Raw genomic sequence first — 60948 nt, 5'->3', positions numbered from 1 at the left:
TTCTCCTCTGTTGTTAAGACGCAACAAGCAGCCTGGTCTCAGAGAAAGAAGTATTATAAGATAATCATTATCATCCAATTCGTAACCGGGTAAGACATATCCCACGGGGCACAGACTGGTTAAATCAATGTTGTTTCGATGTAATTGTCGACGTGTTGTGACGTGGAATGTGGTGGAAAATACATTGGATTTGAAAAAAGAAAGTCAATTGTTGTTTTGAGGGTGAGATTTCAACCACAGGATTATGTCATCATGGTAACCAAAGAAGAAAAGACATGCTGGGCAGCACCTCCTACTGGAGAATTGATCTATCTACAGGTACCCTTTGGTCTCCCATCTCTGGGCTTTAACCAAGCCCAGCTCTGCTTAGCTATTTGTCACTGACTATTACCAATGTGCTATCGTGAGAGTGATTGTTGCGAGACCTCCACTTAAAAAATGAAATACTGTAGATTCACTGTTGCTATCGAAGTCATTCCAAAGGGTAGGTTTAACAGAGCAAATTAAACGTGACCATACTTTATCACTCATAGATCATTAGTGATGCTTTTCATTGACATTTGTTCGGTCAAAACAGTAGAATAATAGACGGTCCTTTTTTCCCCTCCTCCTTTTCTTTCAAGAGCTTTGTCACAACGTCAGTCAAATCCCCCTCAGGGGTTATGGATTATGCAGTGTTACTTAAAAATAACATTCTAATAGTAAATGGAAGCTAGTAGCTATTTAGACCTGCATAGCATTTGCAGTCATCAAAAGCTATTGTTTCAATTTAACCCAGAATTCAACAACAAATAGACAATTCAATAGGCCTAGCATTTCAAGCTCTGGTTGATTTTAGATGTAAATTATATTTAGTGATATTGAATTGTGTTTGGCTGTCAACGGATCCAAATATCAACATTTGAAGGAGATGTTTATTTTGCTTGAATAGTTCCATATGTGCCACTGAATTAGTCAGGTTTTAATTGTAGTTTGTCTACAATTTGAATATTTGATATGTTGGATTCACATTTCCATTTCAACCAAAAATCGAAGGAAAAAAAATAGGACCAAATCCATATTTAAAGTGCATTTATTTTAAAGTATAATATGATTTGATTTATTCCCATTTTTTAAACTGTAATTTTCGGTTGAGGTGTAGATGTGAATCCAAAATGTATATTATTAATTTGTAGACAAACTGGAATTAAAGCCAGAGTCAGTGGCACTGATGGAACTATCCAAGCAGAAAATATTTGGTTGCATTGCCAACCAAACACAATTAAATTTTACTTAAAAAAAAAAAGTTGTTTATTTATTTCACCTTTATCTGACCAGGTAGGCCAGTTGAGAACAAGTTCTCATTTACAACTGCGACCTGGCCAAGATAGGGCATAGCAGTGTGACACAAACAACACAGAGTTACACATGGGATAAACAAACATTCAGTCAATAACACAATAGAAACGTCTATATACAGTGTGTGCAAATGTAGTAAGATTAGGGAGGTAACGCAATAAATAGGCCATAGTGGCAAAATAATTACAATTTAGCAATTAAACACTGGAGTGATAGATGTGCAGAAGAGTTTTCAGCTATACTTTTCGTGGCTGTTTTTTTACCACCACAGACAGATGCTGGCACTAAGACCGCACTCAGTCAGCTGTATAAGGAAATAAGCAAACAGGAAACCACTCACCCAGAGGTGGCACTCCTAGTGGCCGGAGACTTTAATGCAGGGAAACTTAAATCAGTTCTACCAAATTTCTATCAACATGTTAAATGTGCAACCAGAGGGAAAACAATTCTACAGGAAAAGGAGGACCGAGCACGCCCCCATTCTCATCGACGGGGCTGTAGTGGAGCAGGTTGAGAGCTTCAAGTTCCTTGGTGTCCACATTAACAACAAACTAGAATGGTCCAAACACACCAAGACAGTCGTGAAGAGAGAACGACAAAGCCTATTCCCCCTCAGGAAACTAAAAAAATGTGGCATGGGTTCTGAGATCCTCAAAAGGTTCTACAGCTGCAACATCGAGAGCATCCTGACTGGTTGCATCACTGCCTGGTATGGCAACTGCTCAGCCTCCGACCGCAAGGAGCTACTACAGAGGGTAGTGCCTATGGCCCAGAACATCACTGGGGCTAAGCTGCCTGCCATCCAGGACCTCTTTACCAGGCGGTGTCAGAGGAAGGCCCTAAAAATTGTCAAGGACTACAGCCCCCCCAGTCATAGACTGTTCTCTCTACTACCGCATGGCAGGTGGTACTGGAGTGCCAAGTCTAGGACAAAAAGGCTTCTCAACAGTTTATTCCCCCAAGCCATAAGAGTCCTGAACAAGTAATCAAATGGCTACCCGGACTATTTGCATTGTGTGCCCCCAACCCTTCTTTTTACGCTGCTGCTACTCTCTGTTCATCATATATGCATATTCACTTTAACCATATCTACATGTACATACTACCTCAATCAGCCTGACTAACCGGTGTCTGTATGTAGCCTCGCTACTTGTATAGCCTCGCTACGGTATATAGCCTGTCTTTTTACTGTTGTTTTATTTCTTTACTTACCTATTGTTCACCTAACACCTTTTTTGCACTATTGGTTAGAGCCTGTAAGTAAGCATTTCACTGTAAGGTTGTATTCGGCGCACGTGACAAATAAACTTTGATTTGATTTGATTGGCAGCAGAGAACTGGAAGGAAAGGCGGCCAAAGAAGGAGTTGGTTTTGGGCGTGGCCAGTGTAAAATACTTGCTGGAGCGCATGCTACGGGTGGGTGCTGCTATGGTGACCAGTGAGCTAAGATAAGGTGGGGCTTTACCTAGCAAAGACTGGAGCCAGTGGGGTTGGTGATGAATATGAAGCGAGGGCTAGCCCTCGGGTAGTATATGGGGCTTTGGTGACAAAACAGATGGCACTGTGGTAGACTACATCCGATTTTCTGAGTAGAGTGTTGGAGGCTATTTTGTAAATGATTTCGCTGAAGTAAAGGATCGGTGGGATATTCAAAATAGAGTAAATAGCCTAAAGTTAAGACTATCTTACAAACTAACGTAACATTCAACCTTAAAATGAGTAACACATCCATGGCCAGATTTTGAGGTTCCTGTTACTATAAATGTCTACTTATGTAATCATATAGAGTGTGCATGTTCAAGATACTGTAGCATGCATGGGTTGTCGCAGGACTGTGGAGATCTTCAAAACTGCTGTATTAATCGAAGCAGAATCTTGAACAGCATTGATGACTTGCACCATGTACTTTTAATGTAATTTCAACTGCAATCCAGGTCATTTGGTTCTGCTATTAGATGAAGCACAGTGATAATATGTTGTATAAATAAACAAAATATCTGACATTATATTCCCATTTGAACTATGCTGTTCCTTAAAAAATCTGTCATTGTTTTTTCATTGGAATTTGGTTGTGTTTTTGATGGTTGAAAGCATAGTGGTAACACATTGGACATTCAACTAACTTTTAGCTGTCTTTTTGATTGGGTCAACATAAATTGTAATCTCATTGATCTTCTCAACCAAATATTACCCAATTATCCATGTTGAAAAGACATTGTGTGCCCAGTGGGATGATACTATACATCCTCTAATTTCTAAGATATGTACGACCGCTATTCCATTCATAATGTACTGTAACCTAATGTTATGTAACACATCATACTAAATGGATTGTCACAGATTTACATACAGAATAATATTAATTGCCCTGAGACCACATTGACCTAAAGCCCATCCTCCATCCTCCTCACTCACAGTAGCCCCTCTCTGGGTGTCATTACACAATACAATACACTTTATTGTCCCCAAGGGAAAAATGTATTGGACCCACATTTCTTTTTTACATTTTAATTATTATTTTTGACCCCTTTTTCGTGGGATCCAATTGGTAGCTAGTCTTGTCTCATTGCTTCAACTGGCGAACGGACTCGGGAGAAGCGAAGGTCGAGAGCCATGCGTCCTCCGAAACACATCCCAAACAAGCCGCACTGCTTCTTGACACAATGCCCACTTAACCCGGAAGCCAGCTTCACCAATGTGTCAGAGAAAGCATCGTACACCTGGTGACCGTGTCAGCGGCCCGCCACAGGAGTCGCTAGTGCGCGATGGGACAAGGACATCCCTGCCGGCCAAACCCTCCCCTAACCCGGAAGACTCTGGGCCAATTGTGCGCCGCCCCATGGGTCTCCCGGTCACGGCCAGCTGCGACAGAGCCTGGACTCAAACAGAATCTCTAGACAACTGCACCACTCGGGAGGCCTTGGACACACAATTCTGTTGTACGTAGAAATACATGTACAGAAAAGTCTCATAGGCTCCACATCATTGCCCATTGCCTGAAACAGTATGCACACATCATACATCTACACACGTCAAACCCATTTTGGATTTCTGGAATTAGGCACCTACAACAACAAGCCCTTTACCAAAAGAGAGTTATTACCCTAGCCTGGCTGACGCGACCCACGTGACCCAGAGCAGGGAGAGCTGTGACACACTAGTCTGCAAAGGAGGCCGTTTGTTAATGCAGTATTCGCTCCGAAATTGAGCGACGGGTTTGATTGGTTCTCTCAAATGTTTTTTCCCCCTCTGGGATTAAGACTGCTTTGTTTGGATTTGAAAATCCAACTGTTGTAATGGAAGGGGGGCGGCGCTCTGGGCCTGTGTATGACTGTGCCTACGGGTGTTTGAGTGAGAAAGACAGAGAGATGAACCAATCAGTAAAAGCACAGCCCCCTTCATTATCGACGCATTGTGCCCACAACTTCAAAGAGCCATTCCTGACTTTGAAGTCAGGAGGACTTTGAGAGTTAGGTGTTAGCCAGACTATTATCACCCAGAGTCATTAGAATATTTAGAGTGACTGAACGGGAGAGCTTCTTCAAAGCTCCGCAAATCAAATCAAATCAAATCTTATTGGTCACATACACATGGTTAGCAGATGTTAATGCGAGTGTAGCGAAATGCTTGTGCTTCTAGTTCCGACCATGCGGTAATATCCAACAAGTAAATCTTAACAATTTCACAACAACTACCTTTTACGCACAACTGTAAAGGAATGAATAAGAATATGTACATATAAATATATGGATGAGCGATGGCCCGAGCGGCATAGGCAAGATGCAGTAGATGGTATAGAGTACAGTATATACATATGAGATGAGTAATGTAAGGTACGTAAACATTATATAAAGTGGCATTGTTTAAAGTGACTAGATAAAAAGACCGTTTTTGGTCTCCAACCAAATACTATTTTTCATTAATTAAGCCAGACAGAGTGGTGATGTATAAAGAGGTCAGATTAAAAGCCCAAAGCCAGCAGTGTATAGAAGAGATAGAGAACATCCCACTGCCTTGTCTGCCAGCTCTCATAGAAGCTCCTCCACTCTACTCTGACAAGCCTAAAATGATAACATAACCCTCTTTTAAAAAAGCCCACTTAACGCAATCGTCTACTGTTATTCCCAGTATTTCAGGAACCATTTGACTAAATCAAAGCCCACTAAAAGATACAGCTCTACTTTCACATTGTTGCTCTATTAGTCTGCTCCATAGAAACATGTTACCACAGAAACCTTGTTATCTGTAGTAGTTAATCCCACGGGATGGCCAGTGGTGTCACACAACAATGTTGATTGGTGATAAAGCCACTTGAAAAGTAACAATTTCAATACAGCCTAATTCACTCTGTCCCTTATGGGATAACCAACCTCTCTGGTCTTTACTAGAGGCACATCTGAAATTACACCACATTCCTTATGTAGTGCACTACATTTGAACAGAGCCACCTAGGGAAATTGTACTATTTGAGACATATTTACTTCATGGTGTGTGTCTCTGTGGGTCTCTGAGTCTGAATGTCTTTCTATGTCTGTGGGTTTCTCTATGTGTGATGTGATGTCCCTATGTGTGTAAATATGTGTTCTCGTGTTGCTATGTGTCTCTGTGTTTCTGCTTGTCGTTATGTGCCTCGATGACTCGCTGTCTGTCTCTCTTGGGTCCGGTTGGGCATTTTTTGGCCATGAACAATGTGGCCGCTGCTGGGATCCGCTGACAGGCCTGACCAGGGCCGCTCTGCTCTCTGAGCTCACATGCTTTTTGTGGCTCTAGTCTACCGCTCTGAGCAGCGCCTCCCAAAAAAGCACTGTGCATCATGGCCTGACGCTTTGTTGCACCCCACTGATCCCTCTCTTAAGACCTCTGCAGCAGCTGGAGAGATTAGAAGAGAAGAGAACAGGACACACACTCAACACACACACCACCGACACAGACACCCCAGCTAGGCCCCTTGCCTTGCACACACACCACTGGTACTGTTCTCACTGAAGCAGTAGAGGACAAACAGAACTGGCTGAGACTGAACTTGACCCACACCTCCAGAAAGACTCCACTCTGACCGGAAACCTATCCCAGAAAGATCCCATCCTGATCGGACTCGTACGGCACACAGAGCCCCATCTACCTGGAGCTCAGCCAAGGGGCCAACCTCTTCAGCGATGAACGGTTTTGGGTACCGTCGGGAGTTGAGTAAGTATGAGGATGTGGATGAGGATGAACTACTGGCTTCTCTCAGCCCAGAGGAGCTAGCAGAGCTGGAGATGGAGCTGGCAGACATTGACCCTGATGCCAACGTGCCCATCGGTCTGAGACAGAGGGACCAGACGGAGAAGACCCCCACTGGCACCTTCAGTAGAGACTCTCTGTTGAAGTACTGGGAGAAGGAGACCAAGAGGATACTGGAGGATGAGAGAGGGGAAGCCAGCAGTCCCAAACAGGTCAGTGATCAGGAGAGTCTGAACTCCGCTAGCTTGCTACTCTCAGATCTATATAACCTTAAATTCTGTTTGACCAATTAAGAAGCTTCAATATTCAATAATGATCACTTTATTGTACAACAGAGAACCAGTTAGGACCTTCACACAAAAAAAATGCAAATCATCCAGTCTAACTTTACATAATATAAGAGAACATGACCATGTGTCTGAGTCAGATTAATGAGAGATTTACACCTTATGTCTAAACAGGATGACGATGACGATGCTGAAAAGAGCGAGGAAGAATGTGTGACAGAAAGCAACAGCGAAGCAGAGGAGGATGACGAGAACAAGAAAGAAAATAAAGATTATGAAGAGGAAGAGGAGGAGGAGAGTGAGGAAGAGGAAGCTGAAACAGAGGATGAGGAGGATAAAGAGGAGCCAGAAGAGGAAAGGCCTGAAGCAGCGCCCCCAAAGGATCCTGGTCCTCCATCACCGCTGTCAGTGGTCATCTCCTCCCCTAGCCTCCTGAGACCCCCAAGGGTGGAGCCTATGAGACTAACCCCGCCCCCACCTCCACTTGACCCCAACGCCGATGGCAACCCAACAGTTGTCGACGAGGCCCTGGAAAGAGTCCTTAATAACGACCCTGAGCTCAAAGAGGTCAACCTCAACAACATCGAGGACATCTCACAGGACACTCTAATCCAGTTCGCTGAGGCACTGCGCTCCAACACACACGTGTGTGTCTTTAGCCTGGCCAACACGCATGCTGATGACCCAGTGGCGCTGGCCATTGCCAAGACGCTGTGCGAAAACACCTCCATCGTCAGCCTGAACATCGAGTCCAACTATGTGACAGGGAAAGGGGTTCTGGCTATGGTTCAGGCTCTGCCTAGCAATAGCACCCTGACTGAGCTACGCTTCCACAACCAGAGACACATGTGTGGAGGACAGGTCAGTCAGTCTGGACGTGGTATTAGATCTTGATGCAGCTGCTCAACACACAACAGTATGTAAGTAAGGCAATAGTAAAAGCACAAACTCACGATCCCTCTCTCTCTCACGCTCTCTCTCTCTCTCTCTCTCTCTCTCTCTCTCTCTGTCAGGTGGAGATGGAGATGGTGAAGGTTCTGAGGGAGAACCACGCCCTGATCAAGCTGGGTTACCAGTTCCACCTTCCAGGCCCCCGGATGAGCATGACAGGCATCCTGACCCGTAACATGGACCGTCAGAGACAGAAACGCCTGCAAGAGCAGAGACAGAACCAGCAGGCGGGGCCAGAGGGGGCCATTAACCCCCGTACCACTGCTCTGTTGAAGGCCACTCCGGGTTCTTCGCCCTACGGTTCCCCGCGGGTGTCTCCTTGGCAATCCCCCAAACTCCCCAAAAAACAGACCCCTCCTGCTCCCCCGCCGCCTCCCCCGCCGCCTCCCCCACCTCCTCCTCCACCCCCTTCACTGCCCTGCCAGCCCCCGGCAGAGAAGAAGAAGCCGACTAGGAAGATAGCGGAGGTGATCAGGCTCCACGAGGAGGTCGTTAAGAAGCAAGGGAAAGGGAAGGGGAAGAAGGGGAAGAAAGGACTGAAAGAGACCAACAGTATCTTGAAGGAGCTGAAGAACGCTCTGCGGCCAGTGGCAGAGAACAGAGACCAGGAGCACAGCAGGCCACCCACTCCACTGCGCTCCTCACACGACCAGCTCATGGACTCCATCCGCAATGCCAGTGTCCGCTCCCTCAGAAAGGTGAGATTGTGTGTGTGAGTACATGCACAGCCAATAAGAGTTAACAAGGGTTTAAGGGTTAAAGATGGTCAGCTGGTGAGACAAAACCTATGAGAGTTCCTAGTCTCATACATCATCATTAGGGCCCAGAGTCATTTTCTGGTCAGGTCACATGGCCAGGAAAAACGATAGCCCTTACCAACATGGAGGCTATTCTATCTGTATCCTGGGCTCGGTATTCTTGGACTAATTCACATGTTTCCACATGTTTCCATCTGGAAAAGTGTCTATTTCTGTGACAAAGCCAACAGACTGAGACACTATGTCATCTTGGAAAATGTCAAAGACAACTCATATAAAATGGTTGAGAGAAAGTATCTGGTCTAAATGGTCTAAGATAAATAAGGTTGTGCTTTGAGAACCTTAGGGTGGATTCCTACAGTCAAAGGGAACACATACCTCAGAGGTCAGTGTGATTTAGACAGGTGACAGAGGAACATCGCTGTCGGAGTCATCTCCTGTGGTTGACATGTTATTTTACGATGGACGTCGATCATATGACACTTTTCCATCATCAAGCGCTGTGGTATGTCTGAACAAAGCCAAACACAACACAAGCCTTGGTTGAAGTCCCTAACACAGAGAGAGAGAGAGAGAGAGAGAGAGAGAGGGATAAAAAAAAGAGAGGGAGAGAGGGGGATAAAAAGAGAGAGAGAGAGAGAGAGAGAGCGAGAAGGAGTAAGGAGTGAGAGAAGAGTAGTCTAGTCTCTAGTGTTTCTGTGGGCCCATTAATGTGTGGTAACTGCTTGTTATGTTGTTACTGTGGAAAATCCTGGTTGCCCTCAGAAGGCTGGGGTCTAGAGGATGTGAATGCCTGCCACTTAACTAGAGTTAAAAATAGGACTGTTGTACAGCTGCTATGATAAGGGAAACGGAGAGGCCTCACAGTACCAGAACGAACTTTGACAACAAACAGTAAATAAGGAAAGTGCAGAGGGATTTTTGTTATAGTTGCGAGCAAAAATGTTAGATATTTCTGACATTTTGTGATGAGTTTTGAGTTTTGTGATGAATTTCTCACGAAAATGCGCTGACGGGGAAAACATTTGTTGACCTGTGGCTTGATTGAACCACTTTATGCGGTAAAAGTATGGTGATTGGTTTTCAATTGTGAGCCCTCTTTTTGTAGTGTGATAATCGGACAGTTTTATGCAGTAATATTGCAGTGATTTGACTATTAGATGCGGTAATAGTGCGGTGGAGGATAAAATTTGCAAGCCCTTGCATAATATGTAGGGGATTGTTGATTTAACAAAAAATGCTGGACTGGACTGGACAATATTAGGCTACGGAATATATGTTTTTTTTCTGCTCACATGTATTTCTCTCTGAAATAGCTCTAGCTTTCATGGAATCTTTTGTTTTCGAGGGAACCTGGCATAAGAAAAAAATATCCTATTTTATATAACAGAAATCGTTGTCTTTTTAATTGCAGGTGGAAGTTCCACAGAGGAAGTTTGTCTTTGTCCCTGATGAAGAGACTAGCTGATCTGAAGACACAGGGAACCCCCTGAGACTACTGAGGACACAAACAATACGTTCAGATTGAACTGGACTTTTCCTCAGAGAAGATACTGGAAATTACCACTGCAATAACACCTTTACTATTGGAGAAAAAAATAAATATGAAATTCATATCTTTTTAAATGTATTTATGCTGTATGCTTTTGCAGAAAGGCATTTGGTTGTCTACATTTTTGTGATGATAAATGTATACATTGTTGTCTAAATTGTTTACTGAGGTAACCTTTTTTTGTATAATTGTAAATATTGTATTTGGTGTGTGAGGAATATACTATATGAATTGAACATGAAGATAAAAGTAACAACACAATGAAGTGTTATGGTATTTTATTGCTGATTAAACCATGGTACAGTTGAAAAGGTACTGTGACTGTCCAAAAGATTCTCTACAAAATGTCATGTTCTAAAGTTACTGTCCTATGGCTCCTGTCCAAAATGGTTTTGGCAAAAAGATTCTGCCCAAAAGCCAAAAAGTTATATCCATCTTCCTGTCGGACAGCATCCCCCCTCCCGCTGCCCTCAGAACAGCCTCCATTCGTTGGGATGGACTCTACAAGGTGTCGAAAGCGTTCCACAGGGATGCTGGCCCATGTTGACCCCGATGCTTCCCACAGTTATGTCAAGTTGGCTGGATGTCCTTTAGGTGGTAGACCATGCGTGATACACACATGAAACTGTTGAGCTTGAAAAGCCCAGCAGCGTTGCAGTTCTTGACACAAACCGGTGTGCCTGGCGTATACTACCAAAACCTGTTGAAAGGCACCTAAATATATATTTATCTTGGCCATTCACCCTCTGAATGGCACACATACACAGTCTGTGTCTCAATTGTCTCAAGACTTAAAAATCCATCTTTAACCTGTCTCCTTCTCTTCATCTACACTGACTGAAGTGGATTTAATAAGGGTGACATTAATGGGTCAAAGCTTTCACCTGGATTCACCTGGTCAGTCTGTCATGGAAAGAGCAGGTGTCCTTAATGTGGTTTACACTCATTGTATGTAGCAGAGGAACACCTAATACTCCCCCTGAGCATTTGTGTGTCTTGGAAGAGTTTTCTGGAATGGTCCTAAATCCACCCCACAGCTGTTAAAAGCAAACACAACACTGAAATGCTTTTGGCAGCAGCCACAACTGTCCTTGAATAACCATCCTAGCTTCCCACATGGAATTGGAAAGGACATCAAACTCAGCAAAAACACGGTTTACCTCAGTTCCACTAAAGAACTGACTTGGAGGAAAACAATATTCACCACTTAGACAACACAACGATCTTGACGAGCAATTTCAGCACAGTTTTCGGTATCATCCGGTATTATCATCAGGTACTGTATATCTGATCTTTCCCTAATGTGTAAACCGTAGAAAAAAAATCATGGAATCTGATCTTTTGAGTTTAGATGTACACCATATGCATACGTGGATCTAAATCCTGATAAAATTGTAATGCTCCATATGAGACCTGTCCTTGACCATGGAATTAAAATAATAGGATCTCTATGATTTGGACTCAGGTTTTTTGCCTCTTGTGTTTCTGTCTTTTTACATGACCAGCCATTACAACGAAAACTACCCAGGAACACTTGTTTCCATCCAGTTTTCATGAGTGAAGTCATACTATAAAAAAATAAAAAATAAACTAAATTACAGGTGTGATGGAAACAGGACGTTTTGGAACAATTTTATAAATGCAGATATTTGTGTCGGGAAAATTAATTGTGAAATAAATGGCGGTGGAAAAGCCTACATGTGCAAAAAATATTGATATATTAACGATTTTATCCAAGTACTCACGGGATGATATGGCGTGTGGACCTCCCACTATGATTTGCAAAACCATGCACGTTATTAGGCTACAGATTAAATAATTGATGATGAACTTCACAGGGTGGAGTGCACGTACGGTGGTCGAGAGTCTTATTCTGGTGACATGATGATTGACTTCTGTTTCACTAATACAAATATTCTCGCTTTTACCTATAATCCATCATGGGGCGGCAGGTAACCTAGTGGTTAGAGCGTTGGGCCAGCGAGGTTGCTGGATCGAATCCCCGAGCTGACAAGGTAAAAATCTGTCGTTCTGCCATTGAACAAGGCATTTAACCTGCTGGTCCCCGGTAGGCCGTCATTGTAAATAAGAATTTGTTCATAACTGGTTTGCCTAGTTAATTAAATAAAATCTAGCCTATCCGTGCTGTTGGCTAGAGATTTTTATTTAGTGCGAAAAGGTACATTGTGTGCAAAATGTCATCACGCACTGATTTTTATCCGCGACTAGGCTGTTTGGTGGAAACTGCGCATATTTTGTTATCCGGATTTTACTATATTCGCATGAAAATATGTCGCCAATTGGATGGAAAACGAGCTAGTGACAGAAAATGAGCATTGCATCGGTGTGCTACTTCAGAGGCTAAATCAGTGTGAATGTGCAAATCTGACATGGGTCACATATAAAACGGTGTGGACAGTCAGAAAAATAGATTGTGTAAACAGCCAATAAGAGGATGTGGAGAGAATTGGTAACTCTTAACACTTGACCCTAACGCAGCTGGCAGATTGGTAAAATAACAATTAATAAAGTGTCTACTGAAAGGTAATTTGAGTTATTTTTCTAATCCCACGGCCTGGCAAACTGTATTTTCATACATAAAACAAAAATAATTGCTCTCTTTCTCTCTATTTCCATCCCTCTATTCAATCATTCCAGCTTAATATCTTCTACATACACACTACAAATAGTCCATGAGTTATGTCATGTGGACTCAGTTCGACCTCACAGTTTCATGTGTGGGTTTAGCCAACATGATGAGTACTGGGAACTGAGACACAATGACCATAGGCCACACTGAAACCAACGTTAACAGCTGTTAATACGGTCTTTTCTCACTACTTGGTCCAACTCTCCCATCACGCTTCTACAGGCCTGCAGCTAGCATTCCAGTACTCAGATTTAGTGGCTGTCATGGACTTCTGCCATATGTCCATGTGTTCCCATTAAGCAGTCGTTCCCTTGTTGCCATGCCACCTGTCCTACAGTAAGTCCCGTTGTTGCTATGTCCATGCTCTGTCCCCAGTGTATTGTCACTAGGGGTGCCAAGCTCACTGCTCAGGTGTAATTCCCAGTGCTAGGAGCCTGGAACTGTGACATACCCACTATAACCCCTTTCGTAAACCATTCATAGGGGACGCTGGTCCTACAGGCCTACCAAAGTGCACAAGGGAGAGGACAAAGGACACGCTCTACCCTGCTGCCCCCACTCTATCATTGGCATAGCCACACAGGCATCACCTGGAACGGATTGAAATAACACTCAACTACTATTAAATATAAATATCAACAATGCAGGCAATCTTATTTCAGTTTGAGATCAGTTTGTGGGAGCAGACATACCAGGGGGTTATTCAGGTATTCAGACAGACCGTGGAACATCACTGGACAGTCAGATAGAACTATTAAGTGTAGATCAGAAATGCTCTGTAGCATATAAGAGAGATTCAAGTCTGCTCTATTCATTAAATGCTATATGTATCGTTCAAAGACCCCATGTGAATATGTCTCAGCTGTTGTCTGCTCAATCATGCCAAGCTGCTGGTGATGAGAGCTCTGGTCATCACTCACTACTGATGGAAGGGTTGCCAGAGGGCTTAGTGCACATGCACGCACACATCCACGCCTTTAACATGCTCAAACATCAAAACAAGTAAACACTCAGGAGTTGCTCTCCCTCAAACAACCCTAGGCCCAAACAAACACTTATTGTACAGTATCCTACTGTACAACGGCTGGTCATATTTATCATCATACTCACATCCATCCCACAGAAAACAGGAGAGCGTCGCTGTAAATATTAACATTTATTCGAGTGTACAATTTAATAGTCCATTATTCTTCCAACCTCATTTCTGAAGGTTTGAGGTCCATATATCCTGGTTACTGAACAGTTTCACTAACCGTGAAAACAGACAGAGCGATACTGTAAAAAAACAGCATTAGTTCCCTTCCCCAATGAGAAAGCAGTATCCCTCTGTGTAGAGACTAGGTTAGTGTCAATGGTAGATGAGTGTTAGTGTAGTTCACTGGTCCTGAAGGACAGTTTTGTTCGTGAAACAGTTCAGATGTCATATTAAGTTAACACTAATTCCTCCTCAAGCGTTGCATCCGCACCGACCTGATTCAAACAAAGAACTGCAGGCGGCTGATTGCTACAGTAAAACATATGTTTGTAGAGTATACTGTAACTGTATATTGTAACTGATGAAACAAGCCGAAACGCAGAGCAGACAGCTGTGTGTGTGTGTGTGTGTGCGCTACTGTAGTGTACGGGTTGACAGTATTGGATAATTGAAGTGATATCGGTAGCCTTTAAAGCATAACTTTGCAGATACAGCCATGATACTGCTCCGTATTCACGTACTGAGCCGCTTCTTTCAATTCGTGCAAAAATACAAACTCTGAGTAGATTTACCATCGACAGCGAATGGGACTAAATATTCCAACAGAGCTGATTTCGTAAGAAAATAAGAGCTAAACTAGGATTTTTGAATACGTAAAAATTAAGTAAGAGAAGGGTATGAAAATAGTGTTCTCGTTCTTAACAACTCTTAACATTTAGGGCCCTGTCAGTTTGTTCATTTGTTCTCCCTCCAGTCACCGACTGAACTCTACAGATCAAGAGAAACTTGACATAAAAAAAATGTTAATGCAGGAGAGAACAACTTTACAGAAAGAGAACATGACAAACCTTTACAGATTAAATGAGGTATTGCACAGAATACAAATAAAAAAAAAAGCATAAAGGCAACAAAAATATACAGCAAATTGATAAAACATTTACATTATCATTTGAATAAGATTTAGAAAAACAATTTAGGAACAATGTAGTGTTGTCATAATCATCTGGGGGGGGGGGGGGGGGGGGGGGGGTGTCACTAGTCATCCCACTCATCATCATCCTCAAAGTCCTCTTCCTCATCATCATCGTCGTCATCATCTAGGGAGAGAGAGAGACACACGAACATAGAAAATACATTGGTATGAATATAACGGCAACCTCTTATCTGATATGTATATGGGTGTGTGTGTGTGTGTGTGTGTGTGTACCTGAGGAGTGGATGGCTTTGCTCCTCTTCTGCATCACTTCCATCAGAGCTCCTACGATGCCGGCTGAGGGACTGGCGGGTCCTCCTGACACTGGTTCGTCAGTCACCTGGAACACACAGGAATACACACCAGTCAACACGCTCCAGTATAGGGGAATGTGCATCTAGTATCACTAGGGTAGGGGAAGTGTAGAAGTCAGGCCATTCATACTTCCTGCGCTTCGCAGAGCTGTTGTGAAGGAAGATGTCAAGGAAGTGAGTTTGTGTTTATAGAGGACTTCCCGCTCCCACCTATCGCCAACCAATCATGTCAATGCGGAGCTATACAGAGCAATACGGAGCCCTCCACATTGTTACAAAATTTGAGAGGCGCACGGTGATGCGGTACAGAGCTCGATTAAGCTCTACAATTGCATCATACCCTCAGTACTCAGCATCTGGATCGCAATGCCGGAGCAATCATAAATTGGCTTTTAGTGGTTGAGGTAGGAGCTAGGGTATAGGGAACATGGGCATAGGGGTTAGAGTGTAGTGTATAAGGTAATGTCCACTCACAGCCTTTAGCTGCTTGCCCTGTCGTATCTGTTCGAGGAGACCGTCTCGGCCGGTGCTGGTGGAAACGGGCCTCTCCTTCTGCTCCACCTTCTTCAGCGGAGCCCCCTCCCTGATCTGGCTCAACAGGGCTGAGGGCTTACCAGCACCACCACCCCCTCCATCAGCTTCCAGCAGCATGGGTGGGGGAGGAGGGCCGGGAGGCGGGGGAGGAGGAGGGGGTGCTCCGGAACCCATACCTGCTGGGGCGGAGGAGGGAGGCGGGGGAGGAGGTGGGGCATGGGGAGCCAGGGAGGCATGGGAAGGCTGGGGAGGAGGGGGCAGAGGGCCTCTGGTTGGGGGTGGGGGTGGAGCTCCCATGCCTGTTCTGGAGGGGGGAGGTGGTGGTGGGGCTGAGGTGGGCGCTCTGGAGGGAGGAGGAGGTGGAGGTGCGCCCCTTCCCCTGATGGGTGGGGGCGGGGGGCCGGAAGTCTGGTGTGGGGGAGGGGGTGGTGGTCCACCTCTGGAAGGAGGGGGTGGGGGGGCTGGACCAGAGAGAAGATACATTATTTTTGCATGGAATCGACTATTGCATATTAACACATACTGAGCCTACTGTACACTTCACAACATGCTTTCAATTCTAGAAGAACCTCAGGAGGAAAGGCAGCAATAAATACAGCTCAGTTGCTGGTATGACAGCATGCAGTAATGACTGTAGTCACTAGGGACAGCTATGCTTCATGTTATTCTTCTCAACTAACCCAGAAACTCAAAACAAAAGCTCTGTGGTAGCATAGCATTGACTAACATGATATTCTAAAGTCAAAAGGCAAACGTCTCTTCAGCACACTGCAAACTGACTCCTGGTCTGGTCTGTCAAGGCAGACATGTTAGATCCAGCCCAGGGTTGCACAGCTATGGGTCCTTCTCCACAAAGCGTCTGCGATTAGGAGTGCTGATCTAGGCTCTTTCCATAGAATCTTATTCATTATGATCTAGAAGAGAAAACAGAGCCTAGATCACCCTTCCTACTCAAGACACTGGACAGAGACCCTGGTCTTCAAGGGCATCAGTCCTGAGGAACTCGGGGGCCTGAGTTGTGCACCCCTGTGTTAGACCAGGGATTCCCAAACTCGGTCCTGGGGCCCCTTCCTGGGAGCACATTTTTGGGCGTTTGCCCTAGCACTACACAGCTGATTCAAATAATCATAGTTTAGGGCAACAAAACGTGCACACAGGACCCAGTTTGGGGAAACCCCATGTTAGACTTTGGGACAGAGATGGAACTACTCTTTTGTCCTACAGAGGTCAGAGTTAGTCTATCAGACAGCTCCCAGTCAGGTTAATGCCACAGCAGCACCATGCAGAGATAAACCAACCTACCACACCACCTCGGAGGTGGAGGACCTGAGGAACATACGATGAACATTAGAGCACTAAACAATCTACATGGACTCTATCACAGTTTAGGCTACAAGACAACTTGTTTGTCAGTCACTATGGATATTCTTCTGACAAACACAGAACCTAAAGCCCTTAGTCTCCTCCCCCCCCCGACTCTCACACACACACACACACACCTTGTCTGCGGAGCTCGATCTTGACTGCCTCCACGCCTCCCTTCTTCTCAATGAAGTCATAGATGACCTTGGAGGTCTCCTTGTCCTTCAGCTGGGCCTCAGAGATGCCACACATGTCAAACAGGTTCTTCAGCTCCGGGTCTAGGTTGTTCAACTGGAGGAGAGAAGAGAACACTGGGTTGGAACCACACTGAAATACTGGAAAAGAAACTAATAGGAATTGAACCAATGCCAGGTTCAGTTAGAACGTCACTCAGCACTTCAATTGGTTACAACTTCACTTAGTTTGAACCTCAATGAGTTAGAACGATAAAACACTACTCAGTTAGAAACACATGTCAGAGCTGGAGGTCTCATGTTCAGATAAACTGCTCAGATGTTGGCACCCCTGTTGTAAACAGCCCCTGCATCGCCACCTGGTGGCTGAGGGGGAACTGTGCCAGGTTGGCACTGCCCAGGCGGGAGAGTGGATTGAAGGCTGTGGGATTATATTCACACAGAACTAGATTACACAGGTTTATATCACATCTACTTTAAACCACCACTCTAGATCTCTGGGCAGAGACACAAAACAACAGCTTAGTTTAGCGTTTAGTTTATGTAACTCAGGTTGTGTTTTGATGTAATGAATTACTGCTGTAAGGGGTATTCTTTCCTGTTCCTGTCGAACCATGTTAAACCATCCTACAGCTCTTTCTCTTAAACTCGCTCATCTCTCTCTCTCTCCACTTAAATTCTTGAAAATATTAAAGCTCTGAAACTCAAAAATCATTGAAACCTTAATTTTAGAAATGTCAACAAATCATCCGGTTCCCCGTCTGTTCGATGTGCGTGTAGAACACCACGCAATAATTACTTATCCTTTTTTGGAAACAACTGAATGGATGACGCAGAAACAGGTTTAGTGACTTCTGCAGGGGGCTGAGAGGAGCGATGACATAATATTTCATATTTAGTTCAGAGGAGAATCATGTCTGATGAACACGACATCAGAAATAAACAAGTTCTGAGCCTGAGAACTCTTAAGGGGGGTAAAAACACCCCCCCCCCCCCCCCTTCTCCCAATAATACACATCCTCTGAGAAACCATCCCACTGTCCAGGCCTACTGGTTTGAGTTTGCAAGACCGGCATTTCACTGTACTTGTGCATGCGACAATAAAACTTTAAAATGTCCCATACGTTATATGACAGAGGCTAGCTAGACCACCGGGTGAGAAGAGGCAGATCACAGGTCACATAGGATCTTCCCATACCATTAGAAGTAGGGGATGATTCTACTAGTCAGATGGTACAGTGTAGACAACAACAATATCTCCTCAGTCAGAACCCAGTCAGTCAGTCGGTCAGTCATACTCACATCGAAGCCTGTGTTAGGGTCCCAGCCGACGTGGCCAACGTGCCTGGAAGGAAACACATGATCAGACAGAGAGGAGTACAGAGCCTGCGGGAATGATCACATATGCTACCTACTATACACACACATACCAAACCCTAAACTCACACACAAGAGGAAGTGTAAACTCTAAAAGTAGCCAAGCTAGAAAGGTAACTCCAAGCACATTTTCGCTAAGAGCAGCTGTTTAAACAAGGGTGAATCATGTGTTGGCAAAAATGTATGTCTTGCCTTGGACACTGCACCCGCCACACTGTCAGGCTTTGAAAAAGCACCTGCGAATAGGCTATGTCAAACACTCCAGAGACTGTAATTAGCTTAACATTAGGAGTTGAGAAATAAAGTTGGATAGAAAGATACTACTAATTCAAAATGTGTTTATTCTGTTGCTAGTGATATTCATAAAAACATCAAAAATATATATCACCCCCCCACAACATGATGCTGCCACCCCCATGCTTCACGGTTGGGATGGTGTTCTTCGGCTTGCGAGCGTCCCCCTTTTCCCTCCAAACATAACAATGGTCATTTTGGCCAAACAGTTTCATCAGACCAGAGGACATTTCTCTAAAAACTATGATCTTTGTCCCCATGTGCAGTTGCCAACCGTAGTCAGGCCTTTTTATGGCGGTTTTGGAGCAGTGGCTTCTTCCTTGCCGAGCGGCCTTTCAGGTTATGCCGATATAGGACTCGTTTTACTGTGGATATAGATACTTTTGCACCTGTTTCCTCCAGCATCTTCACAGGGTCCTTTGCTGTTGTTCTGGGATTGATTTGCCCTTTACACACCCAAGTACATTTATCTCTTGGAGACAGAACGCGTCCCCTTCCGGAGCGGTATGACGGCTGAGATTTAATATTTGAGATCAGATGATCTGGCCTCCACTATCACACAACCAAATTGAGATGGTTTTGGATGAGTTGGACTGCAGAGTGAAGGAAAAGCAGCCAACAAGTGCTCAGCATATGTGGGAACTCCTTCAAGACTGTCGGAAGTGTGTGCAACGCTGCCATCAAGGCAATGGTTGGATACTTTGCACAATCTAAAATATATTTTGATTTGGTTACTAGATGATTCCATATGTGTTATTTCATAGTTTGGATGTCTTCACTATTATTCTACAATGTGGAAAAGAGTATAAAGAAAACCCCTTGAATGAGTAGGTGTGTCAGAACTTTTGACTGGTACTGTGTGTATATACACTGCTCAAAAAATAAAGGGAACACTAAAATAACACATCCTAGATCTGAATGAATGAAATATTCTTATTAAATATTTTTTCTTCACATAGTTGAATGTGCTGACAACAAAATCACACAAAAATGATCAATGGAAATCAAATTTATCTACCCATGGAGGTCTGGATTTGGAGTCACACTCAAAATTAAAGTGGAAAACCACACTACAGGCTGATCCAACTTTGATGTAATGTCCTTAAAACAAGTCAAACTGAGGCTCAGTAGTGTGTGTGGCCTCCACGTGCCTGTATGACCTCCCTACAACACCTGGGCATACTCCTGATGAGGTGGCGGATGGTCTCCTGAGGGATCTCCTCCCAGACCTGGACTAAAGCATCCGCCAACTCCTGGACAGTCTGTGGTGCAACTGCAGTTGGTGGATGGAGCGAGACATGATGTTCCAGATGTGCTCAATTGGATTCAGGTCTGGGGAACAGGCGGGCCAATCCATAGCATCAATGCCTTCCTCTTGCAGGAACTGCTGACACACTCCAGCCACATGAGGTCTAGCATTGTCTTGCATTAGGAGGAACCCAGGGCCAACCGCACCAGCATATGGTCTCACAAGGGGTCTGAGGATCTCATCTTGGTACCTAATGGCAGTCAGGCTACCTCTGGCGAGCACATGGAGGGCTGTGCGGCCCCCCAAAGAAATGCCACCCCACACCTTGATTGACCCACCGCCAAACCGGTCATGCTGGAGGATGTTGCAGGCAGCAGAACGTTCTCCACGGCATCTCCAGACTCTGTCACCTGCTCAGTGTGAACCTGCTTTCATCTGTGAAGAGCACAGGGCGCCAGTGGCGAATTTGCCAATCTTGGTGTTCTCTGGCAAATGCCAAACGTCCTGCACGGTGTTGGGCTGTAAGCACAACCCCCACCTGTGGACGTCAGGCCCTCATACCACCCTCATGGAGTCTGTTTCTGACCGTTTGAGCAGACACATGCACATTTGTGGCCTGCTGGAGGTCATTTTGCAGGGCTCTGGCAGTGCTCCTCCTGCCCCTCCTTGCACAAAGGCGGAGGTAGCGGTCCTGCTGCTGGGTTGTTGCCCTCCTACGGCCTCTTCCACATCTCCTGATGTACTGGCCTGTCTCCTGGTAGCGCTTCCATGCTCTGGAAACTACGCTGACAGACACAGCAAACCTTCTTGCCACAGCTCGCATTGATGTGCCATCCTGGATGAGCTGCACTACCTGAGCCACTTGTGTGGGTTGTAGACTCCGTCTCATGCTACCACTAGAGTGAAAGCACCGCCAGCATTCAAAAGCGACCAAAACATCAGCCAGGAAGCATAGGAACTGAGAAGTGGTCTGTGGTCCCCACCTGCAGAACCACTCCTTTATTGGGGGTGTCTTGCTAATTGCCTATAATTTCCACCTGTTGTCTAGTCCATTTGCACAACAGCATGTGACATTTATTGTTAATCAGTGTTGCTTCCTAAGTGGACAGTTTGATTTCACAGAAGTGTGATTGACTTGGAGTTACATTGTGTTGTTTAAGTGTTCTCTTTATTTTTTTGAGCAGTGTATGTATATATATTTTTTTTTCCCCCACGGGTCCCTGCAGTACCGGAGGGTGGACCCCTGGTTAAATACACCTGGTTTACACTACTTCAGTAAGCCAGTACTATAGTATTGACTACCAGTGTCCTAGTCCTAAAAACACGGGACAGAATCCTCGCATCAATCATGCCAGATACATATTACATGAGATTAAAAATATGTCCAGGATTTTAAAAAGTCCCATCAACTCTTTGCCACACATTAACACATGGCAGTATGGCTAGAGGTACTCCTCTATACATTAGCCATGCAATACCCCACAGATGACCCCAACGGGCCACATCCTAACTTGACATCACAGAACTAGATGTTCCCCACAAATCTAATGTCATGTGAGGATTCAAACCACACTGTGGGCTTGAGAATGACCCTTACTGCTCAGGTGCGACACAAAAAAGAGCAGAATTTAAAAACAAAATACACCTAAATAGAACAGAATGAAATAGAACATAACAGAATATAACAATCATATTGAACAGAACAGAGTAATAAATGAGAAAGGAATGGAAAACTCACTGGAAGTTGCTGGGCGTTCCGATGTCTGCCTTGGTCAGCTTCTTGCCCTTCTTTCCCTTCACCTTCTTCTCCTTCCTGTTGTTGTTATTGAAGCTGCTGCTCACCATGTTAGTCTGAGAGGTGTGTCCGTGGAACCGTGACACAGTGTTGATCTCTGGGTTCTTGATGTCCACCGTGGCCATGGGCAGGGCCGGGCCTGGGGGGGGGGGAGGAGAAGAGAGTCAGAACTACAGTACCCACAACGCAACAGGCCCGGAGAGTCTTGGTCTGGGGAAGACCAGAGTCTCAGATCTAGGTAGTTTAACATACTGGATTACAATAGAGACTTTTGACATTTCATTAATGAGGTCTACGTCCATCGTTGACTCGTCCTCCTCCAATTAGTTTGATGAGAGGGCACACAGGTTGACACAGTGCGTTGGCTTTTAACACCTGGAGAGTTCAGCCAGCGTCACAACACAATCTGCTGCTGGGATCACATTACATTCTCACTAACCACTCCTTGTGTACAACCATCTCCTCTCGAATGCCTCCCATTAGGCTTAGGACAGTCAGAGAGATGTGTCTGCTAACCAACGCACAGCAGACAAGAAAAACGACCACCACACTGACTGGATGAGATGCGTGTGGAAACCTCACACGGAATAATATTGCCACTGCCTGCGGCTCACACGTCCTGTGACACCCACATGGTGGTCAAACAAAACTGAATTCTACGGACATGAGTGTCCTGACTCCTCAGCCACCTACCTCTGTGGCTCGAGTCCCCACGGGGGCTCTTTCTGACCGAGGGCGAGACTGAGGGACTACAGTCACAGGGAGTTCCGTCCCCCTTCCTCCCACCTCTGTCCCCCTTACACCCTCCGGCAGCTGCCATGTTGACGTCCAGAAGCATTTCACCAACAACGCCGCAGGCCTGGTCCCCGTGGCGTAGCGAGAGGCGGTTGGTAGGGTCAGAGGGGGGTGCATATAGTTCCTCCTGGGGAAGGATCAGGCAGTGGAGGGTGGAGAGACACCCTCCTGGATGGATCCCTCCTCCTCCCCCCTCAGATAGGTCCTCAGAGGGAGAGGACAGGAAGGTGGTACAGAACATCATCACAGAGCAATGGCGGCAGCATGGGGGGCGGAAAGACTACGTGGTGCCCAGTCCTGGGCTATAGCTTAGAGATCCACTGATCCAGAGATCTTTTGGTCCTGATAATCAGAGAGACATCCCGAAAGGAACACAGGGTGTGCGAGCCACAGAACTAGAGAACCAACTCCAGGATTTTCAGATCCAGAGAACCAGGTGGAGGAGCAACCAGAGAGATCAAGAGAGGAGACTGAGCAGGGTACGGACCAGACAGACAGCAGGCAGAGCCAGGCAGACTAAGACCCTCCGGCTAAGTGAGGTGCCTAGGGTTTGGGCAAATGCCACAGCAGCAGCTGGCCCCGCCTCCAAACTGAGTACTCTCTCCTCCCCTTCACAACAGGGAGCACTGCCAGGTCCCATCTCTGAGCCTGACTCTTTCCCTTACTCTCTCATCCCTTCCCTTCTGCCCTTCTCCACCAGCGGACCAAACCACACCCCCAACTCCAGCCCACCTCTAATCCCAGCAAATCACGATGATGCTGGATTTTACATAACCATTAATGCCCACTGCTAATCCACCATAATCCCTGAGGTTCTCTTAAACATGATGAATCTACATCAGAGAGAGAGGCTGGCTGGGTGGGTGGGAGACAGGACTCAAGAGACGGCATGGAGAAAGGAGGAGAGATGGTGTGAGAAAAAGGGAGAGAGCGATAAGGAGCGGGAGAGGTGAACGAGAGAGGGCATTCAAGGCAACGAAAACTGGAACCTTCCCGGGTGAACACAGTTAATTCCGCAGACACACACTAGTGAGTCATACCCAAACAAACACGGTACCACATCCATCTGCCCAATGTGGATCTGGCTGTGCCCTCTTCCTATCCGCAGGGTCATTCTCACCTGTCCTTACCGCAGACAGAACACACAATGCCAGCCAGACCGGAATGGTGTCTGTATGGGCAAAGCCCAAGCCATGCCAGTCTGGCTTGGGCACTATGCGCGGAAGTAATAAACTTGACCACTGCTACTCTAACTTCCGCGATGCATACAAAGCCCTCCCTCACTTTGGCATATCCGACCACAAAGCCATCTTGATCCTACCGTCTTATAGGCAGAAACTCAAACAGGATGTACCAGTGACTAGAACCATTCAATGCTGGTCTGACCAATCGGAATCCACGCTTCAAGATTGTTTTGATGACTGGGATATGGTCAGATGACTGGTCAGCCTCAGAGAATAACATCGTCCTATACGCTGACTCGGTGAGTGAATTTTTAAAGGAAGTGCATTGGAGAGGCTGTACCCACTGTGACTATTAAAACCATATCATATCGCCTCCACCTTACCGGTGATGCAATCGCCATCTCACTGCACATTCCCATCTGGACAAGAAGAATTCCTATGTAAGAATGCTGTTCATTGACGACAGCTCAGCATTCAACACCATAGTTCCCGCCAAGCTCATCATCAAGCTGGAGGCTTCATGATGCCTCCCACTCAATCAAGTTTGCAGACGACAACAGTAGTGGGCCTGCAGGGAGGAGGGTGAGGGCACTGAGTGTGGCACCCCCAAGGCCATCAGACTGCTAAACAGCAATCACTAACTCAGAGATGCTGCTGCCGACATGGAGACCCAATCACTGGCCACTTTAGCAAATGGATCACTAGTCACTTTAAACAAAGCCACTTTAATAATTTTTTCCATATCTTACATGACTTATTAATATCATATGTACCCTACCATTCAAAAGTTTGGGGTCACTTAGAAAGGTATTTGTGTTCCATGAAAACATACATGAAATGAGTTGCAAAATGAATAGGAAATATAGTCAAGACGTTGACAAGGTTATAAATAATGATTTATAATTGAAATAATTGTGTTCTTCAAACTTTGCTTTCGTCAAAGAATCCTCCATTTGCAGCAAATTGATGCCGTGCAGACCTTTGGCATTCTAGTTGTCAATTTGTTGAGGTACTCTGAAGAGATTTCACCCCATGCTTCCTGAAGCACCTCCCACAAGTTGGATTGGCTTGATGGGCACTTCTTACGTACCATACGGTCAAGCTGCTCCCACAACAGCTCAATAGGGCTGAGATTCAGTGACTGTGCTGGCCACTCCATTATAGACAGAATACCAGCTGACTGTTTCTTCCCTAAATAATTCTTGCATAGTTTGGAGCTGTGCTTTGGGTCATTGTCCTGTTGTAAGAGGAACGCGCCGTCCACAGGGTATGGCATGACATTGTAAAATGGAGTGATAGCAATCTTGGAGGAAGGATTTTACCCTGTACAAATCTCAGATACTCAACTAGTCTAAAGGCCAATTTTATTGCTTCTTTAATCAGCATAAGTTTTGAGCTGTTCTAACAATTGCAAAGGGGTTTTCTAGTGATCAATTAGCCTTTTAAAATGAGAAACTTGGATTAGCTAACACAACATGCCATTGGAACACAGGAGTGATGGTTGCTGATAATGGGCCTCTGTACGCCTATGTAGATATTCCATTATTATTATAATTTTTTTTTAAATCAGCCGTTTCCACCTACAATAGTAATTTACAGCATTAATAAATGTCTACACTGTATTTCTGATCAATTTGATGCCATTTTAATAGACAAAACATTTGCTTATCTTTCAAAAAACAGGGACATTTTTAAGTGTACGCAAACTTTTGACCAGTAGTGTATATACTGTATTATATACCATCTATTGCACCTTGCCTACGCCGCTCATCCATCGCTCATCCATATATTTATATGTACATATTCTCATTCACCCCTTTTAGATTTGTGTGTATTAGGCAGCAGTTGGGGAATTGTTAGATTACTTGTTTGATATTACTGCACCGTTGGAACCAGAAGCACAAGCATTTCGCTACACTCGCATTAACATCTGCTAGCCATGTGCATGTGACCAATAACATTTGATTTGATCAACCCTCAGGGGACAGGATAGGTCTAGGCCGCGCCATGCAAAAACATCAACCCTCAGCAATCTGTTTACAGTTCACCGCTATGATGAAGAGAAAATGTCACCAATTCTGACCTCCCCCTTTCCTCTACCCCTGCACCACAACTCCTTCCGTTCCACATAGCCATTGCTATGAGTGTTAGGGGACTGGGGTAGTGTGAGTGCTGTGCAGTAACTAACATTAGCAGCTGAATTAAATCCTCTTAGCCTGATTAAGCAGAGCAGGGGTTGACACCGTCTGTCCACCCAGTCAGACCAGTACAATACTATGGGGAGCCAGGCAGAGCAAACTAGCTGAAGTCCAATAGTATGCACTGTTGCCAAGCGATGCCAAGGAGTGCTATGAAAGTGTGCCACTGTACTGTTCCACAACAGCAAATCTACATGACCAGTTCAGAGAGCATCTCTAAAAGAGCTTTTGACTGCTATAGTATCTGTACAATTGGGGAAAGCTCTGGTACCAAGTGACATGAACCGTATCACCCCCAGCCTGTCTGGGTGCTGATGAGAGGGGATTTGAGCATGAGATGCCGCTTATACGCTACAAGGTTATATATATCTTATCTATAGCTAAGTGATCTACTGTGAATGTAGGCTGATTATTCATATGGCCTGGTTTGGAGAATGAGTGTTGTTACAGGTTTGGTATTTTCAGATTGAGGGGAGGGATCTGCTCAACGTCCCTGTGGAACTGGCTTTCTGGAGAGTGTGTGTGTGCAGAATACCTAAAGCATGTCCTGTATAGTGGATCTATGTACTTAGAAATTGCCTCTCACCACTGATGCTACAGTCAGATATACAGTACTTCCATGCCCCTTTTGGTTAATATTAAGACTGGGGAGAGGTCATCTGTTAGCCAGGGGCTTGAGAGAGGTGTTCACTCTAAGACCCTGCTATCAGGGGATTATCCAATGGCTTTACACTGGAACCATTCAATCAAAGCCATGTGGGGAAGTCGGGGAGTGACGATTGTGTTTGTGGAGGAATATTTTAAGTCAAATCATTTCTGAGTTGTTTAAAAGCGTAGTGTCTACATCAATGTCTGATTAAAATTAAAATTATTTAAAAAAAAAAAAAGACCCGAGTGAATTTCATGAAGGACCTACCATTTTGACCTGGAGGGTCACGTCTCTTTTCTGTAAAACAAAATGTATAGAATTAAACTCCTGTATAGTGCTGTGTGTTAGTGTTAGTGAAAGGGAGAGGTGAGGGATTGGCATGGAGTTACAGGTGACTGAAGTGCACGGATCAAAGAGGAACTCTTCTGCAACAAGGGGAGGGGGGGGGTTCGGACCGAGCTAGTTTATAAGCAGCAGGGGTGTATGTGTGTGTACGGATTAATCGTCAAGCGTAGGTGTACGAGTTAGTAATTTACCAGAACGATCACAGGCAGACTGACAAAACGGAGCTCAGATCTAAAAGAGTCGAGGACCATCATCCATACAGAGACTGCATAGACAAATTGCTTGTTTGGGACAGAGGGCAAACAGTCCTGACCTTGTTATTATAGCAAGCTTATTTCCAGGAGTACTTCAGGAGCACTGTTGCCCTTGGACACTGGTCTTAGCTGATCAGGCACATGTTTATGTTAAGGATTAGAGGTCGACCGATTAATCGGCATGGCCGATTAATTAGGGCCGATTTCAAGTTGTTTCCATAACAATCGGTAATTGCCATTTTTGGATGCCTATTATGGCCGAATACGTTGCACTCCACGAGGAGACTGCGTGCAAGGAGCAAAGGTAAGTTGCTAGCTAGCATTAAACTTATCTTAGAATGTATTTTTTTTAATCAATCTTCACATAATCACTAGTTAACTACACGTGGTTGATGATATTACTAGTTTAACTAGCTTGTCCTACGTTGCAAATAATCAATGCGGTGCCTGTTAATTTATCATCGAATCACAGCCTACTTCGCCAAACAGGTGATGATTTAACAAAAGCACAATCGTTGGACCATTTTACCCAACCATAAACATCAATGCCTTTCTTAAAATCAATACACAGAAGTATATATTTTTTAAACCTGCATATTTAGCTAAAAGAAATCCATGTTAGCAGGCAATATTAACTAGGGAAATTGTGTCACTTCTCGTGTTCATTACACGTAGAGTCAGGGTATATGCAACAGTTTGGGCCGCCTGGCTCGTTGCAAACTAATTTGCCAGAATTTGACATAATTATGACATAACATTGAAGTTTGTGCAATGTAATAGCAATATTTAGACTTAAGGTTGCCACCCGTTTGATAAAATACGTAACAGTTCCATATTTCACTGAAATAATAAATGTTTTGCTTTCTAAATGCTAATTTCCAGATTTGACCATATTAATGACCTAAGGCTCGTATTTCTGTGTGTTTATTATATTATAATTAAGTCTATGATTGATATTTGATAGAGCAGTCTGACTGAGCAGTGGTAGGCAGCAGCAGGCTCGTAAGCATTCATTCCAACAGCACTTTCCTGCGTTTGCCAGCAGCTCTTTGCAATGCTTGAAGCACAGCGCTGTTTATGTCTTCAACCCTATCAACTCCCGAGATTATGCTGCAATACTATAGTGCCTATAAGAACATCCAATAGGCAAAGGTATATGAAATACAAATGGTGTAGAGAGAAATAGTCCTATAATTCCTATAATAACTAACTACAACCTAAAACGTCTTAACTGGGAATATTGAAGACTCATTTTAAAAAGGAACCACCAGCTTTCATATGTTCTCATGTTCTGAGCAAGGAACTTAAACATTAGCTTTCTTACATGGCAAATATTGCACTTTCTCCAACACTGTTTTTGGATTATTTAAAACAAATTGAACATATGTCATTTATTTGAGACTAAATTGATTTTATTTATGTATTATATTAAAATAAAAGTGTTCATTCAATATTGTTGTAATTTCTTTTTTTTTATATATATATATATATATATATATATATATATATATATATATATATATATATATATATATATATATATATATATATATATATATATATATATATATATATATAGAAATAGTCGGCATCGGCTATTTTTTTGTGCTCCAATAATCGATATCGGCATTTAAAAATCATAATCGGTCGACCTCTAGTTAGGATTTCAGAGATGGTAAAGCTGATTCTAGATCTGCTCCCCTTCTACCGGAGGTAACAGTAGGCCAGAGAGAGAAAGGAAGAGAGCGAGAGAGAGAGAGAAAGGAAGAGAGCGAGAGAGAGAGAGAGAAAGGAAGAGAGCGAGAGAGAGAAAGGAAGAGAGCGAGAGAGAGAAAGGAAGAGAGCGAGAGCGAGAGAGAGAAAGGAAGAGAGCGAGAGAGAGAGAGAGAAAGGAAGAGAGCGAGAGAGAGAGAGAGAAAGGAAGAGAGCGAGAGAGAGAGAGAAAGGAAGAGAGCGAGAGAGAGAGAGAAAGGAAGAGAGCGCGAGAGAGAGAGAAAGGAAGAGAGCGAGAGAGAGAGAAAGGAAGAGAGCGAGAGAGAGAGAAAGGAAGAGAGCGAGAGAGAGAGAAAGGAAGAGAGCGAGCTAGAGAGAAAGGAAGAGAGCGAGCTAGAGAAAGGAAGAGAGCGAGAGAGAGAGAAAGGAAGAGAGCGAGAGAGAGAGAAAGGAAGAGAGCGAGAGAGAGAGAAAGGAAGAGAGCGAGAGAGAGAGAAAGGAAGAGAGCGAGAGAGAGAGAAAGGAAGAGAGCGAGAGAGAGAGAAAGGAAGAGAGCGAGAGAGAGAGAAAGGAAGAGAGCGAGAGAGAGAGAAAGGAAGAGAGCGAGAGAGAGAGAAAGGAAGAGAGCGAGAGAGAGAGAAAGGAAGAGAGCGAGAGAGAGAGAAAGGAAGAGAGCGAGAGAGAGAGAAAGGAAGAGAGCGAGAGAGAGAGAAAGGAAGAGAGCGAGAGAGAGAGAAAGGAAGAGAGCGAGAGAGAGAGAAAGGAAGAGAGCGAGAGAGAGAGAAAGGAAGAGAGCGAGAGAGAGAGAAAGGAAGAGAGCGAGAGAGAGAGAAAGGAAGAGAGCGAGAGAGAGAGAAAGGAAGAGAGCGAGAGAGAGAGAAAGGAAGAGAGCGAGAGAGAGAGAAAGGAAGAGAGCGAGAGAGAGAGAAAGGAAGAGAGCGAGAGAGAGAGAAAGGAAGAGAGCGAGAGAGAGAGAAAGGAAGAGAGCGAGAGAGAGAAAGGAAGAGCGCTGTCAATTGAACAATTAGGAAGTAAAGGAGATGGCAGATAAAGGTGAGATCCATATATCTCAAAATGGAGAGGACCTGTCCAATCATTAGCAGACCGCGCTGAGGTCAGAGGAGAGGAGATGGTTTTAATAGATGTCTGAGGTCAGTAGAATCAAAGATGGCGTCGGTAGTCACCAGATTTTCTCTGTCGTCTCCCCAGCAGGTCTCCCACGGCGACCCGGAAATGCTTGGCCTCCTCCTCGCTTGCGAAGTTCAGTCCCATCTGGCACGACTACACACACACACACAAATACGCACACCCAAACGCATGAAGTAGAATGTCATAAGAACGAACGAACACGGCAAGCTTGAAAAAACAGCACACACACAGGTTTTTGCCATAAACAAATGGCCATGTCATGTGAAAGGACTTGGCTGGAGCAAGATTTATCAAGTACATAGAGAAAGGTATAACTCACATCTCCTGCGAACGTGAAGAAGTAAGATTTGGAAACGGTGATTGAGAAGTTGTTGTAGAGCTCCTGCTCAAACACGGTTTTACCCTCCTGTGGGGAGAGAGCGAGAGAGCGAGAGAGCGAGGATATGTGTTTTACAGGGTCAGCCATAGTAGTGCGGGACACTCAGAGCAAATTAGGATTAAGTGCCTTGCTCAAGGGCACTTCAACAGATTTAGTGTGTGTGTGTGTGTCTCTCATCTCTATAGTAAAGGACATTGTAAAGGTGCTGCCATGTCCCCGAGTTGGTCTGTGTTTTGTGTGTGAACTAAACCCACCTTGATGTCAAACACCCTGATAAAGTAGGATCGTGCTGGGTTGTCTTTGACCAGACAGGCCACACCACAGCACCTCTTGGTCCAGGCTGAGTTCCTGTCTGCTGCATATACCTGCACCACTGCAGAACACAGCGACTGCAGAGTGACAGAGAGAGCGACAGAGAGAGGCACAAGGGGTTAATGAATGATTGTGATGAGAATATAGTACCCCTAATACAAGGAATGAAGGCACTAACTAAGTCGCTCTGGATGAGAGCATCTGCTGAATGACTAAAATGTAAAATGTAAAATTTAACTGAGACCCACAGGCCGTCTTTTACAGTGATTTTTTAAACTTTTTTTTTTTTACTTTAATAAAACAGAGGTATTCGACCTCAATGGAATCAACTTTCTAGTAAAAAAATAAATAAAAGGTACACTCAAGGACCCAAGTAAACACAATATCAGGCCTATTTCTACAACTACTAAGAGCGTGGAAGCGCGTGGCTAAACTTCTCCGCTGTTTTGGTCCCGTAGCGGTCATGCTGAAACTGTGTGAAGCGCACCTGCGCAAGATACTCTGTGACTGCGCAAAATGTTTGCATCGCGCTCATCTCAAAGTCCGCGGATCTGCTCAGGGCAACCTCATCTTACCAAGTCGACCTTTAAATCAAGGTCAGAAAATAATGTATGCGCAGAAACACTACTACAGAGGTGTGACAGCACTGGCAGAGTTTAGACTACCGCAGCGTTGTTCAATTCTCAGCAGGAATAAAGTCACCCTGTCCTTGTGTGTGTGTGTACGTGTACCAGTACTGTCCTCTGTATGGCTTACTGACATCTAGGCGGTCTCCTCACGCAAGATGGTAAAAGTAGCCTGCCAAGCAAATGGGTCTTCCAAATGGACAATAACCCAGAGCATTCTTCCAAAGTTGTGGCAAAATGACTTAAGGAATACAAAGTCAAGGTATTGGAGTGGCCATCACAAAGCCCTGACCTCCATCCTATAGAAAATTTGTTGGCAGAACTGAAAAAGCGTGTGGGAGCAAGGAGGCCTACAAACCTGACTCAGTTACACCAGCTCTGTCAGGAGGAATGGGCCAAAATTCACCCAACTTATTGTGGGAAGCTTGTGGAAGGCTACCTGAAACATTTGACCCAAGTTAAACAATATAAAGGCAATGCTACCAAATACTAATTGAGTGTATGTAAACCTCTGACCAACTGGGAATGTGATGAAAGAAATATAAGCTGAAATAAATCCTGACATTTCACATTCTTAAAATAAAGTGGTGATCTTAACTGATCTAAAGACAGGGAATTTTTACTAGGATTAAATGTCAGTGAAAAACTGAGTTTAAACGTATTTGGCTAAGGTGTATGTAAACTTCCGACTTCAAATGTAAGTACAAACACCCCTGAGTCAATATTTTGTAGAAGCACCTTTGGCATCAATTCCAGCTGTGAGTCTTTCTGGTTAAGTCTCTAAGAGCTTTGCACACCTGGATTGTACCACATTTGCCCATTATTATTTTCAAAATTCTTCAAGCTCTGTCAAGTTGATTGATGATCATTGCTAGACAAACATTTGAGGTCATGTCATAGATTTTCAAGTAGATTTAAGTCAAAACTAACTTGGCCACTCAGGAACATTCGTCGTCTTCTTGGTAGGCAACTCCCATTGTAGATTTGGCCCTGTGATTTAGCTATTGTCCTACTCAAAAGTGAATTAATCTCCCAGTTTCTGGTGGAAAGCAGACTGGTTACAGGTTTTCCTCTAGGACTTTGCCTGTGCTGAGCTCTATTCCTGTTGTTTACGAAGCATGTGACAAATATATATGTACATGTCTATTTACACACACACAAAGGTATGCAGACACCCCTTCAAATTAGTGGAGTCGGCCATTTCAGCCACACCCATTGCTGACAGGTGTATAAAATAAGAACGAGCACACAGCCATGCAATCTCCATAGACAATGTCAGTAGACTGGCCTTACTGAAGAGCTCAGTGACTTTCAACGTGGCACCATCATAGGATGCCACCTTTCCAACAAGTCAGTTTGTCAAATTTCTGCCCTGGTCGACTGTAAGTGCTGTTATTGTGAAGTGGAAACGACTAGGAGCAACAAGGGCTCAGCCGAGAAGTGGTAGGCCAGACAAGTTTACAGAACGGGACCACTGGGTGCTGAGGCACGTAAAAATGGTCTGTCATTGGTTGCAACACACTACAGAGTTCCAAACTACCTCTGGAAGAAACGTCATCACAATAACTATTCGGCGGGAATTTTATGAAACGGGTTTCCATGGCTGAGCAGCCGTACACAAGCTTATGATCAACACGCGCAATGCCAAGCGTCGGCTGGAGTGTTGCAAAGCTCGCCACCATTGGATCAGTGGAAACAAATCTGGGTTTGGCGGATGCCAGTGCCAACTGTAAAGTTAAGTGGAGGAGCAATAATGGCCTGGGGCTGTTTTTCATGGTTTGGACTAAGCCCCTTAGTTCCAGTGAAGGGAAATCTTAATGCTTCAGCATACAATGACATTCTAGATGATTCTGTGCTTGCACCTTTGTGGCAACAGTTTGGGGAAGGCCTTTTCCTGTTTCAGGATGACAATGCCCTCATGCACAAAGCAAGGTCCATACAGAAATGGTTTGTTGAGATCGGTGTTGAAGAACTTGACTGGCCTGCACAGAGCCCTGACCTCAACCCCATTGAACACCTTTGGGATGAATTAGAACGCCGACTGCGAGCCAGGCCCAATCGCCCAACATCAGTGCCCAACCTCAATGCTCGTGGCTGAATGAAAGCAAGTTCCAGCGGCAATGTTCCAACATCTAGTGAAAAGCCTTCCCAGAAGAGTGGAGGCTGTTATAGCAGCAAAGGTAGGACCAACTCCATATTAATGCTCAAGATTTAGGAATGAGATGTTCAATGACCAGGTGTTCACATACATTACATGACCAAAAGTATATTTTAATGCAATCATCTCCGGTTTCATTTAAAAGCTTTTTATTCTTCACTTGTTTGTAACAAATGCAAAGGTTTGCAGTCAAACCTTGTTCTGAATTTATCATTGATCACAATCAGACAGATAAACATCTTGATTCTATGTTTAGCAGAGATTTTCTGTGAATAAAGTGACGCAGAAGGGTGAAGAAAAAGTAGCTAACTTAGCTGTTTTACGAGTTGTCTTGGGCAGTCGGTAAATAACGAGCGCTTTCAAGTGCAACTTTAGTAACAACGGTTTTGGGAAACAGCACAGAGATTTACCGATGCTCCTACGAAAGTTCTAACAGCGGACTTAGCCTTAAAATGCTTTTGGGAAACGGGGCCCAGGTTCTTCCCCGAGTTTACTAGCCTTGTCGCAGTGGGGTTCAGGCCCATTGCCCTGCAGATGAAAGGCAGGCCAGAGCAGAAAGTGGTAAACCAAGTTTACTAGAAAACTTAGTAGCTAACTACACACAGATGTGCTGTGCAGGGTCTGGGGACAGCATACATTTCAAAGAAAGCAATATCTGTCTGTGCTCATCTAGTGGGCTGTGCTACCGCAGTGAGGTCACAGAGCTGAGCTGTATCATCCATCAGCCTCTCCAGCGGCAACCAGAACGAGCCCCGCTGGCCACAGGAGGCACCCAGTCCCAGTGACATCATCAAAGCTCGCCATGGCACCACTCTCCAGGCTGCTGGTGCTACTACACACTACAGCCAGTGGGACTTTAGAGGGCTCACAGGGGGAAACAAACAGGATGTTGAATGCACGGCAATGTCCATCCATGTCCTGACAGTATTTCCCATGTATCCTAAAAAGTGGGATAAGGTAGGAATGGCTGGGGTTGGGAAGGACAGAAAGAGAAGGGGAAATTCAGAGTGGAGTTGGGAAGGAGTAGAGACTGGAGAGTAGTAGGAAATACAGACACTGATAAGGGGAGGCAGAGGCCCAGAATAGGGCTGGTAAGGGGAGGCAGAGGCCCAGAGTAGGGCTGGTAAGGGGAGGCAGAGGCCCAGAGTAGGGCTGGTAAGGGGAGGCAGAGGCCCAGAGTAGGGCTGGTAAGGGGGGGCAGAGGCCCAGAGTAGGGCTGGTAAGGGGAGGCAGAGGCCCAGAGTAGGGCTGGTAAGGGGAGGCAGAGGCCCAGAGTAGGGCTGGTAAGGGGGGGCAGTGACCCAGAGTAGGGCTGGTAAGGGGAGGCAGAGGCCCAGAGTAGGGCTGGTAAGGGGAGGCAGTGGCCCAGAGTAGGGCTGGTAAGGGGAGGCAGTGGCCCAGAGTAGGGCTGGTAAGGGGAGGCAGTGGCCCAGAGTAGGGCTGGTAAGGGGAGGCAGTGGCCCAGAGTAGGGCTGGTAAGGGGAGGCAGTAGCCCAGAGTAGGGCTGGTAAGGGGAGGCAGTGTCCCAGAGTAGGGCTGGTAAGGGGAGGCAGAAGTGAGGAAAGAATGGGAACAGGGAAGAGGTTGGGAAGGAGAGTATGTGGTAAAGATCAAAAGGCAAGTTTTTGCCACTCCTGCACAAAACACTGAAGGAGGTTGACTACCGCACTTCCTGCCGGAGAGGACTGCTGCTCAGGCAGTCTCACACATACGAATTGGATAGCTTCCAACTCTAGCCCGGTGCTGATAGTAAAAAGTGAAGCAGTAGGAATACCAATGAGTTGAATGTCAGTAAAGCCACAGCAACACAGGTTGGACCTCTCACACGTGTGATTCATCATCTGGCAGGGCCCTGCGTTTCAGAGTTTGCGGCTCACTGTTTATATGTATGAATGACTGAAAGAGAGGAGAGAGAGAGAGACACTGAGCTGAAATCTACTGACAGCTCTGATTCCGAGTAGCATTTAACAGCTACGTCTCAACAGGCAACTTGGGTATTAGACATTAGCTTCTGGCTCAGCTAGCATAACATTACTTGCCTTTAACGAATGGAATAAACCAAAGGTTAAAACACAGAAGCCAGGGGCTGTTCAGTGTTCAGTTCTCTGTGGAGGAAGAGAAAAGACTGCAGCAGCAATGATGAGTTCCTGCATTTTCTTCTCTAGCTACGTGAGACCACTACATAACAAGCAATCACTCAACTTAAAAAAAAAAAATTTCAAGACGAGAGTGAGGCAGGAATGTTCCTCACGCAACTGCCTGGTCTGTGTCACATGGTGAGTGACATGGCCTGGATGTCTGTGGAATGACGTCATTGGCTGTGTATGCAGGTGTACAACACATGTGCAGAGACACGTGGGACAGGTATGTATGACTGACTGACAGGTAGGAGGCGGGACTCTCTTCTGGCCCACCACGTGAGCAGTAGGAAGTAAATTAAGACTACTTCCCCCACACCACCTTAGCCTACTTTGTGAACATGGCAAAGGTAACATGACTCAAAGCCAGATAATATGGGGAAGGGTGTGGTAATGTGGCATGGGAAAGTTACTACCGAGACAGAAAACATCTACTCTGGAGAAACTGTCGGCTCAACCACCGTAGGGAACCTGTGCGAGCAGTATCCGTCTTCACACGGGGCAGAAACCTGCCAAGAAGCCATACTTAGTTTCAAACATTACGCAACACATCCTGACCTATATCCACGAGGAAATCTGATTAAACCACATGCCCGATGAACTGATTAACAACATGAAATGGCGTCCAATTGTATCAACCAACCTGGTGTTTACAGGAAGTTCATACCTGTATGGAGAGTGAAATACAGGGTGGGTGCATTCTCTCTGAATTGTCATCTGATGACAATTAGTTAACCACCCAAGGCTAGCCAGGTAGTTTATTGACATACACCCCAGTGTGTCAACTTGATCTAAAAAAAAACAACAGCGAATAGATACTGTACTGTTTTGTTGACATAAGTGTAGGTTACAATTCTATTGTACATTACACCAATTTAAAATACCCAAGGTTAAAGAGTGCAATCAATGCAGATCATATTTCAAGAGGACACATTGCTTCTATTGAAATATAATTTACTGGAAGTGTCAATTGATAACAAAACGCGTTATATAACATACATTTCAGGCCGTCACATTAAATAGCGCCTTGCCCAGCAGAGATAATTTGCCAGTGATACACTGTAACGCTACATTGGACACATTCTCCACTGATTGCGGAAGAAAAAAAACTGAACTGAACTGAATTGAATCGTGTGATTGCCTATGAGAAAGTATCGTGTGGACAGCAGAACAATGAATGGCAAGTGTTGTAGCATGCCAGACAGATTGTTCAGAACACACAGGCGGCTTCCGAAATCTGCCAAGGCATTATGCAACGCTGGTACGAATAATAATAATTCGTAGCCGGGTTGATGGGTTTTCCAGATCCAAACACTGGCCTTCGTCTAGGCCAACAAAACCGAGGAGCACATTCTTGTTAACAGTGGTTTACCTCGTTTGGGTGTTTCCATGCTATGCAGGTGTGTCAGGAAACACCAGAGGCCTCCGGGCTTGACAAACTTTCTACCGCCTAAATGGCACTGTGTCCTGGGATATCAACATTCCCTTTTCCTTAACCCTGTTCAACCGGTCTAGCCCAAGCCAATGGAAGGAACGTCAGTGCCAGTGGCGAGAGTGGTTTCCCTTTAGATTGTTTTATCAAATATATTGAAGGCATCAATTACACAGGTTTCAATTCATCCTGAAACGGGTAAACATCATCCATGAGCAATTAGTAAAGAAAGTATGACTGATAAAACTTACCGTGCATTTCCTGCCGAGGTAATTGAAGAGACAGTCGTTCTCTTGTGGGGTTAGCAGTATGGATCCATTGTTAGCGGGCCGCCGTTGCGGCAGATGGCCACTCATTACTGACAATCAACCAAAAGGTGTGTTATGATTCCGATTCGTCGATGTATGAAACTCAAACAAATAGTCATTGATCTGCCGTGGCCTGCAACCGGACCCTCACATCGATGCACGTCTGACCACAACCCGATAGAAACCGCTTTAGTACGCGAACATCCCCGTTGGTTCCAAACACAACGCAAGGTCCTCCTTCAATCCAAATTATGAGAACATTACTGCAACGTCCTGAAGACGGTAGATACTAAAGTTTCATCGGAACTCCAGCGCGAACAGCAGCAGATTTGTGGCTCAATCCAACATGGCAGTCTGTGGGAATAAACCAAACACCTAACGGGGGGAGTGCGCACTTTTTGAAATGCAGGACTAGATCATCTTGAGAGCATTAAGCGGTTGTTACACAACATGTATCACATACACATATAAAATCTTTATATTAAAAATGAATGCAAATTCGTCAAAAGAAGCGCAATTAAAATATTTTTTGAGAGAACGGTACGATCCAGTCCGCCTATGCTTATACCAAAGATTCTTATAACTAACCCAAGATGGAACAAAGCCTGACGTTTGAAACGGGAACAAATTAAGCACAGTGGGCAGAACGAGCAAGGAGGTGGGGAGAGGCAAGCACGAACTAGTGAGATTCTATTGGCGCGTTTAAGCATTAGGGAACGCCTACTATGGGAAGTGCGCCTGTGCGATAACTCAATTTTTTGAAACCTTGGCAAATGGTCATGTCTACAAAACGCAGTCCACTCTGTTTGTTTCAGATTCTGGTTTTGGAAACAGAAACCTGTTAGTTTAATTGATGAGAAAACTTGAGGAACATTGGCCAAAATCCGCGTTGCTCCATCTTCTCCCACTGCCGGCCACTGGGCTTCCTCTCATTACCATATTTAGTAGTGAGTGGACACGCAAACCGGATGCTTCACATCTATACATCCGGTGAAATATCTGGCTCATTGTTTTATCTGTGGTTATTCCTGAACGCAACTAGGAAACCTGGACATTCCGACTTGCTACGTCAACCAGTTATTAAGTCGGACATTTCCGAGTTTCCGAGTTCAGACTAGAAAGTGAACACAGCACTGAGGATAAGGATAAGCATTGAGGATAAATCGGAGATGAGGCTATGGTGGAGTAGGCCTAGGCCTGGACAAATCAAATCACATCAAATTTTATTGACAGATGTTATCACAGGTACAGTAATATGATTGTTTCCAGCTCAAACAGTGCAGCAATAATATATAGACAACAATTCCCACATAATCTGAAAGTAAAAAGAAAGAAATTCAGAAAAATCCAAATGAGCAATGTCAGAGTCCAGAATATAAATATATAGGCTATAAATTAGCAAACATTTCTAAAAAACATTTTTTTTGCTTTGTCATTATGGGGTATTGTGTGTAGATTACTGAGGAAAATTGTTTATTTATTCCAATTTAGATTAAGTCTGAAATGTAACAAAATGTGGAAAAAGGGAAGGGTGAATACTTTTCGAAGGGAATACTTTCCGAAGGCACTGTATGGCTGACTATACCAAACATTAGGAACACCTTCCTTATATTGAGTTGCACTCACCCCTTTTGCCCTCAGGACAGCCTCAAGTGTCGAAAGATTTCCACAGTGATGCTGCCCCATGTTGACTCCAATGCTTTCATAGTTGTATCAAGTTGGCTGGATGTTTTTTTTTTTTTTTTGGATGGTGGACCATTCTTAATACACATGGGAAACTGTTCGCACGTGAAAAACCCAACAATGTTGTAGTTCTTTACACAAACCGGTGCCCCTGGCACCTACTACCATACCCAGTTCAAAGGCACTTAAATATTTTGTCTTGCCCATTCACCCTCTGAATGGCACACACACACAATACATGTCTCAAGGCTTATAAATCCTTTAACCTGTTCTCCCCTTCATTTACACTGATTGAAGTGGATTTAACAAGTGAAATCAATAACAGATCATAACTTTCACTTGGTCAATCTATGTCAAGGAAAGAGGTGTTCTTAATGTTTTGTACACTCAGAGTATACAGTGCATTTGGAAAGAATTCTGATCATGACTTTTCCACATTTTGTTACATTACAGCCTTTTTTTAAATGGATTAAATTGTTTCCCCCCCCTCATCAATCTACACACAATGCCCCATAATGACAAAAACAGGGTTTTAGACATTTTTGCAAATCTATTCAACATAAAAACTGAAATATCACATTTTACATAAGTATTCAAACTGTTTACTCAGTACTTAAAAAAAAACCTTCGGCAGTGATTACAGCCTCGAGTCTTCTTGGGTATAACGCTACAAGCTTGGCACACCTGTATTTGGGGAGTTTCTCCCATTCTTCTCTGCAGATCTCCTCAAGCTCTGTCAGATTGGATGGGGAGCATCATTGCAAAGCTATTTTCAGGTCTCTCCAGAGAAGTTCGATTGGGTTAAAGTCTGGGCTCTGGCTGGGCCACTCAAGGACATTCAGAGACTCGTCCAAAAAACACTCCTGTGTTATCTTGGCTGTGTTCTTAGGGTCTTAGTTCTGTTGGAAGGTGAACCTTTGCCCCAGTCTGAGGTCCTTAGCGCTCTAGAGCAGTGTTTAATAAGGGATATCTTTGCTCATTTAATCTTTCCCTCAATCCTGACTAGTCTCCCAGTGCCTGCCGCTGACAAACATCCCCACAGCATTATGCTGCTACCACCGTGCTTCACCGTAGGGATGGTGCCAGGTTTCCTCCAGACGTGATGCTTGGCATTCAGGCCAAAGAGTTCAATCTTGGTTTCATCAGACCAGAGAATGTTTCTCATGGCCTGAGAGTCCTTTAGGTGTCATTTGGCAAACTCCAAGCAGGCTCTCATGTACCTCTTGCTAAGGAGTGGCTTCCGTCTGGCCCCTCTACCATAAAGGCCTGATTGGTAGAGTGCTGCAGAGATGGTTGTCCTTCTGGAAGGTTCTCCCATTTCCACAGAGCAACTCTGGAACTCCATTGGGTTCTTGGTCACCTGCCTGACCAAGGGCCTTCTCAGTTTGGCCGGGCGGCCAGCTCTAGGAAGAGTGTTGGTGGTTCTAAACTTCTTCCATTTAAGAATGATGGAGGCCATTGTGTTCTTCAATGCTGCATACATGTTTTGGTACCGGTTCCCAGATCAGTGCCTTGACACAGTCCTTTCTCAGAGCTCTACAGATAATACCTTCGACCTCATGGCTTGGTTTTTGCTCTGACATGCACTGTCAACTGTGGGACCTTATATGGACATGTGTGTGCATATCCTAATCATGTCAAATCAATTGAATTTACCACAGATGGACTCCAATCAAGATGTAGAAACATCTCAAAGATGATCAATGTAAACAGGATACATCTGAGCTCAATTTACAGTCATAGCAAAGGGTCTCAATACTTATCTAAATAAGATGTTTCTGTTTTTTATACATTTGCAAACCTGTTTTCACGTTGTCATTATGGGGAATTGTGTGTAGATTGATGAGGAGGAAAAATGATTTAATACATTTTAGAATAAGGCTGTAATGTAACAAAATGTGGAAAAAGTGAAGGGGTCTGAATACTTTCCGAATGCACTTTATAATGGTGTGAATGGACAGTATATGAATAGAAAAGGTGTGTACAGCAGTAGTCATATAGGATGAGCCAGTATGTAAACATTATTAAAGAGACCAGTGTTCAATGACTCTATGTTGATAGGGCAAAGCAGTCTTGGTGCAGGGTACAGTACCGGGTGGTAGCCGGCTAGTAACAGTGACTAAGGTTCAGGGCAGGGTACTGGGTCCTCTACAGGATCGGTGGGTATTACGTTTTAAGGTATGACCCAGGTGCAGACAGTGTTGAAGAAACAAAAGTTTATTCCTCGAACAGCGGCAGGCAAACGACAGGTCAAGGCAGGCAGGGGTCAATAATCCAGATAGGGTGTAAAGTACAGGACAGCAGGCGGGCTCAGGGTCAGGTCAGGCAGAGGTCGGTAATCCAGAGTAGTGGGCAGGCTTGGGGTCAGGGCAGGCAGAACGGTCAGAAATGGGAAACTAGAGCAAGGAGCAAGGAAACAGGAGCAAGGAACAGGTGGAAGCAGGGAAACAAAACGCCGGTAGGTTCTACGAACAAAACAAACTGGCAACAGACAAAAAGAGAACACAGGTATAAATACACAGGGGATAATGGGGAAGATGGGCGACACCTGGAGGGGGGTGGAGACAAGCACAAAGACAGGTGAAACAGATCAGGGCGTGACAGTGGATCCCCCAAGGGACGGTTGAGCTAACGTAGGCTAATGTGATTAGCATGAGGTTATAAGTAACAAGAACATTTCCCAGGACATAGACATTTCGGATATTGTCAGAAAGCTTAAATTGTTGTTAATCTAACTGCACTGTCCAATTTACAGTAGCTATTCCAGTGAAATAATACCATGCTATTGTTTGAGGAGAGTGCACAGTTATGAACTTGAAAGTGTATTAATAAACAAATTAGGCACATTTGGGCAGTCTTGATATAACATTTTGAACAGAAATGCAATGGTTCATTGGATCAGTCTATAACTTTTCACATACACTGCTGCTATCTAGTGGCCAAAATCTAAATTGCGCCTGGGCTGGAATAATACATTATGGCATTTCTCTTGCAATTCAAAGATGATGGTACAAAAAAAAAACGCATGTTTTTTCTTTGCATTATCTTTTACCAGAACTAATGTGTTATGTTCTCCGACATTAATTTCACATTTCCACAAACTTCAAAGTATTACCTTTCAAATGGTATCAAAAATATGCATATCCTGAGTGAGCTTGAAACATTTGTTCTACATAGATGGTAGCGGGATAAACATGACGTGGCTCTGGTGGTTGAGGTTATTGATTATATTCGTAGCCTTCTTGTGACACCAGGTGCTATAGAGGGCAGGCAGTGTGCCCCCATTTCAGGTCATCAGTGATGTGTACACCGAGGAACTTGAATCTTTTGACCCTCTCCACTGCGGCTCTATCGATATGGATTGGGGGAGTCTCTCTGCTGTCTCCTATGGTCCACGATCAGCTCCTTTGTCTTGTTGACGTTGAAGGAGAGGTTAATTTTGTGGCACCATACGCCAGGGCTCTCACCTCCTCCCTGTAGGCAGTTTCATCATTGTTGGTAATCAGGCCTACCGCTGTTGTGTCGTCAGTAAACTTGTTGATTGAGTTAGAGACATGCGTGGCCATGCAGTCATGGGTGAACAGGGAATACAGGACGGGGCTGAGCACGCACCCCTGTGGAGGTCTGCCTGTCAGGAAGTCCAGGACCAAGTTGCACAGGAAGGGGTTCAGACCCAGGGCCCCGAGCTTAGTGAAGAGCTCAGAGGGCACTATGGTGTTGAAGGCTGAGCTGTAGTTGATGAACAGCATTATTATATTTCTCTTGTCCAGGTGGGATAGGGCAGTGTGCAGTACATTGGCGATTGCATCAGCCGTGGATCTGTTGGGGCGGTATGCGAATTGTAGTGGGTCTAGGTTGTCGGGTAAGGTGAAACAATCTTTAACTAGCCTCTCAAAGCACTTCATGATGACAGAAGTGAGGGCTACGGGGCAATTTACAGTTACCTTCGCTTTCTTGGGCACTGGATAAATTGTGGACATCTTGAAGCAAGTGGGGACAACAGACTGTGAGACAGACTGACAGATTTAATATTTGAAGACGTGGCTTGGGATGCCGTCTGGGCCAGCCGCCTTGTAATGGTTAACGCGCTTAAATCAAATCAAATTTGTTTATATAGCCCTTCGTACATCAGCTGATATCTCAAAGTGCTGTACAGAAACCCAGCCTAAAACCCCAAACAGCAAGCAATGCAGGTGTAGAAGCACGGCGGCTAGGAAAAACTCCCTAGAAAGGCCAAAACCTAGGAAGAAACCTAGAGAGGAACCAGGCTATGAGGGGTGGCCAGTCCTCTTCTGGCTGTGCCGGGTGGAGATTATAACAGAACATGGCCAAGATGTTCAAATGTTCATAAATTACCAGCATGGTCAAATAATAATAATGACAGTAGTTGTCGAGGGTGCAGCAAGTCAGCACCTCAGGTGCTGAACAGTTGAAACTGGAGCAGCAGCACGGCCAGGTGGACTGGGGACAGCAAGGAGTCTTCATGCCAGGTAGTCCTGAGGCATGGTCCTAGGGCTCAGGTCCTCCGAGAGAGAGAAAGAAAGAGAGAATTAGAGAGAGCATACTTAAATTCACACAGGACACCGGATAAGACAGGAGAAGTACTCCAGATATAACAAACTGACCCTAGCCCCCCGACACAAACTGCTGCAGCATAAATACTGGAGGCTGAGACAGGAGGGGTCAGGAGACACTGTGGCCCCATCCGATGATACCCCCGGACAGGGCCAAACAGGAAGGATATAACCCCACCCACTTTTCCAATGCACAGCCCCCACACCACTAGAGGGATATCTTCAACCACCAACTTACCATCCTGAGACAAGGCCGAGTATAGCCCACAAAGATCTCTGCCACGGCACAACCCAATGGGGGGGCGCCAACCCAGACAGGAAGATCACATCAGTGACTCAACCCACTCAAGTGACTTACTCAAGTCAGACACGGAGAACGAGAGCACACTGTCCTCGTGAGAGGAAGCGGCCCGCGTTGGTGGCTCAATGTTGTTTTCCTCGAAGCAGGTAAAGAAGGTGTTTAGAGAATTGAGCGAAGAATTGGTGTCTGCGACGTGGCTCGCTTCACTTTATAATCTGTGATTGTCTGGAGTTCTTTCCACATACGTCTCATGTCTGAGCCATTGATTTGCGACTCCACTTTGTCCCTGTAACTGTCGCTTTGCCTCTTTGATTACCTTACAGAGGTCATAGCTGGTCTGTTTGTACACGTCCAAGTTCCCAGTCACCTTTCCATAGTTAAATGTGGTGGTTCACACTTTCAGTTTTGCACAAAGGCTACTATCTGTCCACGGTTTTGGTTTAGATCAATTCTAATTGTCACAGTGGGAACAACATCTTCTATGCACTTCCTGATGAACCCAGTCTACCCAGTATACGTCGATACTATTCTCAGAGGCGACCCATAATATTTTTCAGTCCGCGTGATCAAAACAATCTTAAAGCATAGATTTAGATTGATCAGACCAACATCAAATAGTCCCTACCACGGGTGCTTCCTGTTTAAGTTGATCCTTCTGTGTGCGATTTAAAAAAAATCAGTTCAAGGACATACATCTGGTGTATTAGAAGCAATTATTGGTAACATGATTGTCTTCATAACCCTTTTTTACTTACTGGAAGATTAACCAACATGATAGAAATGTTCTATCCACTATAATGGGGGATCCTGTTTTCTGCAAACTATGCCTGCAGTAGCATGGTCTGCCTTGAACTTCTGTGGTTTCAATGAACGGGGACAGTCGTTCCCCCACTAATAGGCCATACATTATGGACAGGAGGACATAACTAGATAACATGTATTAGTAGCTGATTATAACATGGATAATTCATTCTAATTAAATGCATAATTATTTATTATTCCTATTATTTGCCGTTTAGGCCTTATTTTATTGCAATTAAATCCTAGGAATATAATAGAAAATACAAATAAAGATGGAAAAATCGGATGCTCTGCAACTGCCTTGCTCAAGGGCTGCTCCCCAACATCAACTGCTCCCCGGGTGCCGATGACGTACACTTCAATTAAGGCAGCCCCCCCAGCACCTCTCTGATTCAGAGGGGTTGGGTTAAATGTGGAAGACACATTTCGGTTGAATGCACTCAGTTGTGCAACTGACTAGGTATCCCCCTTTCCTTTCCCGTGAGGGCAATAGTGTGCACGTGGCAGGGCTGGAACAAATCACACATTAACCAATTGTGTCAGCAATTGTTGTTGGCCCTTTCAACTCAGACAGTACAGTACCCAACACACATCTAAATATTTTTGTTCAGTTTTCACAGTTTCATTTTGCTTTAATATTCACTTAAACAATGAAGCAAAGCCTATGTAGGCCTACGAGAGCAGCATACAAGTTTCTATGTAGGCCTACAAGAGAAGCATACACGTTTCTATGTAGGCCTACGAGAGCAGCATACAAGTTTCTATGTAGGCCTACGAGAGCAGCATACAAGTTTCTATGTAGGCCTACGAGAGCAGCATACAAGTTTCTATGTAGGCCTACGAGAGAATCATACAAGTTTCTATGTAGGCCTACGAGAGAAGCATACAAGTTTCTATGTAGGCCTACGAGAGAAGCATACAAGTTTCTATGTAGGCCTACGAGAGAAGCATACAAGTTTCTATGTAGGTCTACGAGAGAAGCATACACGTTTCTATGTAGGCCTACGAGAGAAGCATACACGTTTCTATGTAGGCCTACGAGAGAAGCATACACGTTTCTCTGTAGGCCTACGAGAGCAGCATACACGTTTCTATGTAGGCCTACGAGAGCAGCATACAAGTTTCTATGTAGGCCTACGAGAGAAGCATACAAGTTTCTATGTAGGCCTACGAGAGAAGCATACAAGTTTCTATGTAGGCCTACGAGAGAAGCATACACGTTTCTATGTAGGCCTACGAGAGAAGCATACACGTTTCTATGTAGGCCTACGAGAGAACCATACACGTTTCTATGTAGGCCTACGAGAGCAGCATACACGTTTCTATGTAGGCCTACTAGAGAAGCATACACGTTTCTATGTAGGCCTACGAGAGAAGCATACACGTTTCTATGTAGGCCTACGAGAGAAGCATACACGTTTCTATGTAGGCCTACGAGAGAAGCGTACACCTTTCTATGTAGGCCTACGAGAGCACCATACAAGTTTCTTGCTGCATATTTTATCATGGAGCTCGAGGGGGTAGAGATGCAGAGCCTCGGCTCCCAGCCTCTAACAGAGTGATTCATACACACATGCACACGCACACACACGCACGTACGCACTCCTGATGAGAGCATCAGGACAATATGCCTTTATAGTTTCTCTGGGTCTACATCATGACAGTGGACTCTGGCCACTCCCATCAAAACTGATTAGTTGCCATAAAATGATACATAGGCTGGTTTTGCTGAGTGGCTCAATGGAGCAGACTGAAAGAACCCGTGGAACCAGACAGCCAGGCAGAGACGGACCCTCCTCAATGAGAACAGAGGTCTCAATATGGGTCAGTGAAACAGAGAAAGAGGGAGAGAGGCCCACGGCATGCCAGCACAGGAGGCCTGTCAAACACAGATAGGAAAACAAGTGTTTATCAGGAAACATGCAGACAGAGAGAATTAATGTTGTCAAGGAGAAGAATGTAGTACACAATGCTCTTTCAGAGTGTAAAGGAAATCACGACGATGGTAAAGATGATGACGATGATGATCATGATGAAGAGGACGAGGCTAACTGCTCACTTAAGTACAATGACAGCTCTGTTGTATTGTCTCTAAAGGGCAGTAGTGGTAAAGCCAACGAAACACAAACCAAGCCAAGAGAATGGGGCGTTACTGATGTAAACTTGGTTTTCTGAGTAGAGTTACACCGTTTCACATCCCTCAGTGTTCTGAGGTGTTTCCCTGTGGTTGGGACTGAGCTGAGCACAAAGGAGAGCCCTGCAGTCACAAATTACAGCTGGATCGAATTAAGGACAGGGATGTGTGTTATAAGGTAACTTGGCTGTCAACATTCGGACACCGTCTTTTGTGATTTTTCAATATCATTGGGTGCTTTATGGTTTCTCACCATTCTCACCATTCTTTGGTACGAATCACAAGGATCTTAAGAGTATGTCACCAAATGAGAGAGAGAGAGTTGACATACAGACTGTTTGGGAGTAGACCTAGGTCAGGTTAGCTGATCAACTACAGTATGCTCTGTCTGATGATGACTGAAGAGTCAGGGCTGTGGCCCATTAAACTGATCTCAGATCTGTTTGTGTTTTAACCAGCTTCTCTGATCGTTGGTGTCATGCATGCCATTGTTGTCAGAATAGTTGGCTAAAGCAGGGCATGCAGATGGGACCAGGCTACTGAACTGCACACACAAACACACACAACACTGATAATGTTTTCAGTGCTCTGGAAACTCTAACCTCTAGGATTAGATTACATAATAGGATTTGAAGGAATGGGAAGTCAGACGGACAATAGGTCTTCCAAGGTTCACTCCCAATCAACTTGAGATGAGGCATCTTGTGAAATGTATAATGACTAAACTGACCAGGCTGTGCCAGTAACAGAGTCATGTGAATTTTCAAACTTCAGGCATGGAGCCCCATCCATGCCTGAAACTCCATGCCTATTCAGGATACTTGACCCTTCATCTTTGTAGCTCAGGGGCAGCTCATCAATCCGTCCACTTGATTGAACTACAACTCCTTGTCCTCCTCAGAGAGTGTTCTGTAAAATCTCAATGCCCCAAGAAGAGTTACAGCAAACTCCCACAGAAAGAAAACAGACCCAAGAGTGAACATTGTAAGAGATGGAGCCACCACAGACACAGCTACAATGCAAACCCTGGCCTCAGTGATCAAGCACACACACGCACACACACACACACATTGTCCCAGTGCCCAAGAAAAACAAGGTGACATGCCCAAATGACTATCGCTCCATGGCACTCACCCCGGTAATCAGGAAGTGCTTCGAGAGGCTGGTCATGGGCCACACCAAGGTCAGCATGCCAGGCACACTGGACCCACTCCATTTTGCCTACCGCTACAACAGATCCACGGGAGATGCCATTTCCATCGCTATTCACACGACCCTTACACATTTGGACAAGATGAACACCCCATGTGAGAATGCTGTTCATTGACTACAATTCAGCATTCAGCACTATTGTTCCCTCCAAGCTCAGAGCTCAGAGCCTGGGTCTGGACACCACCCTTTGCAACTGGACCCTGGACTTCCTGACAGGCAGACCACAGGCCGCAAGGATCGGCAACAACATAGGGGATTTTAGAAACACTTAAAATAAGGGCTGTGTTTTGTGTACGCTAACTCTGGCCTGACATTTTGATAACTGTGTAAATCTCTCTAGGACGATATGACTTTTAGAAATATATTTGCCTGTATTTACCCCCCCAAAAATGAAATGCTAATTAGCTGCTAATGTGTCTAAAATAAATAACTACAAATTTCATGATGATCTGGACGAAACTTATGACTTGAGGCAAAGGTAAGAAATCTCTGGATTAACTATTGAATGTTAGCTAAATGTAGTATTGAATACATTGGGAAAATGTCTTTAAATGGACAATTCTGGGAACTGTCTTGTGGAAGTTTCAAATTGACAAAATACCTGTTAGCAAAAGTATCAGATAGAGATGACTTGAAGGTGCTTGCAAGGATTTATAGTTTTGCACGATGGCTGCTTTGATGCTAATTAGCATTTTAGAATCTGAGAGTAAATTGAGATGAATATATTGATCAAAGTCACCTTGTCTGAACGAGATTTCCATGGTTTTCAAAACGTCACCCCAGGGTAAGCCTTCACGAAACACAGCCCTTATTTTAATTTTCCCCTATGGGAAAAATGAATGGTGGAAAAACAATTGGAACCATTTCCCTGTTTGACTGCTTGGCTTTATGGGTATTATGACACCTCCACTGTGGGGCTCTATATGCATATGATGGGTGTTCTGCAGTGACATCTAAAAATGTTGCTGTACATTGATGTCTTGAAAGGCTGTAAGAGATTCAGACTTGGGTAAGCCCCACAGCTCTGCTCGAGCATGTGTTCATAGTACATATTCCGCAGTGACGTCTAAAATAATTTTAATGAATCAGCACCTTGGAGAGCGCTGTCCATTTCACCACCATAGATAGTAGGCTTCTTGGCTTTTTACTCTGTCTGCTGCACTCCTACGTTGTGTTTGTCACTTTTCTTCTCATGCGTTGCGCTACCTCAGAGACCCCTGGACAACCTCGCCCTCAACGTCAGCAAACCAAAGGAACATGCTCCGATCCACATCAACAGGACTGCAAAAGAAAGAGTCAGAGTTTTAAGTTCCTCTGCATCACCGAGGACTTGACATGGACCAACAAAACCACCACTCTTGTCTAGAGGGCGCAACAGCGTCTCTACTTCCTAAGGCGGCTGAAGAAATTCGGCATGCCGACTAGGGTGCTCTCCAAATACTGCTTAACATCGAGAGCGTCCTGACAGAATGCATCACGACCTGGTTTCGGGAATTGCTCCGTCCAGGACCACAAGACCCTCCAGCGGATGGTGAAGACGACCCACTACATTACTGGGACCGTGCTCCCAACCCTCCTGGACATCTACTCAAAATGGTGCCTGAGGAAGGCCCGTAGCATCATCAAGGACACCACACACCCCGGCCACGAGCAGTTCACTCCCTTACTGTCAGGCAGACGGCAACGGATCATTAGGTCTGATACTAAAATGCTCAGAGACAGTTTCTGTCTACAGGCCATTAGACAGCTGAACACTCAAACTGGACTGACCACCTGCACCTTAGCACACATGCACTCACTCAGTCACGTACACACACACACACACACACACACACACACACACACACACACACACACACACACACACACACACACACACACACACACACACACACACACACACACACACACACACACACACTAGGGTTGAATATTTTCCCGGTATTTATAAATGTTCCATCCCGAGAATAGATCACTTTTCTCCCAGGTAACCCAGTATTTCCCGCCAAAATCAGAAGTGTCATTCTAAAGCATATAAATATGTCTGGATTTGATTAGAGCTTTGACCAGCATGAAGATTCAAGCCTGATGCTACCTGAGCCTGACGAGCCATACATTAAAGATATTTTATGAGCCCTACTTCAAGTAGATTTTATGATCCCAAGCCCAAAAAAGCTATTTATCCAATAAATAGCCTATGATATACAGTATGCTACCTCACATAATGCATGACAGAAAAACATAAAAGCCCACAAATGCAGCAACGCTCTCTTGGGAAAAGAAACGAAACAAGCTCCAATAGGCTAATTTTGTGGACTGTATTACTTTTCTGTATTGTATTATACTGTATTATATGTACTGGAATTACACACCTCTTTAAACCATGAAGCTGGGAGAGAACTTGCGTTGCTGGTTCAGGACATGCTGCCTTCCAAGTTACAATTATAGGCTATGAATGTCATTTTAATAGGAACGTTTTAAAAATTGTATAATTAGGAGGGTGACATATACAGAACCAGTCAAAAGTTAGGACACTCCTACTCATTCAAGGGTTTTTCTTTATTTTTACTATTTTCTACATCGTATAATAATAGCGAAGACCTCAAAACTATGCAATAACACATATGGAATCATGTAGTAACCAAAAGGTGTTAAACATATCAAAATATATTTTATATTTGAAATTCTTCAAAGTAGCCACCCTTTGCCTTGATGACAGCTTTGCACACTCTTGGCATTCTCTCAACCAACTTCATGAGGCAGTCACCTGGAATGCATTTCAATGAACAGGTGTGCCTTGTTAAAAGATGATTAGTGGAAATTCTTTCCTTCTTAACGCGATCAGTTGTGTTGTGACAAGGTAGGGATGGTATACAGAAGATATTTGGCCCTATTTGGTAAAAGACTAAACTATGGGAAGAACAGCTCAAATAAGCAAAGAGTCAGTCCATCATTACTTTAAGAAATGAATTTCAGTCAATGCAGAAAATTTCAAGAACTTTGAAAGTTTCTTCAAGTGCAGTCGCAAAAACCATCAAGCACTATGATGAAACTGGCTCTCATGAGGACCGCCACAGGAAAGGAAGACCCAGAGTTACCTCTGCTGCAGAGGATAAGTTCATTAGAGTTAACTGCACCTCAGATTGCAGCCCAAATACATGCTTCACAGAGTTCAAATTAAGTAACAGACACATCTCAACATCAACTGTTCAAAGGAGACTATGTGAATCAGGCTTTCATGGTCAAATTGCTGCAAAGAAACCACTATTAAAGGACACCAATAATAAGAAGAGACTTGCTTGGGCCAAGAAACACAAGCAGTGGACATTAGGCCGGTGGAAATCTGTCCTTTGGTCTGGTGAGTCCAAATCTGAGATTTTTGGTTCCATCCTCTGTGTCTTTGTGAGATGCAGAGCAGGTGAACGGATGATCTCCGCATGTGTGGTTCCCACCGTGAAGCATGGAGGAGGAGGTGTGATGGTGTGGGGGGTGCTTTGCTGGTGACACTGTCTGTGATTTATTTAGAATTCAAGGCGGCATGTCTACCACAGCATTCTGCAGTGATACGCCATCCCATCTGGTTTGCGCTTAGTGGGACTATCATTTGTTTTTCAACAGGACAATGTGTCACGCCTGTTCCCACTCTTCCTTCATGCGCTCGAGGGTGCAAGGCTGCCCAGCACTACGTACTCCTGCCACCATCATTACGCACATCTGCTTCCCTCGTCACGCTCATCAGCAAATTATTGCACTCCCCTGGACTCAATCACCTGTCTCATTACCTCCCCTATATCTGTCTGTTCCCCAGCTCTGTTCCCTGCTTCAGGATTACATTTTTTTTTTTTTGTTTGTTTGTTACTCAGTTCTTACGCTTTTCCTTTCCTGTTCCATTTCTGTGCAAAATTAAATGTTCACTCTCCGTACCTGCTTCTCTACTCCAGAGTCGGTTCTTACACAATGACCCAAAATATACCTCCTACATTATACAGTACAATAAATAAAGAAAAACCCTTGAATGAGTAGGTGTGTCCAAGCTTTTGACAGGTGCTGTACTTTCATAATATTTCCCCTTGTTGTTCTCCTTTCTCTCTCGATTGTTGCTTCGTCCCTTCTTTGCTTTCAACAGTTAAATGAAATAAGTTGTGTTTTCCTTATCTTCATTGTTCTAATGACATGCTTGAATAAAACTAGAATAAAATGCAGAAGGCTTTCACTTCTCTTCGGTTAGAGTGAATGGTTATGGGTCTGAATAAATAACTGCGATAGCCTACCGCCATTGTGTTTTTTCTCTTCTTTCAGACTCCCAGTGAGTTCTATTGGCTGCTGTATTTAACATGGAGCAATCAAGAGCTTGCATCCCTCTACAAGTATTCTATTAGTATAAGAAATGCTAAAGAAAAATGCCCAGCAAGCTATTCTAGTCTAGGTTTTTTCTTTTTGTTGGGGGGGGGAGACTCCAAGAGAAAAGGAGCGTTTTTTAGGAAGCAAGTCCACGGGAGCGCAGGTGCAAATTGTGCAAAAGACAGAGGCTATAAGTTAGAAGCTTATGTATAACCCCATATCCGCAGGAAGTAGCTGCAGCACCCCCCCCCCCCACAAAAAAAAGGTAAGTAAAAAAAAAAATATTAATAAAAGTAGTGCACTAGGCATTTAATACTCCTGTATTAGGAGACCTATTCAGCTGTCTGCAGCGCGGGAGAAATGTCCTGGGAAAAGGGAGTGGAAATCTGGTCTGGGAAATCTCTATAACCCGGTTCCCACTACTCAACCCTAACACGCACACACCCACATACATTCATGCTACACACATATCACAACTGCTGCTACCAGACTCTTTTATTATTATTGCTAAATACTGCACAATTTAAACACTTGCCCCCCAAGGTCCCCGTCTCCAAAACACTTGTACATATTGGGCTATAAATTGTGCCTTCCTGTATTACACTTATGATAAAATGTTTATTCTATTCTACTGCCATTGACTTTGTTCGTATTCCTTTCTTTTATTATTTGTTACTGTGGTAGCATTGTCGAGAAGGAACCTGCATGTAAGCATTTCGCTGGACGGTGTGCATCCCATGTACAGGACTACTAAAAAAACGTGAAACTTTAAACACACACGGCCCTTGCCATACCAGTGCTCTCCTCACACACAGAGCGATGGGAAGTGAGGGGAGAGTAATGCAGCAACCAGGTCAGTTCCTCAAATGCCCACAGAACAGAAATAATTGATTATGTAACTTAATGAATGAAGAAAATTATAGTTCGTATGAGACAGGAAGGGAGACAGAGATCAGAGAGAGATAGAGGGAGAGATCAGAGAGTGACAGAGGGAGAGATAGAGAGATCAGAGAGAGACATAGGGAGAGATATAGAGGGAGAGATAGAGATCAGAGACAGATAGGTGAGATATAACTGTACCACAAGATGGCAGTATATACTAGGCAGAAATAAAGATCATATAATATAGCCCTTCTTTTTTCCCTTCTCCACTCATTCACTCATTCAACTGCACAAATGAATACTAAAAGGCCTCCCGAGAGGCGCAGCAGTGCTTGAGGCATCACTACAGATCCGGGTTCGATCCCGGGCTGTGTCACACACATAATTGGTCCAGCTTTGTCCGGGTTAGGGGAGGGTTTGGCCGGTCGGCTGGGATGTCCTTGTCCCGTCTCGCTCTAGTGACTCCTGTGGCGGGCGTTTCCTAAGGTGTTTCCTCCGACGCCTTGGTGCGGCTGGCTTCCGGATTAAGCAAGTAGCGTGTCAAGAAGCAGTGTTTCGGAGGACGCATGGCTCTCGACCTTTGCCTCTCCAGCGATGGGACAAGACTGTAACTACCAACTGTATATCACGAAAAAGGGGTAAAAAACTAAATACAAAAAAAAAGTAACACTAAAAGGTATGAAAGGGACATCTACAGGAAAAGGCTGAGTGAGGAACCTGTGAAAATAGCATTGCATTGGAAAGAAAAAAATAAGAAAAAGGTTCCGTCTTTGTCAGAGCTTGGGCAACTCTGACGGGGGTGGGGGCCACCAGAAACATGAATTCATCCTGAGGGGTTGCGGTGGCTCACGGTTCTACATGCAGTCAGAGCCAGCCCTAGCCTTTTGGGGCCCCTAAGGTCAATTGTGTTGCTCCCCCCATTTTACAATTGTACAACTCATTGGGTGGAGAAAAACGATTGCAGTTTTTAATATGATATCTGAGCGAGAGTGACTAACAAAATCAATGGGGATGGTGACTAATTGAGTGAATCCCAGTGACTGACATCACAAGTGAAAAACTTCTGATGCACAGCCACATTCCAAAACGGCACCTTGTGTATTCTACTATTCTAACTCTAATATCTTATATTGTATATTTTTATGTGTTACTGCCATTCATCTTCAGGTGTGTATATCCCCCTCGACTGAAGGGGAACACAGTTCAAATGTCTACAGGCTCCAAGGCCTATCGGGAAAGGGAAAGGAAAGGGGGATACCCAGTCAGTTGTACAACTGAATGCATTCAACTGAAACGTGTCTTCCACATTTAACCCAACCCCTCTGAATCAGAGAGGTGCAGGGGGCTGCCTTAATCGACATCCACGTCTTCGGAGTGACTGCAATGGCAGCACACACTCATTTGACCATACCAAACCATGCATGTTGTTTGTTTCTTTGGTTTGAATTGAACAATTTAGCTTTGTTCGATTTTTCGTAACATTTTTGTAACAAGAAGAACGACAAATACATGGATTCTTATATTTCGACTTGAATCAAACTCTGGACATTGGATTCGTTTGCATCAAGACTAACAGTTCACCTCTCTCCATTATGGCGGAAGGATTAGGATGGAAATTGTATTGGGACAATTATATTGGACAATTTAGCCACCACAACCCCATGCATATGTCATACCAGGAGCACCATCTTGTGGTTGGATTTGAAAATGTACCGGAAAGTCACTCACATGCAAATTCTCTCTGACTTTGTCTTCTCAAAAGACAATGTCAACAATGTAAAAAGTATTTAGTCAGCCACCAATTGGGCAAGTTTTCCAACTTAAAAAGATGAGAGAGGCCTGTAATTTTCATCATAGGTACACTTCAACTATGACCGACAAAATGAGGAAAAAAATCCAGAAAATCACATTTGGTCTTTAACTAAAGGTTATCTCAATACTTTGTTATATACCCTTTGTTGGCAATGACAGAGGTCAAACGTTTTCTGTAAGTCTTCACAAGGTTTTCACACACTGTTGCTGGTATTTTGGCCCATTCCTCCATGCAGATCTCCTCTAGAGCAGTGATGTTTTGGGGCTGTTGCTGGGCAACACGGACTTTCAACTCCCTCCAAAGATTTTCTATGGGGTTGAGATCTGGAGACTGGCTAGGCCACTCCAGGACCTTGAAATGCTTCATACGAAGCCACTCCTTCGTTGCCCGGACGGTGTGTTTGGGATCATTGTCATGCTGAAAGACCCAGCCACGTTTCATCTTCAATGCCCTTGCTGATGGAAGGAGGTTTTCACTCAAAATCTCACGATACATGTCCCCATTCATTCTTTCCTTTACACGGATCAGTCGTCCTGGTCCCTTTGCAGAAAAACAGCCCCAAAGCATGATGTTTCCACCCCCATGCTTCACAGTAGGTATGGTGTTACTTGGATGCAACTCAGCATTCTTTGTTCTCCAAACACGACGAGTTGAGTTTTTACCAAAAAGTTATAATTTGGTTTGATCTGACCATATGACATTCTCCCAATCTTCTTCTGGATCATCCAAATGTTCTCTAGCAAACTTCAGACTGGCCTGGACATGTACTGGCTTAAGCAGGGGGACACGTCTGGCACTGCAGGATTTGAGTCCCTGGCGTGTTACTGATGGTAGGCTTTGTTACTTTGGTCCCAGCTCTCTGCAGGTCATTCACTAGGTCCCCGTGTGTGGTTCTGGGATTTTTGCTTACCGTTCTTGTGATCATTTTGACCCCACGGGGTGATATCTTGCGTGGAGCCCCAGATCGAGGGAGATTATCAGTGGTATTGTATGTCTTCCATTTCCTAATAATTGGTCCCACAGTTGATTTCTTCAAACCAAGCTGCTTACCTATTGCAGATTCAGTCTTCCCAGCCTGGTGCAGGTCTACAATTTTGTTTCTGGTGTCATTTGACAGCTCTTTGGTCTTGGCCATAGTGGAGTTTGGAGTGTGACTGTTTGAGGTTGTGGACAGGTGTATTTTATACTGAAAACAAGTTCAGACAGGTGACATTAATACAGGTAATGAGTGGAGGACAGAGGAGCCTCTTAAAGAAGAAGTTACAGGTCTGTGAGAGCCAGAAATCTTGCTTGTTTGTAGGTTACCAAATGCTTATTTTCCACCATAATTTGCAAATAAATTCATTAAAAATCCTACAATGTGATTTTCTGGATTTTTTTCCCTCATTTTGTCTGTCATAGTTGAAGTGTACCTATGATGAAAATTACAGGCCTCTCTCATTTTGTTATTGGGAGAACTTGCACAATTGGTGGCTGACTAAGTACTTTTTTGCCCCACTGTATGTGAAATAATACATTAACCCTCTGTAACAGGGGTGTCAAACTCATTCCATGGAGGGCCTAGTGTCTGTGGGTTTTTGATTTTTCCTGTCAATTAATACCTAGACAACCAGGTGAGGGGAGTTCTTTACTAATTACTGACCTTAGTTCATCAATTCAGTACAAGGGAGGAGCGAAAACCTGCAGACACTTGGCCCTCCATGGAATGAGTTCGACATGTGCTCTTTAACATCATACAATGTAATTGTATTTCTGACCTCCCCACGTCCACCTCCCATCCCCCATCAGAACCCTGTGCCTGTGGCCCTGGCACGTGTCCTCCCCCATCACCGTCACCGTCGACCACTCCCCAGCCCTATGACTGTAATCCTATAGTAAGCCAGTATTACCAGGTCAGAGGTCATATGTCACAGAGTTCCTTGTGCGAAAAGAGAGAACATGAGGTGTGCTGCCAGTGCTATGTCCTCAATAGATTCAGAGGAATTTAGTCTATCACGATTCATAAAGTATAGCCCATCTTCATTTCAAAATGAGTCTGTTGTTGTTTTACTATCATTTCATATCGTACTAACTACATTCAATACTTGTACTACATTCAAGACTCTGCATTCAAGCCCTGGCCATTTTGTCTAATGATTTATGGTTTATTATGGTTTCTCAGTTCTACGTGAACCCTCCAGCCTGTATGTCTACCTTACATTTGACCTCACAATAATGTACCGTAAGCTGCAATACCTCCCACCCTCTCCCAGCTTGCCCTTTCCATGCCTGAAAGAAGTATGTATTCATCAGTGTCTGAATCGCATTGTCGCGTTGGAGGCCTAGGAGGAAAAACATGTCTGTTCCCACAAACACGTTTGACACCCCGGACTACAGTGGTGTTGCTGCTAGTGAGTCTCTAAACAACATTCAGTGTAGGATCTATTACGTAATGGTCCGCTCCTCTCTCCTGTCACTGAGGTGTGAGATGGTCTGCATAGACAACTAGTCTGGCCAGAGCGGAGCGCTGCACAGATAACCAGTGTTCCCATCGAGCTGCGTACTGGAGATGACCGAAACAACGTGCTCTGAACCAGACAATAGAAAGTTACAATTGTTATAAGCTCTTCCTCAGACTGTCAGGTTCAGGAAGTCTCACTGATTTAGATTACTACACAGCTACAGTGCTTTGATAACTAGCCCAGTTTCATAACCGGAACCCCTGTGTGGTTGACTGTGACATGTGACACCTCTATTTTAAGGCGGCTTTGATTCAGTGCAGTGTAAAGGCAATCAAATCAGAATGAGTAAGGCATTCGGAAATACTGCTATAAATACAAAAGCATAAACTGTTTGTGATGCTCTGTCCAGTCCCAATCTCAGTCCCAACTCCATATGCAGCCCCAGCTCATCCCCTTCAAGATCCCCTTACCAATCTTCTTATCGATCACAATCTCCATCCCCTGCCGAACCCCCATACCCCAGCGTAACCTAGCCCTAGTCCCATATGCTGCCTCAGCCGATCCTCTTAACAATCCGTATTTACTCCGGCCAAGCTCCTGCCCCCGGTCCCTGCCCCCGGTCCCAGACTGTTTGCTACAGAGGTTAAAACAGTACACGCTCCACAACCTCACACCCAGGTGTCTCATCCTCTCTTGCTCCAAGACCAACTTGGCTGGTGCAGACCATAACAAGTTATTCTTGATAGACAAACAGGCAGTGGTGGGTGCATCCTTATACACAGCTCTGCCCAGCTTTCTCCTCCCTCCTGTTGGTCTGTGTAGGAAATGGGTCTAGTCTCCTCTGTATAGGATACCCAGAAGGTTGTTTTTACAGTACCTTCTTAGTCTGGTCCGATGAGGTGCGAAAGCCATTTCTCCAAAAGCCAAGGTGTCTTCGTTGGATCCAGAGTGTCGTCAGATCAAGGAGCTGTGGTTAAGACCTGATGTGAAGGGATGACCAGGTACTGTGTCGTCTGTCTTTTACCTTGTCGTTATGTCTATCTGTGGGTTTGGCTTGGCAGGCTAGGGATAAGGGATAGTGATTATCCAAATGGCAGTTCCATGGCAGTTCTTCCATACAGTGCCAGCCATCTTTGTGGGCATCTTTGAGGCTGGCACTCAGCTGCCATAGCCAGCATTCTGACATGGCAACAACCTTTAGCCAAGGAGGTTCATTTAAGGACATGGGGAAAGGGATTGAAAAATGTTTGTGAGAAGATTGTTAAGACGATACAAATCTCTCTGTGAAACAAATAAATGTCTGTAGAAGTTCTAAATGACTGTAAGTTCTAAATGACTGTAAGTTCTAAATGACTGTAAGTTCTAAATGACTGTAAGTTCTAAATGACTATGTTCTAAATGACTGTAAGTTCTAAATGACTGTAAGTTCTAAATGACTAAGTTCTAAATGACTGTAAGTTCTAAATGACTATAAGTTCTAAATGACTGTAAGTTCTAAATGACTATGTTCTAAATGACTGTAAGTTCTAAATGACTGTAAGTTCTAAATGACTGTAAGTTCTAAATGACTGTAAGTTCTAAATGACTGTAAGTTCTAAATGACTATGTTCTAAATGACTGTAAGTTCTAAATGACTGTAAGTTCTAAATGACTAAGTTCTAAATGACTGTAAGTTCTAAATGACTATAAGTTCTAAATGACTGTAAGTTCTAAATGACTATGTTCTAAATGACTGTAAGTTCTAAATGACTGTAAGTTCTAAATGACTGTAAATTCTAAATGACTATGTTCTAAATGACTGTAAGTTCTAAATGACTGTAAGTTCTAAATGACTATGTTCTAAATGACTGTAAGTTCTAAATGACTGTAAGTTCTAATTGACTGTAAGTTCTAAATGACTGTAAGTTCTAAATGACTGTAAGTTCTAAATGACTATGTTCTAAATGACTGTAAGTTCTAAATGACTGTAAGTTCCAAATGACTATAAGTTCTAAATGACTATGTTCTAAATGACTGTACGTTCTAATTGACTGTAAGTTCTAAATGACTGTAAGTTCTAAATGACTATAAGTTCTAAATGACTGTAAGTTCTAAATGACTATAAGTTCTAAATGACTATAAGTTCTAAATGACTAAAATTCTAAATGACTGTAAGTTCTAAATGACTAAAACAAACAGCCATCTGTAAATCTGTACAGTATATATGCTCTATACGCAGTACACTTCCTACTGACAGTTTGTTGTCTGTTTCTTTGCTGAATGTTTCTCCTCCACAGGAGAAAGGATGGGTTGGTACATCCAGAAGAGCAGGGGCTTTGTACTGCTGCTGTCCGCCTTCACCCTCTCTCTCCTGGGTGTCATCAGCTCCACTACCCTCCTACCTCCAACAACCTCCAGCCCTTCTCTTACACTTACGGCCACCTCTCCTCTCACCCACACTTCCACATCCCCCCAGCTCCAACGTCAAACTTCCTTCACCACCTTAACCCTTCCTCTCTCTCAGTCCTCGCCCTCTCCTCTCCCATACGCCACCATCTCACTCCTCTCCAAAACCACTGTTCCTCCTCTTCCCAAAAGCTCCCATGCTACTCTACCTCATACCACCCGTACCAAACCCAAAACTTTCCGCCCTCGACTCCCCCATACTACACGCCTCCTCCAAAAACCCTCCCGCCCTCGTCTCCCCAAAACTTCCCTTCCTATTCCTCTCTATACGACCAGTCCCCTCCCCAGAACTTCCCGCCTGCGTCTCCCCAAAATCTCCCCCACTCATCTGCTCAAAACCCCTCGTCCACTTCTCTCCAAAGCAATCATAATTCCTGTCTCTCAGTCCTCGCCTACTCCTCTCTCTTACACCACCTCCACCACCATACTTCCCCTCTCCACAAAAACTGTCCCTCCTTTCCCCAAAACCTCCCCTCCTCCCGTCCTCAATACCTTGCCTCCCCTAAACCAAACCTACCGCCGTCGTCCCCCCAAAGCCTACCGCCCTCATCCCCCCGAAACCTACCGCCCTCGTCTCCCCAAAACATCTCCTTCTCTTCTCCCCGACATAGCCAGTCCCCTCCCAAAAACCTCCC

The 60948-nt window shown here is 44.5% G+C and overlaps 3 protein-coding genes across 11 annotated transcripts in view; 2 read left to right on the top strand and 1 right to left on the bottom strand.

Moving 5' to 3' along the window:
- The first annotated feature begins 5681 nt into the window (after positions 1-5681).
- LOC110490277 (leiomodin-2) lies at positions 5682-10370 on the top strand. The gene is made up of 4 exons (XM_036944577.2): positions 5682-6773; positions 7023-7709; positions 7862-8497; positions 9972-10370. Exons 1-4 carry the CDS (start codon positions 6495-6497, stop codon positions 10023-10025), a joined length of 1656 nt encoding a protein of 551 aa, XP_036800472.1. The 5' UTR covers positions 5682-6494; the 3' UTR covers positions 10026-10370.
- A 3530-nt stretch (positions 10371-13900) lies between these two features.
- On the bottom strand, positions 13901-38327 carry LOC110490276 (actin nucleation-promoting factor WASL). Of its 8 annotated transcripts, XM_090200390.1 has the most exons (12): positions 37630-38271; positions 30967-31101; positions 30653-30739; positions 30369-30465; positions 27140-27169; positions 21990-22185; positions 18634-18676; positions 17275-17428; positions 17078-17101; positions 15716-16236; positions 15162-15267; positions 13901-15051 (listed from the first exon to the last, which is right to left on the bottom strand). In XM_090200390.1, the coding sequence occupies exons 1-12, from the start codon at positions 37732-37734 to the stop codon at positions 14990-14992; spliced, it is 1560 nt and encodes a 519-aa protein (XP_090056516.1). In that variant the 5' UTR covers positions 37735-38271; the 3' UTR covers positions 13901-14989. The 8 variants fall into 8 exon arrangements, with proteins under 8 accessions (XP_090056516.1, XP_090056517.1, XP_036800470.1 ...); XM_090200391.1 differs by lacking the exon at positions 27140-27169 and having other exon boundaries at positions 37630-38327; XM_036944575.2 differs by lacking the exon at positions 17078-17101.
- Positions 38328-58519: 20192 nt separating this feature from the next.
- LOC110490745 (hyaluronidase PH-20) overlaps positions 58520-60948 on the top strand; it is a 7035-nt gene continuing 4606 nt past the window's right edge. Inside the window, exons 1-2 of one of the 2 annotated variants that reach the window (XM_090199106.1) lie at positions 58520-58869; positions 60145-60948. The exon at positions 60145-60948 is cut by the window's right edge and continues 1088 nt beyond it. In XM_090199106.1, the coding sequence (XP_090055232.1) occupies positions 60153-60948 (796 nt within the window). In that variant the 5' untranslated portion in view covers positions 58520-58869; positions 60145-60152. Of the gene's footprint in view, positions 58870-60144 lie in introns of those variants that run through there. The other variant, XM_021564201.3, reaches the window with a different exon arrangement.

The sequence above is a fragment of the Oncorhynchus mykiss genome, chromosome 15, assembly GCF_057628025.1.
Source record: "Oncorhynchus mykiss isolate SJ-2025 chromosome 15, ASM5762802v1, whole genome shotgun sequence".
NCBI classification, from domain to species: Eukaryota; Metazoa; Chordata; class Actinopteri; order Salmoniformes; family Salmonidae; genus Oncorhynchus; species Oncorhynchus mykiss.
Note: the sequence above shows the minus strand (reverse complement) of the source record. Positions and strands in the feature narration are given on the sequence as shown.

Bases quoted from the DNA above. Each gene is read 5' to 3' on its own strand.
- LOC110490276 (XM_090200390.1), bottom strand. From the start codon at position 37,734: ATGAGTGGCCATCTGCCGCAACGGCGGCCCGCTAACAATGGATCCATA. The intron at 17,102-17,274 runs GTGTGTGTGTGT...TATGTTCCTCAG, and splicing joins GATCGAGCTCCGCAGACAAG to GTCCTCCACCTCCGAGGTGG. The intron at 15,052-15,161 runs GTACACACACAC...CTCTCTCCCTAG, and splicing joins CAAAGCCATCCACTCCTCAG to ATGATGACGACGATGATGAT.
- LOC110490277 (XM_036944577.2), top strand. From the start codon at position 6,495: ATGAACGGTTTTGGGTACCGTCGGGAGTTGAGTAAGTATGAGGATGTG. The intron at 7,710-7,861 runs GTCAGTCAGTCT...TCTCTCTGTCAG, and splicing joins GACACATGTGTGGAGGACAG to GTGGAGATGGAGATGGTGAA. The intron at 8,498-9,971 runs GTGAGATTGTGT...TTTTAATTGCAG, and splicing joins GTGTCCGCTCCCTCAGAAAG to GTGGAAGTTCCACAGAGGAA.